Source organism: Phoxinus phoxinus (assembly GCF_949152265.1).
Source record: "Phoxinus phoxinus genome assembly, chromosome: 25".
Taxonomy (NCBI): domain Eukaryota; kingdom Metazoa; phylum Chordata; class Actinopteri; order Cypriniformes; family Leuciscidae; genus Phoxinus; species Phoxinus phoxinus.
In genome coordinates this window covers 17,935,431-18,006,094 of record NC_136900.1, presented here as the reverse complement: position 1 = coordinate 18,006,094, position 70,664 = coordinate 17,935,431, and the positions used below count along the sequence as shown (strand labels likewise).

Sequence of the window (70,664 nt, the reverse complement as noted above, 5' to 3'; positions counted from 1 at the left end):
GTTAATGATGTGAGGGATCAGGTCAAAATTGATGGGACAAATATTTCAAACAGATATAATACTTACAGAGCCGTGAACTCAACATAAGTGAAGCTGTGTGGGATTTAGAAGACCTGGAAGTTAGGGATATTGTCCTGTTGTCAATAATTGTATCCCTTAAAACTCATCACCAAAATTACATATTTAAAAGTTTTTTCCTTGAAACAGATTGAATGTAACTCTACACCATTGCCCCATTTAGTATACGTGGTTCTATGAACATTCAAATTAGCCCCGCCTCCACTCACTCACGTCGCGGCTCATAGATTCATTGATGTTGATGATGATCACACGTTGACGTGATTGGTTACAAGGGAATTTGTGACATCAGAAACACCAGCAATTTCAAACCGCGTTTTTGTCTTTTGTTCACTGCTGTTTTAAGGAGAAAATACTCAGCAATGGTGTTGACTTATGAATTTACACATGGTTTGTCTTATAGCATATTAAAAACACCACATAGACATAAAAAAACATTACTTGATTTTCACCACAGAGGGACTTTAAATAATTATAAAGATTTTTTAGAGAGTTAAAGAGTCATGAAAAATGAATTTTATTCGATTGTGCAATGTACTATGATTATCTATAATGTCTACAATATTATAGACCTACAGCTGAAACTCGAAAAATTAGAATATCATCAAAATTATAACAAATAAAGGCTTGAAATATCTCACTTTGCATGTAATAAGTCTATATCATATATTAGTTTCACCTTTTAAGTTGAATTACTGAAATTAATGAACTTTTACACAATATTCTCATTTTTCGAGTTTCAACTGTATGATATAATATGGTTTTGTAGTTTTATTTTAGTATTATTTATATACTACTATTGTAGTATTTATTCATATTTTTTAATTACTATTTTTTCAGTTTTCATTTAGTACATTTTTATAAACTTAAAAAATATTTTTCTTTATTTTCTTTTAAGTTTTTCATCAAAAAACGTATATTTTATTTCAGCTTTAGTCAAATTAACAAAAACTATGTTTAATAGTCGAGAAATCCTTATTGCACATAAATGGAAAGGTCATGGAACATTTATGGAAATTCACTATTGGAAATTATGGAAGTCTGTTTCAGCAAACATTAAGGATGAAAATAATAAATCTAGTCACATTGTGAGTTATAAATTCACACTATTTAAAACTGCAATTACGAAAGATACATTTGCTACATATAAAGTCACATTATGACATGTAAAGTCACAATTATGAGAAACAAAGTTGCTATTTTCAAATAAAAAATAGTAATTAAACAAAAAAATGTAATCTATTATGATCTAATAATATTGCGCCTCTGAAAAACCAAGAGTTTTGACATTTCATAGAGTCTTTTCTTGACTTACTCTCCAACAGATAAGACCCATCTGGTCTCCGAAAACTGTCCCTAATGCCCCATAATCCACTGAGCTGAGCAGCATCCTCAAATAAACCAAGAGCAGTTCTGTCATCATCAGTATGCAAATGCCGTAGCCAGCCGTACCATCTCATATCTGTTCCCTCCTTCTGTAGGAGCCCGAAGAACCCTCAGCAGAAGATCATCAAACGGGTCATTGGGATCGAGGGTGACTTCATCAAGTAAGTTTGTTCGAAAGTTGTTGGTGGAGTTAGAAATGAACCGCCAAGTTTGATGTGGCCTAGATGGCTTCATGATTGATTCTTCGGTTGAAATGGAAGAATATTGTTTTGTTGCCACTAAAATGTTGCCTGAAAAGTGTTTACACAGACTAACAGGCCTTTGGTAGCAGCAGACAAACCGCTAGCAGGATCTGTTTGAGCTTATTAAACACGCCAATTGAGCCTTGGTCCTCTTTAAATGCTTGTATCGCACAAAATGCGCCATTTAGCCGTAAGTATCATTAAACATTAATGTCTCATCAAAGCATTTATGGCCAACAACATTACATCTCAAGGTGATCTTGGGATTCGGTCGAGGAAATCCCAGGCTTGGTGACTTCGAGAGTTTGATTTCAAGATGATTCATATGAAGACAAAGTTAATTTAGTTTTATGATGGCTGAGGTTGAAAAACTACCATTTAAAAATCCTAAAATCTCCTCCACGCTCTCGCTCTAGAGCGCTCACAGCACTGCCTGCAATGGATATGAGCTATTGCTATGTCAGAAAGTCCTCTTAAATATAAAACAAAGACTGCAGCAGCTGTGCGAACATTAATTATTGATCTTAGATTTAGAGAGCGAGGCAAGAGGCAAACGTAGGATTGGTGGATACATGATGCTGGTCAACTGTAAAATAAACAACGACAACTGAAAAATAGCCTGGTTTTCCTGCATTAAGAGCAATCAGAATCCATTAGTGTGTTAACACATTATTTTTTTTTCTTTTAACAGAACGATGGGATATAAAAACCGTTTTGTAAGAGTTCCAGATGGACATCTGTGGATCGAGGGAGACCATCATGGCCACAGTTTCGACAGCAACACATTTGGACCGGTAATCAATGAATTGCTTGCTAAGAACAAAATCTCTAGTCAACATTGAAGGATGGAAACAAGTTATATCTAGTGGCCACAATTAGGAATAAACTCTTTTAACAGTATAATAAGCAACCAGCAAGTATAGCAATAGCATAGCAATGCCTTGGGAACCACCAACGGCATCTCAGCGAGTTTCGCATTACACGCATTCTCTTAAATCAACATTTTTAAACATATTCAAAAACATTTTTCAATGTTTTAAACACAATGGATGACTTGATTTAGAAACTAAAGTCACACATCATCATCTAACACTTAAGTATCATCCACGGCTAGTTGTTGGTGAATGATAGAAGTGCTAGATGATGATGTGTGATTTTAGTTACTAAGTATATTTAATATTTAGCATTAATTTAACCTGTTTAATCAGTTAAATTTAACTAATTGATTGTGATGACGTTAACAAATAATTAATTGTATAAAAAATGGGTGATATCAGATTACCTCACACACTGAAGAAGGTCTGAGAAACAAACTTTTGAACGCCAGTGTAGGCCTAAATAACGTACATTATTTAATTGTCTATAGCAGACAAAGATGCATTAATTTGAAACATGAAAACATGCAAAATAAATATTAAATAAATGCCACAGGTGGCCGATGAAAACTACACTTTCAAAGGATGTTTCCTGAAAGCCACCACCGTAGGCAGATTTAGCCACAAATAGATGTGGTTATAAAAAATTCAACAAAAAGACAAAGATTGCCACTTTCTGGGGACTTTGTTAACAGCCTTGATGTGCTGGAATACCCCAGTCTGTAATGTATAGAGATTGAGGTATTATTGGTTCTTTGAAGATGCTTTGCTGCACGGCTCCTCAGATACATTATTAAACAGAGAAGTGATTCCTTCTCCCATCTCAACCATGACTGTGACATCTCACTACAGTCACTCACAATACATCAAGATCTGATGCTCAGATTCGTCCTTGAAATGTTTAAATGTTGGGTTTTGCTTACTTGGACTGAGAAAGAAAAACAAATGGCCCTGTCTGTTAAGTGACTGACTCAGCATGGTTTTGTTGTGCACCTTCAGTGCTCGCTGAGGTTTGTCCTCAGGCAGATTTTTAATGATGCTTCTTGTCAGAAAGCAAATGAATACGTTTCTCACTGAACCACATACTTCCTAGGTCTCTTTTATTATTGTTTCACATCCATTACCCAAAACGCTTTCTGTTCTCTCCAAAGACCAGGCCAGAACATGCAAGGGAGGGATATATTTGGCGAAAAACCATCAAGTTATAAATTAATATGCAAATATTCCTGTTGGATGTTCCAGGCAATTGCTTTCACTTTTATCAGACTGCGCTTTTACCTTGACTTGATAATAATGGAGCAAGATGTGTGTGTTTACGTGTGTATTGAGGGAAAACCATATCTTTTTTTCCACTAAATGCCCTTTTCAAGACGACATTTAAATCTTTCTGAAAATTCAGATTGATCTTTAATTCTACGTATAGGCTTCAACGTTAGAAGAAGTTTGAAATATTTTTATTCTAAAAAATGACAAGACTCCAGCGTTTCCCAAAGCACTGATTGAAAGTCAGGTCACAAAATCCTGACTGTGTTTATTTTGCCCACAAAACGCTGCAAAATGTCAAAGGGATTCGACTCAGACATCCAATTTGTGGAATTAAAGCAATAGTTCAGCCAAAAATTACAATTCTGTTATCGTTTACTCACCCTCATAGGGATGTAGGACTTTCTCCTTTCTACAGTGGAACACAAAAGGAAGAAAGTAGAACGTTTTTGGTTGAAATATGCCTTTAAGACTTGACCGGGGTTATTATCGTTAACTAAAACTGGTGTTATAATCCTCTTTTGTTCACTTTCAACCACTCCTGTCCTGATTTTTCTTCGAGGGGAGGGTCTATGGGCGGGTTTTTCACATCTTTCTATGTGAAATATCGAAAGATAAGCACACACAATATATGAATGCGCACAGAGATGACGGAAAAACATAGAGAGCAGAGTCTTCAAACCAAACTTAGGTCTCCAGCCGACAAAGTTTAAATCCCAGCCATCTGTCTAGTGCACTTCCCATAATGTTTACAAGTTAGCTCAGTAGGTGTATTTTGCAGCGGTTTGAACACATTTGACCAAATGAGCCGTTACAGTACGAAATTAATTTGGTCGAATGTGTTTTTGGCTACCTCTGGAAGTGGACAAGCTCAAAACGTTTTAGACCCAGTTTACACCTGTATTTGGTGTCGTCAACTTGTGGTTCTATTGACTAAAACACATCTACCCAGGTGTAAACAGGGCTGTTTAAAACAGGGGTGACCGTTAACAGGTTAAACAAATCTATAGACAAGTGGAAAAGCTATGAAACATATCAATGTTATCTTTACCATGTAAGGACGCTTGTGTTCATTTTAATTTGAAAATTGCGAAGCAAATATCAATCAGTTTAGGCTACTTTACAAACCCTATATTGGATATCAAAATTGTACTGCTGCAAGCAACCAAGTCTAGCAATGAATCCATTAAATTCCTTTAACACGAACTCACAAAAACACTTTATTTATGATGAGCCCATTTCCGTGTTTAACCAGAAGCCCCGTCTGTTTGTAGTTTAAGAAAAGTAATTTATAGGCCTAATATTTATACTCTCATTGTACTTTACACTTTGCCCATCCTGTTTTATGAAGGCCCACCCACTAAAAAAATAAAAACCCACAACAAATGACTAAAACTTGAACTATTAACTGTTTCAATATTAACAAACACTACTAAAATAATTCTGGACTGATACGGTTCTTCTCAGAGCTTCTCTGTAGTATTTTAAACTTGTATTGCGGTCTCGTCGTGCTGTTACACTCCAGATTTGTGAGGTCTGTATCATCCCCTGCAGGTGAGTACATTATCACCCCTTCAAGTCCCTCCAAACCTCGCAGGTATTTACAATACCCTCCAAATCAACGTTTTTTGGGAGCTTGTTGGAATGTCTCCCATGTCCTTCTGGCTATAAAAAGCAATGAGGTCCTGTTCTCTTCTAGCTAGAGATATATCGCTTTGTATTCACTAGATGAGAAAAGCATCTAATTCTTGTTCCAGTTGGTCTTTGTTAAACGGCAGCGTATCAAAAGCTACTTTCTCCATTAGAAATCGACCGCTTGTTTGATTTTATAGAGCTTTTCGTGGTGGTTTAGCTTGATGATTGTGATCTCCGCAGGTTTCCCTGGGTCTTATCCACGGCCGGGCGTCTCACATCATCTGGCCGCCCAGTCGGTGGCAGCGGATCGAGCCGTCTGTCCCATCAGACCGAAGACCACTGTTAAACTGGAATGGAGCATCGGACGATAGTAATGATGACTAAAATGAAGGACATCCATGTCAACCCTCATGTACAGTAAATGTATAGTCATGTGCTGTGGACTATAGAAATGTTCTTGTTGAAACCATGTGGGTCAAATCAGATCCTAAGAAAGACTATGCCGTTTTTAGCCCCAGTTTAGGCAGATATTGTCAGTTGTACATATTCTTGACTGTTTTGACCGGTGCCAGGTTGATGATCAAATGACACAGATAAAGGCAAAATCTATTATACACTTAGTTTTTAGTAATAAAAACATTGTCATACAATAATTTGCATAATAATTTATTTCTAGAGGTCAACATTATACATATTGTTTGTAACATGGACAGGTTATCAGTATCACAGACAGAACACCAGTACTATCAGCAAGTTAAACTTATTTATTTTTGAAGAATTGTCAAATTAATTCTTCAAAAATAAAATGATCATTACTCCAGTCTTCAGTGTCACATGATCCTTCAGAAGTCACTCTGTTTATTTGGTGCTCAAGAAACATTTCTTATTATTATCAATGATGAAAACCGTTGTGCTTCTTGATATCTTGATCACTTTTGATCAGTTTAATGCATTCTTGCTGAATACAAGTATTAATTTCTTCCAAAACAAATCTGAATGACCTCAGACTTGTATGTGCACATATTCAGATTTACAAAACAGAAGTTTACTGATTAACCGAAAATTACTATTTAAAAAAAACAAATTCTTAGAGGAAAGTAGCATTTAGTAAAGAAAAAAAATATATATATACGTATACACACACATATATATTTATATATATACACACACATATATTTACATTTGTATATATGCATATACAGTGTATATATATAATATACATGCATATATTATACAGGTGAAACTCGAAAAATGAGAATATCGTGCAAAAGTTCATTTATTTCAGTAATTCAACTTAAAAGGTGAAACTAATATATTATATAGACTCATTACATGCAAAGTGAGATATTTCAAGCCTTTATTTGTTATAATTTTGATGATTAGGGTTTACAGCTATCAAAACCTTTTCACAATATTCTAATTTTGAATTTGGGGTTTTCATTATATAACAAATAAAGGCTTGAAATATCTCACTTTGCATGTAATGAGACTATATATTATATTAGTTTCAACTTTATTGTTCAATTACTGAAATAAATGAACTTTTGCATGATATTCTAATTTTTCAAGTTTCACCTGTACATGTGTGGTTAATATACAAGTGGCAAATAAAAAAAATGCTCTTAAACTCATGAAACCTTAGTGTGGTAATAGTCTTTATGGCAGCTATTTGCTACTTCTAATACATGTACGAAGTCAAATTAAGCCTCTGCTTGTGTCATATCTGCTATATCCCCCTGTTCTGTGCTGTGAAGTATTTTCATATGCACAGATCCAATGTAAAAGCACAAATGGCTGCATTTTTGTATTGATCTTGTGCTCCCTAAGATAGATTTGCACTTAAATGCTATAGCTATGAATTTTCCTATTGCTCTAAGACAGCCTTCCTCGAGGAGGTCGAACATCATGCAAGACTAAACTCGATAGGATTTAATGTGAGTGTCCACAGGTCAATACGGATATTCGCACAAGGCTGTGATGAGTTCAATGGCTGTCAAACATAAATCAACACAGACAGCCCTAGGGCTAAAGTACGCTGGGGAATAGACACAAATCTTAGGATACTGCCGGAACCGAAGATAATGGAGCCGCAGCCAAGCGGGGCTCGAGGATCCTTGATTTTAACGGTGTGTGCGTTTACACGGGAGAAACGTGTTTTTCACGTCTGACACTCCGCGTTCCTTACCCATTCGGAGTAAATAAGATGTCTTGCATTGGTGACGAAGCATGATTTCAATATCAAGCTTTTAATCTTCTCTAGAAGGACACGGTGAACGAGCATGTCATAGCAACCTATTTCAGTGCCCACAAAGCTCTTCAGAGAGGAAGCAATTTCTCATTGAACATGACAACCACATTACAAACCCACCAGAGGAAATTGAAGCCCCAAATTGAATTTACCTTATACGGAGTCAAAGAGATGTGAGCTTTCACGTGTTGATGTAAATGCAATCTGAATTGTGTACGTTTCACATGAAGCTGTTTTGGACTGTGGATACATTTAGTTCACATCATGTTCTTTTATGTTTTAAATGGGTTTGTGCCGTTTTCCAGACAATTTGGAATTCTCCCACATGCTTATAAATTATATCCATCTGATCTCAAGGTGAGGCGGATATAGTGGATCAACCCAGAGAGATCGTTCAACGTCATTTCCAAGATGATGCCGACCACGACAACTTTCCATTGTTTATTAATTACGTTTTTTTTTTTTTTTTTTTTTTGGGTATACTGTCCCTTTAAATTTCCTTTTCATAGATATTGAATTTTGTCATGCCACATGTTCAGGTTAGAATGCCAAACTAGTTACATTAAATGTTTACTTTGTTGCTAAAATGCACTCAAAAATAGATGAAAAGTTCACAAAGCTCGGTTATATGTGATGCAGTACCTTAGGGAAATAATTTGTTTAATATTTACTGCGCAGCTGTGCTTGGCACTGGAATATAAAGGACTCTATCTTTAATTTGAAATATATTCATATTCAAAGTCAATGCATAAAGTTGTACCAGATTGCAGAAACAAATTATGCACACACAAAAAAAGATAAGGATAATCTTTTCTCGACCCTGAGAGCCACTATATGATGTTGTGCCATTTTAGAATGATTACAGTTCTTATTAGAAATACCAGAAAAGGCTGTATATACTATCAGTCAAAAGTTTGAAATTATTACGATTTTTTAATGTTTTTGAAAAAGTCTCTTATGCTAACCAAAGGCTGCACTTATTTGAAATAATCATAATAAAAATAAAAAAAATGGTAAAAACTAATTAAACTGTTTTCTATTTTAAAGGAACAAGCCAACTTTTTGGGACTTTAGCTTTTCGAGCAAATCCACAGAAGTAGCAGTGCTTCGCCTTCTGAGAATAAAGTTCACTATGTATACGGTTAGAAAATGGCTGTGTCTCATGTGACCTTGTTATCTGTACACGCTGTGACTATACAAATCACAACATGTAAATAGGAAAATGTTGGTGTTATTTTGTCATTATTGGGAGCAGTATGCTAGCTGGAGCCATTTACCTCCAGTCTTTGTGCTAAGCTAGGCTAGCGGTGGTGCGTCAGACAGAGTTACGGCACGCATGGAGATGAAAAGGTTTTGTATTGACTTATCTAACTCTTGGGGATACGGTGAATAAGCTAAAGTCCCAAAAAGTCGGCATGTTCCTTTAATATATTTTAAATTGTAATTTATTCCTGTGATGCAAAGCTGAATTTTCAGCATCATTACTCCAGTCTTTAGTGTGACATGATCCTTCAGAAATCATTCTAATATGCTGAGTTGCTGCTCAGTTATTATCAATTATTAGTGTTGGGGGCGTAATAAATTTGTATTTCCTTCAGCCTGAGGCTTATTCGTTTCACTTTTGGTGTGAAAGAGCCTCTACATTTGCCACAAAAAAAAACCTGAACTTTTGTTTATTTATTAATTTAAAAACAAACAAGCAAGCCCAGCCCAGGTGAGAAAAAGTAACGCAAAAATTTCCATAAAAAGTTACTAAGTCACCTGCTACAAATACTACATAAAAAACTGTTTACAATGCAAGAACATACAGTAAATCTTCATAATGGAGTAGCAGACTGTTCCAGACGTGTGTGCGCGTGTTGAAACTTTTGCATCCCCATAAAAAGGCAGAGGGTTGCTTCTTCCAGCTCTCTATTCACTCATGATATGGCAACAGGCTGCAGATTCAGACTGACCCAATTAAAACCCCGTCCTCAGCTCAGGGCCTCAAGGCAGCTTGCAGTTGTGTGGTTTCACTGATAAGCAACAGAGCAAAGAAGCCGCTGTATTATAACCTGGCTTTTGTGCTGATACCCCCTTAAGGCCTCAGTAATGGCAGCCACAACAGGACATTTGCAAAGGGTAATAAGCTCATTAACTGATTCAGAATGCATGTGGCTTTTTGTATGCTATCAGTGCACACTTTGCATCTTCTTGTCTGGACCTTAGGCTGTTTTTGAAAATAGGTGATTGTAATAATATATTGGAAATTAGTGGGTTTTGTTGGTTATCTCAGGTGTGGCATCAACCCGAGAGAAATCTGAAAAGTTTCCTCCTGGGGGTGTGAACCTTCTGTCTTTCATGGCACAGCAATTAAAGAGCAAGGAGAATCATTTACACCTGCATTTTACACCTGCAAGAACCTGCATTTGAGGGGAGTGGTTAAAGGGCCCCTATTATGATATTTTAAAGTTTCCTAATGTTGTTTTGGAGTCTCCTACAACATGCATCATTACATTTCATTTTCTCACAATATACATTTGCACATCACCACATTTTCAATGATTCTCAAACGACTCGCTAAATGAATCAATCTCTCTAAATCCTTCCTTTCCACGAGCTACTCTGCTCTGATTGGCCAGACAAATCAGTCTGCTGTGATTGGTTTACCACTTACAGCACGCGTCGAAAACAAAAACTCCCATTGCCATAACAACAACAGCTCTGCGTGCATGAGGCGTCCTACACCGTAAACTAAACACAGTAACAAACAATGACGATTTGACCATATCAATCCAAGCGCGAGTCCGATGATGAAACACTAAAAGAACTAGTTATTCAACCCGAACCTCCATCGCAAGGACGACTCGAGCAGGACGTTTCAGTGATTCACTGCTCAGTTTGAGGTACATTATGAGATGTTGCAATTCCTCACCATCTGCATTAACAAGTGCATGTCCATCAACCGATTATTTTACTTGTACTAATTCATTTACAGAGTGTTTCTAATATATTGCGGTGAACACGTGGAAACTGTATCAATAATATATCAATGTATACATTAGCTGAGCTCTAGCGTGAATGACTGATCATGTAACAAACATTAGTAAAACAAATCTTGCTCCATGCTTAATCTTTACTCAAAGTAGTAAGAACGACAGACAATCTGCATTAATAGACAGAGTTTTATGTGGCCCACGGCTGATTAGCAGAAGTATTTCAGTAAGACAGCGATAACAGGAGTTAGCAGTTAGCAGGAGACCTATACACAAAAACTCAAAACTAGTATTTTGAACACCGTCTTTCAAGAGCACTATACTAGCCTACATGAAAGGTCATTTTCAGAAATACATAATAGGGGCCCTTTAAGCTTTTTCAGCCCAAGCCGTCAAACCTACGTCATCAGAAAAGGAATGCCATTTCAGACCGGAATTAACTATTCAGACTTTGATTAAAGGTAACCTCGGCAAACAATTTTTTTTCTGTGTATTAACTTGCACGGATTAATTGTTCACCACAAGACTAGTAATATAATTTTGATTTCATTTCGATTTTAAAGTCGGCATGAAACAGAAGTTGTGATGGTCTTTTATCCCTTCTCGAAGAAGATAAAATGTAGGGCGGGACTTGATTTTGTCCATCTGGAATTGATTGGATGGTTGTGGCTTAAAAAAATTATATTTTAAATTGACAAACATCTGTAATTCAGGGCACAATTCAAACGAGATCAAAATATTTGTTGTCTCTCGCCATTGACTACCATACAATAGATTTAGCCTAAGTCCCTCCCCTTCCGGTTGACCACCCTGGGACCTTATTTCGGAAAAATATTGTATATGGCGAGAGACAACAAATATTTTGATATCGTTTGAATTGTGCCCTGAATTACACATATTATGTTTGTCAATTTAAAATATACATTTTGAAGTCAAGAAAGTCGCAGTTTGATGTAAAACTGTTGAGGTATAAGACTGTGAAAAAAGAAAATACATAATAACAAAGACTACAAACCGAAAAGGCGCACATGTGACATCATACCTTTTCACTCAATGAATGAAGCTAACTTTACTGAAGCTAACGTCTGTCATTTTTTTCGTGATGTGTTTAGTACCAGACTGCACACATACGAGCAGCAACGGTGACGTATAGTGCGAGCCGAGAGATGTAGTTCATTGAGCGATTTTTACATAAAACTAAATTATTAACTAAATTAACTAAACTTTCTTGACTTTCATAATTATCTTTTAAATTGACAAACATCATATGTGTAATTCAGGGCACAGTTCAGAAAATATAAAAAGATAAGTAGTCTCTCGCCATTGACTACCATAGCCTACATATTTTTTCCCGAAATAAGGTCCCTGAGGCGGAAGCGGTTGATCCCGCCCTCACGCCAGTAAACAGAACAGAAGAGAAGAGAAGGGAAGTTGTTTTGATTAAAGATTATGAGGCACATAATTTTTTTTTAATGATGTGCACGGATAAATTTATAAGTAGCCTACTGCAATATTCCATTAAAAAAAAACAAGAATAGTCGAATAGAATTTTGATTTCATGGTGACTTCAAAGCAAAATGCAATTCCTATTTTTTATTGGGATAATGATTCATGTACATTCTTTCGATGGCAGATTCATCTTTAGAGCAGTTTGCTACCAGCAGAATCTGTTTAACAACTTTCACTAAAATAGTGAAGCACTGCCATCTTGTGGCTGAATAGAGACATCAAGGGTGCTTTTTAGTAACATTCTTAGCATTCGAGTGTTGTTGTTTTTTTTTGTTTTTTTTTTGCTATTCCTCTGCTCAGTGCTGTTTTCTTTAAAAGGAAAATGAGATTAAAAAAGATGGTTGACCATAGACCAACAAGAACCCAGCTGGACAGCGTAAAGAGATAGTTCACACAAAAATGAAAATTGTTCCATAATTTACTCACCCTCATGTTGTTCCAAAGCTGTATAAGTTTCTTTCTTCTGTTGAACACAAAAGAATACATTTAGAAGAATGTTGGTAACCAAACAGTTAATGGACTCATTAGTTGATGCTAAGATGGAAATCAATCAATGGTTGCTCTTGCTGTCAACTGTTTGGTTACCCATATTCTTTAAAATATTTTCTTTTGCGTTCAACAGAAGAAAGAAACTCATACAGGTTTGGAACAACATGAGTGTGAGTAAATTATGATAAAATTTACATGTTTTTGGGTCAACTATCCCTACTCCCTTCCTTGGCTGTGTGATGCGCGTCCTCCAGGCCGATAGGTGGCGCTGCTCACACTCAACTTAGTCCTTGAAGAGAAGTTGTTTTGAAAACGTCTGTTCTGTACAGTAGCAGTGTTCATACAGTGGGAAAGGGATATTAGCTTTAATCATCTTTCTAACCAAAAGGCCAGCCGGGTTGTCTTCATCATTGGTAAGTTTTTCCAATGCATTTGTTTTTTTCTTGGGTTTGTACTCATACAACGGAAAAGAGGTAGTCCGGTTTGTCTATGCTAGTTTTGTGCTAGTAATGAACATTCATTTATTTTGAGAATGTCTCAGGATGGGACAGTTAATATAAAATATAGATGAAATAAAGCAAATGTTCGTTTATTAGTGAGACAGCACATCTGTGTGCCTTAAATGTCAAGTACAGTTTGGTGGGTAGTTAAAACTATTAACTTGGCGATACTAACTGTAACTAAAACCGTTTAAAATGGAATAAATCGTTGACCACTGGCCATTGCAGTATTTTAAGATGTGATAATGAATGATTTATTGTTAAAGTAATATTAAACATACTCATAGTCGGTTTGTGAATATACATATTATCTCATATGACTCTTAGTAAAAATGCATATTTAATAAATAAATATTATGTATTTTACGTTAATAAGTCTTATTATTAACATCTATTGAAAATTTAATTTAAAAAGTGCATATTATTTTTAATGACTAATAATAATATTCATTATGATCAATAATATAGCTTTACATTGTTATTAATGTGAAATGATTAATTGACTGTTAAATTCAAATGTCCCCTTTAGCAGCTTGATCTCGAAAGATGCAACTCCACAAGATGAAATTAACTGAATGTTTGGCATGTAAATTGAACTCATATTTCTGATGATAATTGTTTTTTCTTTCTCAGATCAGCCTGTTGCTGTGCCCTTAGGCCAGCGTTTCAAATGAACATGTCCCTTGCTCAAAGAGTCCTCCTGACATGGATCTTCACACTCATCTTCCTCATTATGCTGGTCCTCAAGTTAGACGAGAAGATCAACTGGAGCTGGTTCCTCATCTTCCTCCCTGTCTGGACCTTTGATCTTATTCTCCTCCTCATGCTCATCGTCAAAATGGCAGGCCGCTGCAAGCCGGGGTTCGACCCTCGCAACGGGACGGAGAACTTGAAGAAGCGCGCGTGGTACCTCGTGGCCATGCTGCTTAAACTGGCGTTTTGTCTGACTCTCTGTGCTAAATTAGAGCGCCTAATGGACATCTTGGTGAGCTCGGTTTGCATCCCTCTGTGGGCGCTGCTCATCGGAGCCATGGTGGAGCTGGGCTACAACGTTTTCCACTTCAGAAGAGACTGAACATATGAACGGTACTCTTTGAAAGCCAGCAGAGAAGTCTTTACTGTATTCTTCAGGAGTAAAATCATCTTGAAAGTAGATGTTATTCATAAGGAAGGGAATATATAACGGACAATAAGAATGTACAGCTATTTAAAGCTCTTTATCAGGAATTGCTTGTTTCTTTCAGGCACAAGGATGAAGCTGAATAGCCTACGTTTCGTGTTCACAATGATGCAGGGAGGTTAATGAATTTTGGCTCAGTGGTGAGTTTCCACTCAGGTGACAGAAATGACTTGATTGTGAATGTTGTTTAGAATATTTATTGCATTTTAGTGAAACACTGAGATCATTAGCAGCATACCATAATGGACATTTGAAAAATAACAGTTAACGTGCTGCATACATACTGTTTTTTCAACCAGTACTGTAACACAATGTGGTTTGCTAACGGAAAAGACACATGTTCTAATGGTATATAATTTATTAGTCTGTCTTTCTTAATCATACACTTATTTGTTTTGCATTGCAGAACTTGCATAATACATGTTTACGAAATTTTATTTTCTCTTGTGCAGAGTGTGTAAATAATAAAAAGAAATAACAACATCCTTGTAATTAAAAGATACACATTTATTTTCTTTACGACAACTATGCTCCATCCATAAGTGCATAGTTATATTTACAGATGTTTTCAAGATCATGCAGAGGTGTAAAATTCAGCATACAACTTCAAATTATTCTTGAGATTAGAAATTTGTATTACTTGCTTTATAGTTATATTTCATTATTTATTCATTAGTACATTTGAATTATGATCCTCCTTTTTTACTGAATTTGAAATTTCCTCTTATTAGACAGAATTGTCGGTACAAGGTACCTTTTTGGGGTTTACAATTACAATATTTGAAAATAACACTTGATGCAATGGAAATAATAAAAAATTAGATGCTTTAATCCAGCTATTAAAAAACTGACAATAAATAGTGCATATATCCATGTAAACATACTCATGGGTTGGCCCAGACTCACAAACATTTTGGTGTTTGTAAAGTAAAAAAAAAAAATACAAAAAAGTAGCTGCATCTGTAAATAGCATAGTTTTATGCAATACAGTATTTATAAAGCAACACAAGAGGGCTCTGTTATACTAATGCATATGTGTACAGTTCAAAAAACAACATAGATACAGAAACATTTGTCAATGTTTATTCCATTTCCAACAATTTACTATTATAGATCACTAACACAAGAGTGTACTTTATTTTAAGGAATTTCCGTTTTCTTATATATCGTACAATTTCAAAAGGTAGGTTAATTTAATTTAATTGGTAGCTTTTAGGATTGGTAGGTAAATATTAGTTTGCATAATGTTTAGGTCTTATCATCATTCTAACAGTCTTAAAAGCTTGTCTTTCATTGGTTGGGTAATATTCCATAGTAATGTTGTGCCACGTACCCCAAAATATCCCATTACGTACCCCTTTGTACTTTGATTGATAATATTTCCCATTTAAATTTGCAGACATGCATGCATCAAACCACCAGCCTGAGCTGTAATAGGCCCCGCAGTTTCCGGAGGGATACAGGTCATTGTCTCTGTCCGGTGTGGTAAAAAGCTTCTGGTCGTGATTGTATGTATTACTGAACTGCATGGCATTACCGGCTGTACCGGAATAGCCACCGATGGACAGGCGGTATTGTTGGCTTTCATTGGCTACTTGGAAGTGGTCATAATGGGCATATTCTCTGACACCCTCAAAGTCTTCGATTTCTATTCGCAATGACATGTTTTTTGCCTTTGTCAGCAAGTGAATCTTGTCATTGCCAAGCCAAAACTCCCCTATTAGTTTACCAAATCCATTCTTGTACTCGTCCCAGGTGCGATTGAAGCTTGTGCTGCCGTCAAAACGGTGCTGAATCAATGTCCAGCCCCCACCAGAGGACTCCATGTCACAGAAAACAGGAAACGTGCTGTTTCTCGGCCGCGGCGTTACTCTGTATACACCATTCCTTCGTGATTTCGTAATGTAATCAGCGCAGTCTTGTGCAGGTCCTTTTTCTGTAGGCAATAAAAATGATTTTAGGTTACCTCACCCTCTGTTGATGATAAATGCTATTACAATGTGTAAACAACCTAAATCTGCATGCTTACATTTGGTTAAACATCTTAGGGAGTATTTCCTTCCTTACGTTTAGTTCTAGAGAACTATAGAAGCCCGTAAGGCTTTTTCTTTTCTTTTTTGTAAAACTCAGATCAGATTTATGAAATCAGATTTATTGTGTAAAGCACAGTACAAATATGTTTAATTGGGTTGAAATAAAAACAGCTGAAAATGGATCAACCAAACCAAAAAGCTGCACTTGGCAGACAATACTTAATATTTAATTTAAGAGATATGCTAAGGCTGTTTTATACATAAATGTGGACCACCTGGATGTATTTATTCATGATTTCAAGAGCTTACTGTACATTGAGCAATCACTGGACATGCATATTTAGGCACGGGATGGTACTGAACTTAGTCTTCATGCATTAATTATGCTTTGCTGAAAATGTTTTGACTTTAAAGCCTTTCCTCAAGCTCAACAAAGACACCACATCCTGATACATCAGACAAAAGAAGACGCCTACAGCTGGTCCTTTTCACAAAAAACACAACATCTGCTACTCAGATGAGGATCCATATCCACTTATCCCTGCTATGGAGAATTCTGGAATCCTATCAGACGATCAAGATAAAGTGCAGGGTCTTGTGTTAGAGGATACTGAGGATAAAATGATTATCTGGGTTGCTTTTACCTATAGTCATTTTTGAAGATGTGTCCCTGTTTGCACTCTCCTGAAACCTTGAGTGTAATCTATACAAAGAGTCATAGTGACTTATTTCACTATACTGTAAGCTTTATGTCAAATAAACATTTACTACTGCCATACTCTAACACTCTGGAGTGCTTTTTTCAGTGTGAAATAAGAGTAAATAATCCTTCAACTTGGAGAGAAAATTAACAACCGGGGTTGGGTAAGAAAATTCCTTACCTCTTCCAGAGTCCAATGGAGGCCTGGTCTGGGTTGTAGACTTTTGGGTTGGCGTAGTGTTACAATCACTGAGACAGGTGCTGTTGATCTGTTCCTCTACTTGCTCTCTCTCTGTTACCTCATCACCGACTGCATGTGATTTAAATCCCTCAGCTGTGTCCTCAGGGCTGAGAGAGAAAAGCTTTGAGCCTTTAATTTCTTCAACATTAGGAAGCGTTTCCAAAACAACTGGAATTGTGTACCTCCCTTTGCTATAACCTTGGTCAGTGTCCTCACTGTTTGGGTTGGATAATATCTCCCCAGGGTTTTCTTCCACTCTGTCTTTATTCAGTTTAATAAGTTCCAGTTCTCTTGTTGCTCCGATATTTTCAAAGCTTATGGGTGTATCCTGACTGACATTTTTAGCCATTTCACCTTGTGTGTTTGTAACTGTACGAATGTTTTTTGTACCATCTTTATGGTCTGTGTCCGTAAAAGAGAGTGTTGAGGTTGTGAATTGAGTTGTTCCTGGTTTCTCTTCCTTTAAGGTGGATGCAGTTGGCCTTTTCTTCCCGCTGCTGGTCTTTTCCACTTCAAATGGGTGTTGACTGCTGGTATCAGCGGTTTCCAAACTAAATATCTTCCTTTCTTCCCCATCAATAGGTGAATTTGACACTCCACTTTGAGTTTTAGAATCCTCTGCATGGTAACCAATGTTTGATATCAACACAGTCTCACTGTTGTCTCCAATTCGGTACTTATCTTCTTGAACTTTATCCCAATCTTGTACATCACCTGCATTTTCAGTCTCTGATTGTGATTTGGACTCTGTAATGTTGTTTTTTAACCAATGATTTTCCAATACATTTGACCTCGTTACCTGGGGGATGTGCTTGATTTCTTCTTTTTGTTCCTGTTCTACAGTAGTTGTTGTACCTGTGGGACTGATGAATAGAGTCACTGTGCTTACCTTTGTCTTGAAGCCTCTGTTTATGTTTGTCTCAGTTTGAGAGATTGGCTTCTTCCTTATATAACTTTGTTTTATAATTCCAGTGCCATTTTTCTTGGCTATATTGCTGCTTCTGACTGGAATGGACTGCTTCGAAGGTACTCTAATAGTCCTGTTTCCTGGCATTTTGTTAATGATATTAGGTTTTCTTTGTTTGGGTCCTCTAGGTGAAATCACAGTTGTTGGATGCGTCTCAGGGTGTCTTAGGAGGTTTGGCATCACATATCTTGTGTTGTCTTGACTTACTTCATGTATCTTGCTGATGTTTTTGCTATTCTTTGCCTGTTCCTCTTCAACTTTAGCTTTGAGTGGAGTTATTGAAATTCTCCTTGTCCCCTGGCCTACCACTGGAGATTGAACCGTACTGGTCAAACTCTCTGTACGATCTATCAATTTACTCTTTATAGTTGGGACAAGGTTAGGCTTCATTAGATCTTTCTCCAACAAGATGGATTTGCTGTGCCTCGGGATATCCTTCTTCACAGTCTCTGCACTCAGTGAGTTAATACTGATTTCCTCCTTTGCCCCCTCAATGAACGTTCCTGGCTGTATCTTATCTTTAAGATCTGGTGAAAGTGGATTAACTGTCCTTTCATTAAAAGTACTGTCAGCTTTATCCAAAATTGTGGAATCAATTTGTCCATTATTAGTTCCTGTGTTTGGGTTTATATATTTTTCATTTTCCACCTGTTTTCCTCGGAAAGGCAAGTCCTCTCTATCCACTTTGGAGCTAGTCTCTGCCTCACTACTAATAACTACCAGACTTTCACTCGGTCCTGCATGCTGCTTTTTCTCTTTAAATATGTTTGGCTGTTCAGCTTGGTTCATAACGCTAGAGATTGACTTATTTGTGGCTATATGACTCGCATCTCCTTGGTTTTCTTTACTTTGTTTTGTTGGAAGTCTTGTAATCTCAGTCTTGTTTACCTTTCTCAAATTGTCCTCAATAAGTATAGTGGCTTGGCTTTCATTTTTCAGGTCATGTCCATCAACTGTTCTGGGACCAGAACCCCTACTGATGTCTTGTTTGTTTAGGTCATCTGTTGACGGGATCAGTCCACTGATTACACCAGGTTTTGTGTTAGCTATATGAAAACTTGTTTCCTTTACCCTCATAATGCCACTTCTCGCTGGGGAAAATCCAGCCCCTTCTGACTCAGTCTTGACCGTCATGTCCCCAGCTTGTGGATTAGTCTTCCTCACCAAAGCAGGGTTCTTCAGTCTGTCTTCATTGTTAGCCTTGACAACTCTACTGTTTATGTAGGATCCCTTTGGCCTCAACGGTCCACCTACTCCAGGAAACTTTACAACCCTTCTGTTCCCAGCGGATGTGCTTAAATGCATTGTCTTAGTGTTAGCATCTCTTGAAATGCTGCTTAACCTGTTCGGATCAGGCACATTCTGCACTCTTCTTCTCGCCGCCAGGATGCTACTGATGTTCTTTACATGTCCATCCCTGAGGTTGTTTGGCTGCAGTTTCCCATGGGTTGTGAATTGTACATCATCCTTTTTTCCAGGAAGGGATGGTTCTATTAATTTACTTTGCTTAGACTTGAGTTCCCTCTCTTCAGTTGTAGGTGAGGCCAGCAGTTTGACCTCAGATATATCCTCTGGTGTCTTATCAAGCGAGGGGTTAAATATTTTTACTTCCCTGCCCATCTCAGACCTCTGATCTGTGGTGCCTTGGATCAATCCCTGATCAATGTTCCATCTCTGACTTTCTAGAACGGAATGATCGAGAGTCTTCACGCCACCCTTGACAGTTCCTTCACCTTCTGATGTGTCTCTTTGCGGTAGTGTTGAAGTGAAGATCCGGACAACTTGTTCTCCACTACGACTTTGTGTCTCATTGATGCTGATGTTATGCCTTAGACTTTGAGGTCTCTTTTCCTCTTCTTCGCTGTGGTCCTTCCATTCACCTCTCTCAATACTATCCCTGTCCTTACATTCTTGGCAGTCCTGCCTCAGCTGGTTCACCACTTCCTTTAGGTTTTGCAGCTCCTTGGCCATTTTTTCCAGCTCCATAAAAGGCCTGGGAAGCTGGATGGAGAGAGGAGGGAGGGTGAGTCGATAAGGGCACAAGTTCTCCTCGTCCCCGCAGTGCCCCAGGGGCTTCAGCTCTACCCATGAAGCCGTGTCCTCTGAGGTTTCTGGACAGATGTCACACACAGAAAATGCTAACAGGCTTCCCCATATGTAAAACACAGCGAGCCACATTGTGTCCTGTTTGGTGAGCAGATCTGATCAGTGCCGAGGAGTGTGAGAGAGAAGAAACAGGAGGGATTGGAGGACCACCTCCCTTTATAGAAGTACGAGAGCTCAAAGAGGGGCGATGCTCTGTGATGACTCTCAACAAAGAGAGTCACAAAGTAACAGCCTCTTTACAGAACGGTCAACACAGGATATACTCAATTTATCAATAATATTTATCTCAATACTGCGTCTTTGTTGCACATTTAAAAATAGAATAATTATTGACAATACTGACAACAATACAGTATTTTCAATGTTCAAAAGTATAAAGTTTGTCATGACAAATTACACGTGTATTAAAGATACTGCATTAATATATCAAAGTTGCTTCTCAATTAAACTGATCTTGTTTTAAGGATTTTCAGATTTTAATGACAAAACGAGATAAAAAGTACTTAATAATAATAATTTGAATTGCCATGGTATTTAAACAGCAAACAATCTCTGTTTAATGCATATTTGGTTTCCACTGGTCTCTATAAAAAGACTACCCTTCATTTTATTTTGAAACATTTGATTGATACATATTTGTTATGATTTCTTGCACTACTTTCTTGACAACTGGTAATAATTCATACAAGTATTGTACAACTTCGATCATGCAAATAGAGCTCTATGGTTTGTCTTATTATTACAGTCATTGTTGGGTTAGTTTTTTTTTTTTTTTTTTCCATCTCTTAAAATTATGACTTCTCAAGAGACAGTTTTGAAATACCAGCAATTTTGTGTATGTACTGTTAAACAATACTCACTTTTTTTCTTCTTCTTCTTTTTTTCAAGCTTTTTAAACCCATTAGAACTAAGAAGCAGAATGTGATTTGTCAAAGTCATTTGTGTTGGCTGACCCTGACATTTAATTTAAACCATCACAGTTACGATCAGTCTGTAATCTAGAACATAATGCATTCTCTGCATATGTAATTTCCTTTCTCGCATGTGCAGATATGCATATGTGTGAGAATTATGATGGCAGCAGCTTCTCAACATCCTGCCAATAAAGCAGCATGCCCCACACACAGACATATGCACCCAAGCCACAGAAGATTCACAGTTGCATTGCAGTTCTAAAAAGTGACTAAAGGTCTATTCAGATTGGACTATTTTCCAAGGTAGCCTATTTTTGGGTTTCTTTAATTTAAACCATGAATTGAACAAGCCTGTATTTTTTCCACAAAACCTCTAACAATTTTGAAACAAAAAATGACTGCTTTCAGGCATCCTCTGAGAACTGTAATCCCACCTGGACGGGAGTGTCTGTGATTACGGTATTTATACAGTAATGTATGATATTGTTGTCAGACATTATTCCTTATTTACCATATGTTATTTGAATGTAATTTGACAAACATTTTCCAAGATATTGGCCTTTCCCCATTCAGGTAGATTGCATGACAACAAACAGCTGCCAGGGGCGTTACCAAGATGGTCACCGAGCAGACTAAGTTGCCTTCAAAGCATTTTGGTAATGCCCACATCTAGACAATGGACATTCCCTATTTAGTTAAACTGCAGAAATCCAAATCCCATTCGAAAGAGCACATGTATTGACACACGTCCTTTGTTAGCATCTGCAACTCAAATGTTGATGTTAAAGAGATGTGGCGACCCCACATCAAACTGAAAATGCCATTACGAGAACTGTTGTAACATTCGTATAAACAATAGAGCCATAGTAGGCCGAGGCGTTTGGCAAGAGTGGAAAACATTGAGTCCAAATCTCTAATTTCATTAAATAAATTAAATAAATCCCCCCACCAATGTTTACAATGTCAACCTGTGTCCAAACAGAATTGATCGTCTTTAAAGTATAATTTTTTATAGTGCTCAGCAGTGGATGTATTACGAGCCAACTCCCAGTTTTATTACCACTAATCAGAAAAGCCTTACCATTTATAGGCAGGACTGTTATTGCTTGGTACCCTTTATGATGTCACAGTTTGAAATCCTTCTGGGATGGTTCAGCCCATCGGTGTCTGTGTAAACACTGAGATTTTCCATAAACCATCTCACACAAACATTTGACCTGCCGGTTGGTTTCGAGTACCACGTTAGTGACTGCTACTCTGACACATTTGCATGATGTAGTAGTGGTTATGTAATTTCTATAAAAGAACAGACAAGTGCACTCAGACTGTTTTCTAACAGTTATATAACACTAATGAGGCAAATTCTGTGGGAAACCCAATGCTGATTGGATGTGATTTGGCCGCTTTTAACCAGATTTTCAAACTGGAGAGGGGACATCTGGAGTTGATGGTTACAGTGCATCAACAACAGATAACGTCAAGACCGATTGTTTGCGTTACAAAAGCCTTGACTTAATTAAACCGTTGGCTAATGCTTGTAAGGATTCCTCTCATTGTTGCATGCAATGAGACAGGCGACTTCTTGTCTTCAGGCTTTTGTTTCTGTGATGAATATCTTGGAATCAATTTAAACAGATTAATTGTAAATTTGTGCTGGGTTTCAACCCTCCAATCTTCCCAAAAGTCTGACATTACACTAATTGTAATGCAATAAATATGACAAATCAAATATTGGTATCAGTGATGGTGTCAGACTTGCAGTATGAGAGATAACATAGGATTATGTTCTCACAAAAAGTCTAAATAATTGCAGAATCTTAATTTTGTGGTGAAGTACTACTGTAGCGATAAGATGACAGAGTGGGTGGAAATTTAGTGTATGCTATTTTTTAAGCTGCAAATGAATCGAACATGACATGCAGTCCATGTTAAGTCAGCTGTGATTTAAAACAGATGTTTAGTTACTCTGCCAATCAATGAGTTTTTCACCGTGGGACACAGAGTAGAACATACAAATCATTTTAATTTCTGAATTTCTTCTCTATTCCATTTGCTTGAAAGGGAAAAATTGGCCACTGCTGCACAACAGCTGCAAAAAATACCATCAAATCTCAAAATAAAGCATTTAAAGCTTTTGTAAACCGGACAGCTAGATTTGTGAAAATGTCAGAAAGTTGCTGTAGCCACGCCCACTGTGAAATTTCATTGGTCCAGAATGTGTATTTATATTTTGCTTAATGGCGAAATGTATATCCCAACACAAGCAGTAAAAGAAAACTTCAGAGAGTGAAAACACTGATAATACATATTTATATACATACACATTTATACAAATTCAGAACACCCATACCCGTGTCTTTTGTCTGATTTGATCATCTCTTGTTTTCTTTTTAATTGTTTTGTCTTTGTTTTGTTTTTAGTGGACTATCCATCTTTTATTGTAATTTTAATACACGAAGACAATAGGCCACAAATGCAACATAAAAAATCCACTTTGAGAGAGAGAGACACACAATGATATCCATGTTTATGAGAGTACATAAAACCAGCAATGAGCTCTCAGAAACTGGTTATCAGGATATGATATGAAGATATTTTGGGAGCCTACAATGTCCTGTCTAAGAGCTGCTAGAAAACAACTATAGTCTCAGTAAGCGAGAACTGTACTTCCTTGCGCAAACCCCCCGGTGACTCCTTCATGAGCACTGCAAACTGTTTTCACATATATTTGATGTCTATTCCATGTAGCAGCTGTTAATTGGAATTAAAGGACATATAGAACCTGATTTTTTTCCACCGACTTGGCGTCAGGTGTGACAAATAGACATCACTATCTATAAATGTTTACATCATGCTCTTGAAGGGGTCCTATAGGTTTTCGGTAAAGGGGAAGGGTCATCCAATGATGTATAACCAGTGCAAGACGCTACCTAAACGCAGAAGAGATCGAGGGTCCAGTAGTCTTAATACTGAGTGCAGTTAAATTAGCATAACACTTTTTTAATTGTTTAACGACAGTTTGGCATTCAGTTATGTTTATATAGCACCACCCATTGATCAGGTTAACATTCTAAATTTGTTTTTTTTACTCAACCATGATGACATATCAAGAGAACGAAATTAAAATTGCATTCACGACTCAACTAACACTGCATATTGTCAATGCTGCACCAGTATTAAGACTAGAGACTGTTACAGACTCTTTGAGGGCTCCGGTTTAGTTCAGGTGAGAGGTGAGGGCGGAGAGACAGTGGAGGAAGCTGGAGGGTTCGATCGGGGCCAGTTAGGTTCTGGAGGTCCAGTGCAGGGTCCAAGGATCCTAACTGCAGCTCCACACTGACTCACCATCCCAGGCTCCCACTAAAACCCAAAAACAATTCAATCAAATCATATGCAACACATTTTGATACCAGTAAAGTTTTCATTTGAAATATTTTCACTTTAGTGTGAATATTGTTTAAATTTGTTAATTGCAAATAATCTGCCTGATTTTTGTAATATCAAATAATAAATATTATTTACAAAATACAAATATTATACAAAATAATAATATTTTAGTATTTAAAATAATTAAATATTTAAAATAATTCCTTATAATGAATTTTGTGTTCAGGTCAGGGGCATGATTACTTAAAAAAAAAATTATTGCATTGCTTTTTTAAATAATTAATTGTATTTTTTTTCCCGCCATCACATCAGAAGCCCATTTCCGCCATATAAAAGAATACTAAAAAGTCGAATTTATGAGATACTAAGTCATAATTATGCGATACAGAATTTCGACTTATGTCTTAAATGTTTTTCGTCAATTTCGATCTGTCAATAGTTCTTGTCATAATTTTGACTTAGTATCTCAACTTTTTATGAGATGTCATAATTATGAATAGAAATTTTTGTCATAATTATAACGGTTTCTCTCAATTTCAACGGTTTGTCAGAATTTCGACATATCGTCTTAAATGTTTTTCGTCAATTTCAAAATTTTAGTCATTTTCGACTTTTGTCAATAGTTTTTGTCATAATTTTGACTTCAACTTTTGCCATAAGTAAGATTTTACCAAAGAATGTGGCGGAAATAGGCTGTCCATAGTTATAAGCCATAACATAAATGTTTTTTGATTGACTTATGGACAACTAGAAAATTATAAAAAAGCGGCTTAAGTAGGTCTGACATAACAATTAAATTATATTACTTTCAGATTTACATTGCAAATTTTAGACAACATATATGATAAATTACAGGTTGCATTAAAAAAAATACATTATATCACTTTATATGATGTTACCTGTGAAAATGCGTGTGTCGTCACTGACGGTGGGTCCTGGGTAACTGGTGTGATGAGATGTGTGCTGAGTTGATTCTGTAAGTAAAGGGTTTTGGGGTGGTTGTACGGGATAATCAGGTGGCCAGTGTAGAGCTCCTGTGCACTGTAGCTCTCCGCCCAGATCTTATCTACAGAGCAGAGAGACTGTCACTACCACAGAACAACGGATCATGGGAAACAGACAGTCTGTTCTCATGCGTCTGCAAACTTTAGCTTGCTGGGGCTGATATTGTTCAATGCAAGCACATCGTTTCTATCAGCACGGTGCTTTGAAAAGACATATTTCGGCATGCAAACACATGCTTTTTAGACATGACGAGACAAGACATTACCCCAAAACCCTAAGATTTCATGTAGTTTCATTTCATTACACTGTTGCGACTGTTTTTTGTTGTTGCTTTCATGGCTGGGCTCTAAAAAACTAACCATGTATGTAATTACGCTGTCTCTTAATGTGATTTTAGTTTATTTGTTGATAAAGTCCCTCATTCTGGGTCATACCAGTGCATTGGTTTTGTTAAATGCTGATAAAGAGTAATGAACAGTCCTCATTTATTTAGTTGATGTTTCTGTAAACTGACAGCAAACTGGCATGTGCAGTAATCTCCTCTAGCTAGACCAACTCAAATTAATATGATATTTAATAACGCCTGCAGGGATTTCAATAATTAAAACACACACAAACACAGTGCTGTTCAAAGGCACTCATCCGTTCATTTAATTTAGTAATAATTCAGCAATCTAACATTGTCTGTTAATAGTTAACGGTTGGTTAAAGTGCATCAGCTCAAAACTGTACATACACACACACACACACACGACCCCCGAAACGTGCACAGAAATCCGCTTCACAGACAGATTTGAGTTCTCTTTTGTGTCTTATTGTGCTAGAATGGACAAAAACACACAAAATTATGTCAAAATGTCATTTTTGGCAAGTATCTTTGTAAGTCTTAAATGAGTTAAAAGCTTTATAGCTTTAATAAGGATTAATCTATATTTATTTTGTACAGGAAAGACATTTTACATTTGATTACTTAATTCCTGTAGTATTTCTTCCATGAATATTACTGTTAGACCTCTCTGAAAATCTTAAAGCACTGTTTATTTTTATCTTTGTTTGATTCTATTAATTTGTGCTATTGCTTGTAATTTCTATATTTGTTCTTATATCTGACTGTTTACTTGTCTTTATTTATTTTTAACTTTACATAAGGTAGGCTAGTAGTTTTTGTTGTGGTATAAAAATGGGAATCGAGAATTGTGAAATTTCACTGGTAAAAGTTTGGTGTCGTCATAACCTTATGGATTATATTGGTCAAATACAACGAAAACAATATTTTTTTTATTAATTTCATCCCCAGAAATTGAGTAGCAGAATCAGTAGAAGTATTGGTATTGGTGAAACTGGCCTTTAAACAGTTATTTAAATGTACCATCTTTATGTTGTCTCTACATTCATTTGGAGATTCACAGTGAAATGATGTATTACAATGTAAAAATATATTATACATTTTAATGTTGGGTGCGATTAATTACAGAAAAATGTGCAATTAATTTTTTTTTAAAGACAGCTCTAATATATATACTATTCAAAGGCTGCATTTATTTAATCAAAAATACAATAAAACTGTAATATTAATATTTATTATATTAATATTATATTAACATAAACTTTCCTGTAATGTAAAGGCAACACTGAATTTTCAGCATCATTAATCCAGTCTTCAGTGTCACGTGATCCTTCAGAAATCATTCTAATATGCTGATTGGTGCTCAATAAACATTTCTTATTATTATCAATGTTTAAAACTATTTTTTTTTCAGGATTCTTTGATGAATATAAAGTTAAAAAGAACAGTATTTATTTGAAATAAAAATAGTGTGTAACATTATAAGTCTTCACTGTCATTTTGATCGATTTAATGCATCCTTGGCTGAATACATTTCAGAATTTATGAATATTTAGTACACCAAATGCACAAACTTTGTTTATTTCCAGATTTAAATTACATTTTGAATCATAGATTCTCAATGTGGTCTCAAACCTCACTGTGTACCGGTATGTACATGATTTAATATTTGTAAAAACATTTAACTTTGTACAGGACATTCTCTTACCAGTTTATATACAGATTTAATTTTTTTATATTTTGTGTTTAATTTATTGATTATGTAACCCAGATAATTAAAAAAAAAGTTATTTACTTTCTTTTACTTTTCTTTTTCTTTTTTTGGGTGGAATAGGGGGAATTTAATCTGGTGAGGGCAAAGAGAGTGTGGAAACTTCAGTCTTAATGCACCATCTGGCATTATGTTGAACCACAAAACCATACATAGAGATAACAGGCTTAAAAAAGGGAGGGAAAAAACAAAACCAGAGGGAATGAGATTGGTAGACTATTTCATAGCAGTGCAATTATAAATAAGTTATATATGTAGGTTTTATATGAAAACAAATAACCTTTGAGATATTAAAAAATGGCTAAAATATTTGCTAATAAAACACTTCCCACTGGAAAGCTCAGAAGCATGTTCGCACTGCTATGACATGGTGAATAATCTCAAACAGGCACAGCGAGACAGGCAGGGTTTGATGTCACATGGGGAGGAACAGGGCAGCTGAGATTGGCTTTTACATGTCCATCAAAGAAATGCTCACCCTTCTAAAACAAAATGGCTGCCAGTGAGGCTATGCCCAAATGCCCTCCTCATCATCCTATTGGTTAAGAGATGGCAGGGTTTTAGCCAAGTGCAGCATGGGAAAAAAGATCAGGTTAGTATGCGAATATATCCAAGTAGAAGTGACCCGTAAGCGCAGACGCAGGATCAGCTTTCAGTGTATTTGATGTTATTATCGTATTGCGAGGTCTAAGGGAAACTGATCCTGGATCTGCGCTTAGGGGCGATTTCTACAGTCATGAATAAGAATAAAATCCATAGGGTTGAGAAGTTATGATCAATATGAAGGCAGTAAAAAGGAAATGATGGCGTCTGCGTTGGAGATGAGGGCAGCTCCATTTCAATTACGATAACGCGACTGCAATGGAAACGGACAATGGAGCGTCCGTTTCCAACTCAGTTTCTAATATTAATATTTTAATAACATGTATGAAACTGCCCACACCTCCAATTTGTCTTTCTTTGGCTTGCTTTTAAGATTAAGCTCCTATGAATATGAGATAAGCAAAATACAGCAAAGGTACAATTTCATATTCAGCCATATTGAATTTCCACTGAAAAAAAAAAGAAAAAAGCAGATGACAGGAGTACACAATTTTAAAGGAACAGTTCACCCAAAAAAGAATATTTTATCATCATTTTCTCATGTTGGTATATGGGTTTGAAATGTCATGAAGGTGAGTAAATGATGACAGGATTTTCATTTCGGGGGGAACTGTCCCTTTAACACTTTTCTGGTGTTTGTAGAGGACCGGATTGTGACCTGATCGGGTGACTTTGGAGGCTTGTGGTTGGTCTGGTCAGGTGGCGTTTTCAAGTAGCCATCGTCGTAATTATTCGCCATGAGCTTCATACGATTCTGTGTCTAGGAGAAAAGAGGAGGCACAGATGTAAGGAAAGAAAGGGGGGTAGAAACGGATGAAAGCGAAAGGTTAGGAGGGGGTTGATTAGGGGTCAAGAAGAGAGCAATTAAAACAAGCACATCAATAGACCTTGTTTGCGTTCCGAAAGCCACCAGTCAAAACAAAGATGTATTTTGTCTAGGCCTTTTAAGTTGAGTAAACAAACAGCTTGACCTTGAGGACAAACAGATACGCTTTTAAACCCTGTGACGCAGTCCGTACCTGCTGTTTGAGTTGCTGCACCAGACGATCTTTCTCCCTCCGCAGCTGAGCCACTTCCTCTTGTGTCTTCTTTTTTTTGGACGAAGACAGCTCAAGCAAGGCTATGTTAGCATCTTTCTCACTTATGGCTGCCAGCAGAGCCTCCTGTCTGAATTACAATTGTTTAAAGTTACACAAATGTTTTCGTTAACTAAATTAAAAACATATCTATATCTATATACCTGGTTGAAATGATTAGAAGTCGAAGCCTAATGTCAAACAGCACTTTACGGAAGTACTGTGGAAATGCTCTTCAAAGCAACTGACCACATTGACAATGACCAGGTGTCTTGCTAAACTCAACAGAGCAGGTTAAAGGAGGTTTGCTTTCACGGGTGCAAAACATCTCCGTGGAAAATGGCTTTTGTCAAAATGTCTGTGCGTAATTGTCTCAGAAAGACAGAAATAGCTTGTTTATTCTCAGTTTTTCTACAGATTCCCTGGAGCACGGCTGAAGTATGAAGACAGAAATAGTAAGCAGAACAAGCCACGTGCAGAATGAATCATCCTCTGCATTTATGACGGTCTGAAAAACATATACTCAAATTTTACAGCCTATTTTTCTGTCATGATGTTTATCTCTGTTTACTCTGTATTCATTTATTTATATTATTAACACTACAGCTTGCCAAAGTGACCTCAAAATGAAGTCTGATGAAAAATATGGTTATTTAATGATTTAAATATCTGATCTGGAAAGCAATTTAGATCATCTTAAGTTCATTGCATAACACAAATGTGTCTGCTGCATGAAAGGCAGAGGAAGATACAATGTTCTTTAAATCTTTACAATCTGCTGTTTGTTGCTGCTCCTGCATATTATACTGTACGTTGATGCATGACTAAGAGGGACTCGAATGCATGAGTAGATTGCAACTAAATTATAATTTTGATAAACAATAGGTCAAATCCCACTGTATCAAATCAATACAACAGTAATCCAATACAGGTTCTTTATTATCATTGATGATGGTCCTATGAAGAACCTTTAACATCCATGGAACCTTTCCATTGCACAAAAGGTTGTTTTAGAGGAAAATAGTTCTTTAAATTATTAATTTGAAATTATGTTCTTTACACTAAGAAAAAATAGTTATTTTAAAGGGGACCTATTATGCAAAATTAACTTTTGTATGGTATTTGGACATAAATGAGTGTTGGCAGTGTGTGTACACAATCACCCTACAGTGATAAAAATCCACTCACTCCTTTTTTAAAAATCCCCATAAATCATAAGCAGTGTCTCCCAACGACCTGTTTTCAGAATGCGGCTTTAGTGACGTCACTACAGCATAGGCCCCGCCCACGAGTTTTGACAGACACTGCCGTTTTCACTTAGACCCGCCCTGATCGAGGTCACAGCGAGTTGTACACATTACTGCACTGATGAGAATGTCTCCAAAGCGTTGAATGTGTTGTGGCTAGATGTATTCATTCACATAGCTCTCTCTATTTACTCATGAAATCTGAGCCAGCCGCTGAAGACGAGGTGGGTTCATTTTGAGAAAATGCTCCCTCAAATCTACCGAAATTTGTTTATGTACTTACGCACTTCTTATACTGTGTTTACTCAGCTCTTACAGTGATGTTCTGGAGTAAAACTGACGCTTCATCTTTTGTGACATACAATAAACTTTATTAAACTCATCAGTATATTTGGTGTCATCATTCAGACGTGGTCCTACAGCAGGCGTGTATTAATAGTGGCTACAATCAATGACACATAGGTTATAACCGTAATTAAACTAAACTATACCTGTTCCAACTCCATACAGCATATATTCTCTGACTCTAGGCATTATTGTCAGAGTCGAAATGATCACCGTTACTGTGAGTTTCTGTTTTGATATTATTATCTTTCCGTGAGTTGAGATTGTTCACTGAGCGCGAGCTGGTTAGGCTCCGCCCCCTGTGCCGTGAACCAGCAGCTCATTAGCATTTAAAGGAGACACACTAAAACGGTGCGTTTTTCTGAGCCCCAAAAAGTGACGATTTAAACATGCTGTAAAAAATTATCTGTGGGGTATTTTGAGCTAAAACTTCACATACACACTCTGGGGACATCAGAGACTTATATTACATCTTGTGAAAAGGGGCATAATAGGTCCCCTTTAAGAACTGTTCACTGAAAGGTTTTCATTGAAAGGAACCTTTACTTTTAGAAGTGCTACAAGACTACAAGCGGATGAGGCAACTAAACTAGATACGGTGTAAATACGAGATTTATACTGCTTTCTAGACAGCTTTATGGATTATACCAGAAAAACTCTGTGCACGGACAGTCAGTGAGCTCACACTGTGCTCAGATACATGAAACTATGTAAACTAGCATTGGTCGTAAAGTTGGTCGTTTAGTCACTGCCTTGATGTACTGATGTATAAAACAGGATACAGTCATTAAGGAACAGTTTGTTTTGGATGTGTAACCTACGTAAAAGAATATGGCCTGCAGGTTCCCCATGCAAAATGAGTGTTGTAATTTCACAAAATGTTCACAAACCCTCTTCGTTCTTTCAGTCTTTACTGAAGTTTTCAGACTCTCAGCAAGCACCGTTATGGCAAGATGTAAAAAGAAAGTTGGTAACGTACTTCATCTCCAGCACTTCCTCCAGATGTCGCCTCCTCTCTGCCCTCAGTGTGGTCAGATGAGCTTCTTTCTCAGCCAGAGACTGTTGGGTGGACGACATCTTGGCCTTCATGGACTCAAGCTCCAGCTTCACCTTCTCCATCGCTCCAAGTAACTCTTCCATCTTTTTAAGAAATCAACAAAAGGTAACTCTTTCATTATTGTTTATTCTGTACTTCACAGACTGACTAAAGACGCAGTCCCCATTGATTTTTTTTTCGGGCGAAATCCAGTAATTTCAATAGAAATACATGCAGTTAGAAATGGTGCGTGAGGGCGATTCATATTTCAATTCAATTCACTGTTATTTGTATAGTGCTTTTCACAATACATATTGTTTCAAAGCAGCTTTACAGAAAATGCATGTTTCTACAATACAATTTAGAGTAATCTGTTATCTGAGATCACGCAAATTCGCCATTTTGCTTGGTTTGAAAGTGACTTCTTTGTGACTTTTTCGTTAATGTGACATCACCTTAACTAACATATCATGACCAAATGCAAAAAAACATTAAACATTGACTGATCCTAAAACTGATCCTAAATGTTTTGATTTGAAATCAGCTCATCTCTACTAGAAAATCCTGGTAAATCTGGCTTTTGGTGATATTAAATGTTTTCTAGCTGGTCTAGACGGTCCATAAGCTAATGGGACAGAGTTTGACCTGGTTGAACATCTTGGACAAGCTTGTTAGTGCTGGTAGACTACAATAGATCAGCAAGAAACTGGCTACCATGTTCCAAAAACTAGCTTGAGCAATTTAACCTGGTATGAGCTGGTTTCTCCAATAAGCGAATACAGAATGTATGGATGTAAATCCCACTTTTGGTTTTCTTATCCTGATCAAATATTTTAGAGCTTGGCATAACTTGAAAAATGTGTATTCATTATAAAAATGCCCATGAAGGTTTAAGATTGTATAAATATACATGACATACAAGACCTACAGTGCTATGCATAAGTTTAGACACCCATGCTAAAGTTGACTAAAAAGAGGAATAAAAAATCATATTTTGGAAATTGAACTTAATGCCTTAATTTAAAAAAATAGGAAAAATCCAACCTTTAAGGACACCAACTTTCTTTGTGAATGAATAATGTATCGTAAATAAATAAATGTTCTTCCTTAAAATACAGGGTGCATAAGTTTGGACAACCCTATGTTAAATTCCCATAGAGGGAGGCAGATTTTTATTTTTAAAGGCCAGTTACTTCATGGATTCAGGATACTCTGCATCCTGATAAAGTTCCCTTGGCCTCTGGAATTAAAATAGCCGCACATCATCACATAGCCTTCACCATACCTAGAGATTGGCATGGTTTTATTTCAGTTAGCCTAACAGCTGGTTTGATTTGCATTGAGAGATGATCTTATGGAAAGTAGCCCATGCAAATCTCTAGGTATGGTGAAGGGTGTGTGATGATGTGCGGCTATTTTAATTCCAAAGGCCAAGGGAACTTTATCAGGATGCAGAGTATCCTGGATCCATGAAATAACTGGCCTTTAAAAATAAAAATCTGCCTGCCTCTATGGGAATTTAACATAGGGGTGTCCAAACTTATGCACCCTGTATTTTGAGGAAGAACATTTATTTATTTACGATACATTATTCATTCACAAAGAAAATTGGTGTCCTTAAAGGTTGGATTTTTCCTATTTTTTTAAATTAAGGCATTAAGTTCAATTTCCAAAATATGATTTTTTATTCCTCTTTTTAGTAAACTTTAGCATGGGTGTCTAAACTTATGCATAGCACTGTAGGTCTTGAAATCACACTTTAATGAAAGCTGGCTTCCTCATTGGAGGAAAAGAAAATCAAATAAGAAATATCTTGATTGTAGTGTTGACCTGTTTCTCCTGGTGGGTTCGTGCGGCCTCCTCCTGTGCCAGAACCATCTCCCTTTCGGCAGTGATTTGAACGCTCTCTCTGAGAGCCTCCTCCAGCTCCTCGATGCGCTCTGCCTTCTGCCGCAGGGACTCCTGGGGTAGACAAGGCTCAGCTCATCATAAGCACACCAGCAGAGTTTGACAGTGTTGGAAATATACAGGGATCTGTCAAAACAAAGGAGCTTATGACAAAAGCTGTCATAACTAACCCTCTGTACGTCTCACCTGCTGTGGGCCATCGTTGACATTCCTGCCCTTCCCTGGTGGCTCCTTGTGTTTGACAGAGGACTTCTTACTCTGCTCTTTCATTTGCCTGAAACATAACCATTAAGTGGCTGTGAGAGGAACTCTCTGAGGTTTAATATTCAAATGAAGAGTTTAAGAGTTTTTGGGCAGAGGGGTTTATAACACTAACTATCTAAAGCTCTAAAAAAGCTGGTTTATTATCGTTCAATAAATATCACCAAGCCTGATCACATGTATAATAACTTCCTTGTACTATTCACAGGAGCAAAATACATTCCCTTTCTTTTTTTGCACTTAAAACCTCATGAAATCGCTTGATGAACGCAACTTTCCATGGGACATTGAAGGGTTCATCATTTTATTTGAAAATAGGCAAAAGGCTCTATTTATGTCATCTATTAAAGACATAACTATGATTTGCTAGTTTCTAGTTAATTTTAGAGATCATGTAATTGGAAATTAGGGACACACAATATATCGGTAACATCGGTTATCAGATGTTTTAAAAAATGTATCTGATCTTTTTTCATTTTTTTTATTTAGACTAAGTTCATCTTTAAACATTTTAATTCTTAATTTAATAACACTGTTAAATGTAATCTTTAGCAAATCTCAAAATGAATATACATTTTTCATACTGCAAGTTATGATGTTGGGATTCCCAAATTCACTTGTAGCATTTAGTGTTTTTTATTTTTTTATTTAGACAATATAGTATTGAATTTGTCGTTATTAGTCAAAACATGAAAATAACAATTGGACAAAATTTTAATATTGTAGCATTTAAAATTACTGATTTTAGTGTTCAAGAAAAAACTATCAGTAAATTTGAAATTCGTGTCTAAAAGCTATTTTTTTGTCATTTTAAATTTTAAGGGTTCACTAGCAGTTGACTAAAAACTACAAAACTTTTATTTCATGGGGTCTTTAACAGATTTATATTACTTTCATTTATGTGTGTGGAAGTACACATGTATCTACTAACCTGGAAGCCACACTAGGTACACATTTCCAGGTGAAAAAGTGAAAAAGAGGGAGACAAAAAGCAGAAGTTCAAAGGCCTTTTAGCATGAGAAAAACTTGATCAGTGCTTCAACACACAACTCAAAGAGGGGAAAGAAGCCCAGTCAAAACATCAGCCTCGTCAAACGCAGACACTGAAAACGTTTTGACAGTGATGCTTAAACACGGCAGCAAAAATGGACAAAGACGTAACATGTTTTGACTGCTACACCAATGAAAAAAGATAATCACATTTAAAAAAGAAGTGAGAGCAAGCCATGGTGAGCAGGGGAAATAGACTGACCTCTCCAGCTCACTGATTTTTCTGTCCTTGTCGTTCTTCTCGTTCTCCATCTGACGCAGGATGTCTAACAGACGATCGACTTCAGCCTGGGCTTTGGCGGAGTCCTCTCTGTGTCTGGCCACATCAGCCTCGAGTGAAGAAATCCGCTCAGATATCTCTGTGTTGGCCTGTGCATTGGCTGCGGCACTCTGGACCTAATAGATGAATGTGAGATAAACACACCCACAACTTACACAAACTCAAATATATAAGTCCATGCTTACTCTCCCATTTGTTTTTCCTTCGTAGTTTACAATGGCTTTGTTTCAATTCGCATGGGTGTACTATGCACTGTGACCTTTCCAGATTTTATAAATTGTAGATTGCTGGGTGAAATATCAGTAAAGTATAATGTACCAATCTTTTCAGTAACAGATTTAAAGGGATAGTTCATCCGAAAATGAGGGTTTTGGTTTTTTTTTGTCCATACAAAAGAAGTCAATGGGAACTGAAGCTGTTTGGTTTTCAACTAAATAAGGGTGAGAATTTTCATTTTGGGGTTGAATCCTTTTAAATGTTTATATCTGTTTAAACGGTTTCAGTATATTTTAACTCTGCAATTTTTCTCTACAATATTTGGCCAAATAAATATTTTACAGAAGAGCAAAAAAATTTACCAAACTATTTTATTTTATTTGACTAATTTCCATGATCTTTTTAAGACATATCCATGACGGGAAATCGCATTTGTAAAAAGTATCCCATTTAAGGAACTTTGGCTTACTAATTTATTTATTTTTTACTAACATAATATTCTAATATTTTAACAATCTTCTACAAATTAGGACGTTCTCGCTCACCTTCTTGAGTTGGTTCTCGAGTTTACTGCATTCCTCCCTCCTCTGCTCGAGGGCGATCTCCAGGCTTTTCAGTTTGGAGTCTTTCTTCAGGCCAGATGAGGCCAGCGACGATGCATGCTCTTTGAGGTCCAGCAGAGAAGTCTGAAACCAAACTTAGCATTGAGGTATACAAGCTGTACAACTTACACTTTTAGTATACATGTACCATTAGAAGCTCATGGCATGATAGGCACTTAACCTGTCACATAGGATACATTTCAAGGTTGACCACCTTACTTATGAGCAGATTTCTCTTTTTAAAAAATAAATAAAAATAATTTAATCTCTATAAAATTGTATTACACATAATAGAGAAATCAGGACTGACCTTATTTCATAATAAATATTTCTTAATCAGTAATTTTTTTTGTTTTTGAGTAAAAACAAACAAACTAAAAATCCTTAAAACAACATAGCAGGGTTATTATAGTTAACTAAGACTTAACATATTAAAAACATTTTTGTAAATTTAAATATTGAAATATAAATATAGCATGAAAAACTTAAACTAAACAAAAAGAAAAACTAAAACAGAACTAAAATGAATTAAAATTAATATACATGTAACTAAAATTAAAATGAAAACTTAAATGAAAGCTCAAAATTCGAACAAAACTTGTTTCAGAAAATATCTGAGTTTTATTAGTTTAATACTAAATATTTTAAGATTTACTTGAGAGCAAAATTGCATGATATTAAAACTTGCTTTCAGAGAATAGATCTTGAATTACGTTTTTTTTTTCTCAACCTCATTGGCCAATAATATTTTCTCACTTTAAGCATAAACTTAAACTTATTTTTTATAATATATTTGCCAGTGGGGTAAGAAAATTTTGCTCTCAAGTAAATTAACCTAAAATATTTATAAAAGATAAAAAAATTACATTGTTTTGTGTGGTGTTTTGTCATGTTATTCTGCAGCAAAAAAAAAGAAAAAAGTAATTATCATGTAATGTGCTTTTAATGGCATTTCTTGTCCTCTTTCAGGACTGGTTGTTGATCTCTAACCTCTCGGTCTGACAGATCTCCCTGCAGAATGCTGACTTTCTCCTTTAACTCCTTCAGCTCTTTTTTACTGCTGTCCAGCTCCTCTGATTTCTCGCGCTCTTCGCGGTCTCGTTGCTCCTTCAGACGCTCAATAATACGTTCCTGTTCAGAAATGGACACATTAACGCAGTGCCAAGAAAACAGCATATACAACGAACATGAAATGTTTATAACTAAGCACAGATGTTCCGACTCCAGATTACGACCGTGCCGATGCCATTTGGACGTGCACCAACGTTTTGTCCTGTAGTCTGGTGGAGTGTTATAGCGTCCTCTAGAGGTGGTCCTCACCTTCTCAGCCAGTGAGTCCTCCAGTGTAGTGAGGGCTGTGTCTGTGTTAGACGTGTCGGTCTGTAGAGACTTCACCCTCTCTCTAAGGCTGCTCATCTGCTTCTCTTTATCCCTCAGCTGCTCCTGCAGGTTTTCAATCTGAAAAGCAGGAGTTTTATATACATTCAAATTTTTACTGTAGTGAATTTGCAACATTTTCCAAGAGTATTTTTTAATAGTATTTCCTGCATTTGAAGGAAAAGCTATTAGTTGAGCCACTGGCACAGCTTACCCCAAAAGCATCTGACACACTTTACCCCACAGCTATTTGGGAAAAATACTTTATTAAGTAATAATTCATGGTCAAAGTATAAAAAAAGTTTCACAATGGTAATCTATCATTTGTTTACGCTAAAATACTATGAATACAGATGTTGTTGTAATTAACTTTCAACTTTGTAATATGCTTTCCTGTAGTTCAAACAGTTGAGCGTTGGCGCTTGCAACGCCAAGGTCATGAGTTCGATTTCCAGGGAAAGCAAGAACTGATAAGAATGTAAATGTGTACCTTGAAATGCAATGTAAGTCACTTTGGATAAAAGCGTCAGCCAAATTCATAAATGTAAATGTAACCCTATATTAATTTACTATGATTTTACAATAGCAATAACTGTAATGCAATAACAGTAGCAATAACTGTGCTATTTTGGTGTAAATTATTGTTAAATCAGGGTATTTTGGAAGTCATCTTCATCAGTTTAACAGTATGATTGTATATTAGGTTCTCGTAGATGTATTTTCTTTATGTATGGCATGTACTGTATGATTTTGTAACTTCTGTATTTTTTAGCATGTGGATTGGTGACACTTTTTTTTAGTTTTTTATCATTTTTCTTTCAACTTTAAATCAGATTTTCTAGTGATCTTTATTCATTAGTTCAACGGCATTAATTAGGGATGCACTGATATGAAAATTTTCATCAAAATAATTCTTTATATTTAAAAGCCGATAACCGATATATTAGCGGATAAATCTAAATTTCTATATAATTTTTAAGAGCCTGATTACAAAAACAAAAGTCTCACCATGTCCCAAGCACACAATTATAATGTTTTCATTATAATTTTATGAAGCCTATATGACAGATTGCTTACCGTATTTTCCTTTTCAAAGTAATTCCAATCATATTTTAAGCTGTTCAAAACCACCATGTCGAACAGTGCGCATCTGAAGTGTCTCAGCAGAAGGTGTGTGTATAACAATAACATTAAAAATGAACATATATCGCCCAATACCAAAATGGAGGCTGATATAACGTGCATCCCTAGTATTAATTGTTCATTAGTTTAGAATTTTTTTATGTTTGGCAATGCATGTACGACTTTTGTAAATGTATTATTTTTAAGGGGTGACCCGTTTCTGACACGTGCAATAAGAGAACATTTCGTTCATTGTTATCAACGGTTTCCTGTAATGAAAAGTAAAATAAATAAAGACTCTTTGCATAGCTAAACTTAGCCCTCACTTTTTTCTGAAGGACGTTTACTTTCCGCTCCTTGACATCCAGCATGTCCTTCAGGTCGTGGATTTCTCCGTTGAGCGTGCTCTTTTCTTCAGACATTTCCTGGATTTGCTTACTCTTTTTGTTTAACGTGGTCTCCTTCTCCTCCAGACGCAACCTCAGAGCATCCACCTGCAAAACAGTTGTGCGCAGCGGTCAGAGAATCTGGCGGTGTGATGGGTGAAGACTAACCACTGGTGTGCTCTACTACCTCTGTCTGGAGAATAGCAGCACGTTGTTCTTTGGCAGTCAGAGACTCTTTGAGAACTTCAATATGCTGTTTGCTGTCAGAGAACTGGTTAGTCAGGGTTTCCAGCTTGGTCTGCAAGCCGAGGAGCTGGGTGTCCTTCCTGGAAAGGTCTTGCTTAACTTGGTCCATCTACATAAAATAATTTGTCAACGTTTGTTATTCATATGTGGGCTAATCCTGATGTGCTCTTCTAAAGCAGAGCATGCAGTACCTTGTTCTTCATGAACTTGGTGTGGTTGCGGTAGACCTCCATCTGCTTGGCCTCCTCCTGCCGTTCTTCACAGCTGAGCATGCTACTGGATCGAAGCATCATGACCTGGTCCTCCAGCTCCCTGAGACCCCGCTCTAGAGAACTGATCTGAGACTCCTAAAACATGCGTCATAGGTTTGATGTCAATAACGTCAACCAATCACAAATGTAGCAAATTTGAATATGCAACTTGGAATATACTACAAAAGTTGCATGCTACTTTTCTGTTGTACCATTTATGGTCACCGTTTACTTTCATTATATGAAACATACATCCTGCCAAAAATTATCGATAGACGAAAGAAAATCATACAGGTTTGAGGGTGAGTAAATGATGACATAATTTTTATTTTTTGCTGAACTTCTCTCTTCTTCTCTAGTGTTATTAATTGTACTGAATGTGCACAAAAAAGTATGTTTTTTTTAAAAACTGTATTTGTAGATAACACAATATTATTGAAATAAAAATCCCCTTAAGTGTACACATGTTTCTTAAGAGTCTGTTGTACACTGTTAAAAAGTGCACTTTGTAATAATGTCAAATTAAAAGTATTAATGTCAAGTATATACTTATTTTAATGTGTTGACTGACATAGTAAAGCACATAAATTACTTGATTATAATTTTAACCGTATTGTGTTATGGAATATTTAATTTAGAATCTAAATGTACTAAATTGCAACTATAGTATATCATAAAAAAATGTGTTTATACAAATATATTTAAATACATTACATAAAAGTTTCAATAAAAAGGACTATTTGTCAATAGCAGTACATTTGAACCAATTTAACTATATTTGTAATTATGAAATTACATATAAAGATGTACTTAAGTCCTACTTTAGTGGGTTAAAAAAGTAATCTAAAGTTCATTGTATTGAATTTAAATGAAAGCTAATTGCATTTAATTTTTCATTAACTTGCAATTACATGCAATTAAGTGTCCAAATACATTAAATTCAGTTCACACTTAAATATTTTCTTTTAAAGTATATTATTTCTCTTTTTAAATGTATTATAAAGAGTATTTCCTTTTCACAAGGGTTTTAAGCTTAATAAAAGTATAGTACAAAATATTGTTTGATATTTTACATCAATTTGTATGTGCTTTTAATGCACTGATAGTCAAAAGAAAAATGTGGTTCCTGCCGTCATACAGTATGTAAACAGATGAACACATTAATTAAAATAGGAGCTAAAGTACTACCTTCATCTCAATTACAGTCTGAAGAGCTTTGGTTTTCGTAGTCTCTGGCGTCCCCTCGAGGCGGCGATGCAGCTCCTGCAATTAAAGACACGGTTGGCACTTCCTTCACACCAGTGCTAGAAATAGAGCTCTCAGATATGTCATCATACCTTGAGGGAGAGCAGCACTGTTTAGTTTTGGCTGAATTTTCCATCACATTGCAGGAGCTGTACTCTATTATAAGTACAAATAGGCTCTCCTGCTATCTGGTTCTATTAAGTATCCTACTTTTTTGTGCTTTGAGGAGAATAGCTGCCGTCATTATTTGACTGAATGTTGTATAATGGTGCATGAAGAGAGAATAGTCTTTCTGCTTTATTTCCCTGTATTGCCTGAAAGTTCAAAAATTGTCTTTTTGTTTAATTTTTTAGCACATGTACAGTGAAAAAAGGAAAACGATGGTTGTCAACGACCGGATGTCATACTAAATATTGTACAAGCTGTTTTATTTGCTATTCATTTTATATGAGGATTGTCATTTTTGCAACCAAGTTATCCAAACTATATAATTTCAAAATACAGTTAAAAAATTTATTAATTTTGTTCAAATAAACATATACATTAACATATATAAATATAATCTTATATCAACTTATTATCTAAGAAATAAACATAACACTACACCAAAGTTAGTATTGGTTGCAATATGAAAGAAAATAATTTAATAATTTTTCCTATAATAACTTAGGTAATAGGGTGGCTGAGCTTGACAAATGCGGACAAATAAAATGTGTGTATAATTCTAGAGAACAGAAAATCAATTCATTTTAAGGAATATTAAATTAATATATTTTCTGTTTTCTAGAATCATCTAGTAACAGGATTGTAAGTAAAGAGCTAAACATTATTATTTGTGAATTAAAATACAAATATGTTTTAATAATGTGCATATAATAGATTATATCAAAGTTATGACCTAGTGTCAAATGAAAAAAAAATTTTTTTAATATATATATATAATGTTTTTAAACAATTACATACACTTTTTAAACAACAGTGCACCAAATTTATTTTCTATTCATGTAAAGTGCAGTTTTTTAAATATTATTTTCATATTCTGTCATTTGTACTTTTAACTCGAGTTACTACACACCTCTCTCAAAGCCACTAGCTCTTTATCACGCTGTTCTAGAAGGTTCTCCAGGTGGTGCGCGTGCATCTCAGCATCTGCGAGGCGACGTGTGCGCTCATGGTCCTCTTCACTGGCTTTAGCCGAGGGTCCCTTGCTGTGCAACATCTCCAGGAGCTTTTTGACTGAGTCATCGCGGGCAGCTAGCGTCTGCCGCTGGGTCTCCATGCGAACCTCCATCTCCTCCAGGGTACGGCGGAGCAAGAACAGCTCTCGAGCCTGTCTCTCCTGCTCCTCGCTGGGCTCGCAGGCCAGCGGCTCCCCGGGTGGCTGGAGTAGCTGGTTCAAGTCACGCTGGATACGCAGCTCGGCCTGCAGCGCCTGCACGGATGTCTGCAGGTGCTGTGATGGACACGAGAATCATTCACTCACAATTCATTCAAAAATATTTTAAAACAGAAATAGTTTAGAGACATTGGCTGTTTGTAGATTTGGGAACTGATATAAAGGAGAGTTAGCAGTCAAGAAATCGAGGTTATCGGTTTCACATCATAGTTTATCAGCTATTATCCTATTATTTATAAAAGCATCCCACAGAAACCATCTCTTTATTCATCAGTGAATACAGTTCAATCTATAGTATCATCTTTCATACAAGCAGTAGCATGAGTAATTACTGAGAACAGTTAGGATGTAAACATCTCATTTGTAACTACTACTGTCTATATCTTGACTTGGTTAAAACCGCTCAGATGGAGCAATATTTAGTGCATATTCTTCTGACATGTTGTGCTCTGGTGCTCATGTGGATGTTGAAGGTTTTAGTAACATCCAGCTCTTTTCCATGCAATTACAATTAAAGCTGCAGTCGGCAAGTCTTAGCCAAAATGTTGAATGTATACAACTCTTATGCCCCTCCCCCACTACCACAGAGCACCCTCCCATCGAGTTTGTGCTCATCAGTGCGTGTGCACCAGATTTTCTGTGAATGCGCCCGTCTCTTCAGCATCGATTTCTACAGGTGTTTTCTTTTCCTTGGTTGTTTTGGACCTCCTAGCTCTGGCTGTTAACCAAGGAATTGGAAGCTTGTTAGTAGATTTTCTCTCCGCCGTCACGCTTCGTACAAGCCAACACACCTGCGAACTTCAGGCGTGTGCATGTGATATTGACAGTCAGATCTCACACAGCCCTGCGCTGATTGGACCAGAAGAACCGGGAGCGGTGGATTTTTGCTAAACAAATAACAGGCTCTAGGTGGAGGTAGAAGCGCGGGTTTTTTCTAAAACCGGTTGATTTATGTTGTTCTGTCAGAGCATAGTGTCGGTTTCAGTGAATATGATCAAAAAAATCTTGCCGACTTCAGCTTTAATAGAGACTGGGGTTTTCAGGCTTCAAAGCATAATAAAGGTATCATAAAATATGTTCATATCAGTGTTGTCATTGTTATGCTACTTATGTGGAATATAGAAATATTTTTGAAGCTTAAAACCTGTTTCCAATTCACTGACCATCTAAAGCCCTGTTTACACCTGGTATTAAGATGAGTTTTGGTTGATCGGATTCGGATACCAAGTGGATGGCGCTAAGAACAGGTCTAAACAGGGTCTAAAACGTTTTGAGCTTTTCCACTTTCGACCACTTCCAGAGGTAGTGAAAACACATTCAATCGGATTGCTTTTGTTGTGTAGTTGGTCGAATGTGGTTGAATGTATCAGCCACAAAAGACGTCTACTCTCCACCTACTGAGGTAAACATTATGGGAAGCGTGCTAACCAGACAGGATTTAAACTTTGTCAGCTGAAGACCTTTGTCAGCTGAAGACAGAAGTGGTTGAAAGTGGACAAAAGAGACAGATTAAAACACCAGGAAATGGGAATGTGTCTCCTTTGACTACTTGTGATCCAATCGACCAAAACGCATCCTAATACCAGGTGTAAATAGGACCAACCAGAACAATTCTTCAAACTTTCCTTTAATGTTACACAGAAGAAAGCAAGTTGCATAGGTTTCGAACAACAAGTGTGTCAATTTTCATTTTGTGGTGATCTACGAGTTTAAGAAGATTTTTTATCTACAACCCATCATGCACTTGTCCTCAACAATAGTGGTAAAGGTGGCAAGGAAAAATGAGTGTATGCTAATTTTGCCATCTCTTATACTCTTCTTTACTTCAAATTCATCATGTAAATGCAACTACTATGTTGAAAACTTGATGGCAGCCAAAAGGCAACTAAACAACAGTAATTATACATTTTCTTAATCATACACACACATACACAACTGTGCCATAATTAATGGTACGATCTTATTAAGCCCAACAGGCACACAACTAATAGGCAAGAATCACCAAATAACACATACTAAGAGTCAGAGCGCTCTGATGATTCGTGTGTTAGTTTCAATCTCAAGCGAATGGTGTGAGGAGCGTGATAATGCTGATTATGCTAGTGAATAACCAAGCTGTCATTAGCTTAGTGCTGTACGCCCCATCGTCTGGGAATCTGTCATGACAGCCATGTTGCAGTGAATCACGGTTTGAAGCTAATCATTCAAATAAGGGGAGTGTTTCAAACGCAACATAGATGGAGGACTATGCCACTGTCACTGCTACCAAAACCCGTCTTATCATCTCAATGTACATTTAAAAGGACTGAAGAATATCTGAAAGCAGATTTTCATTCTTAATTAGCTCAGATGTATTGCTCATCGAGCATATTGTGGCTTGCAGGAATCAGGCTGTGCAGTGAGCCGCACGCAGCAGGACCAGGATGTCCATTTCAGGATTGGCCATTAGCGTCACCTCACAGCGGAGGTAGACTTTCCCTTCTCGTTTGAAGATGAGCTGGATCTTTAATCACTCAATTCTCCGTCACTCCTATAAATCTATGAGAATGCATTGATGCGATAAAAATGCGTCTATAAATAGCTGGTCTTAACTAGTTTAAGCTGGTCAGTTCTACCTGACACATGCATTTCAGGGCAGTGTTTGGAATGGAAAACTATTGCACTGATTACTGAATACTGAGCAGTATATACTGTATACTGCTTGCTATTTTAAAGATAGCATGCATGACAATACGCATTATGAAGATGAACATTTTAATAGCATGCTACGCTGTTGTCACATTAAGCTAGTGATGTCGTGTTCACATAAAAATCTCCACATTTTGCATGTTTTTTTGGTAAACAAAAAAGAATAGTCGTGAATAATTAGTCAAAATTATGAAGAAAAACATTTTCTGATATTACAGATATTACACTACCAAGCGCAGTGTGCTCTGTATAATGCATATTTTGGCAAATATAGGGAGTCACGGGGTAGTATTTATTAATATTTTGAATTAGCTTTTACTTTAATTTTGGTTTCATTTTAATTGTACTATCTTTTGTTATGCGCTTTTGTCATTTTTATTAGTTTTTAGGTTTTAGGTATTTTTTTCCATTTTAGCAATTTTTTCCATGTACTCATAAAATACATCTGCATTTTTCAGTGTGAACACAGTACTTGCACTACTTATAAAATAGCAGAGAATAGTGAAGACGTAAGCGAAATGGGTCGCACTTATCCAAAATGTATCAGTGTAAATCTGTTTCTAAATAGAACTACACTTTTATAGATATACAGTGCCTTTTAGTACTGATCTAGGATATTTAAATCTAGATTCCTTCAACTACATGCTTCAATTTAGAAAACAACTCTCCAATCAGCAATAAACTATCACAAAAAAAAAACAACCATATCCTGCCAGATGTACCCACCTGTGTCTCATCTTGCACTGCGCGGTACTGCTCCTTCCACACAACTATTTTGGACGCCTCGTCTTTGCGTAGCGCACGCTCCTTCTTCAGCTCCGGGCTCCAGAAGCTTTTGATGGAGCTCATGGACGAGCTGAGCTTGCTCTCCTTCACCTCGATCTCCTTCCGAAGGAGCTCGTTCTCCCTCAGAACCTCCTTGAGCTGGGCTTGGAGCTCCATGATGGTGTTGTCCCTCGCCTGACGTAGGGAGTGAGGAACGGTTGAAGCTGCATGGATCTCCCCTCCAAAGCCCATAGAGTCGGTCGACACTGCCGGCACCATGGCCATGTCAGGTGTGCTGCCTGTGACCGTTCCCCGGACCCCGTAGGGAATGCTGCCTCCAAAGCGTCCCGTCGCTACTCCGCTCTTAGGGAGGTCAGGGGAGGTGCCGATTGCAACCTCGTTGTCACTCATGTACATCGGCCCTGACGTGGCGTAGGCGGCATTGAGAGATTGAATGTTCTCCATGGACAACGTCTTGCCTCCAGACCCGCCCGGGCCTCCACCGCTGCCCCCCATGCTGTTGGTGCGACGGTGGCCCATGCGAGGTGACCGAGGCAGTCGTGGTGAGCGGCCCGAGTTGCCCTGGTTGTTTCTACCCCCACTGTGATTACTGTCCATTTTGCTCACCGAGCGTGAACTTCCGTACATTTTGGTAAATTTACCCACCAAAAAATGTTTGTTTGAGGAAATATGCTACTAGGCAGGCCAGGTCATCTTCATCTCATGTATGAGGAATGTGATCTGTCAAGCAAATGCTGGTCTTCAGTGTTTTTCAAATGGAGGATGTATGGTGGCCTGTAAAATGAAATAAAAAGGCAAACCCCTCAACACACAAAATTATATTATATAATTATGTTATCTGTACCACAAACCATATATCAAATTGGGGCAAAAATGACTCAGACATTTCAAATGGGGGGGGTAATCCTCAAATATTTTCAATTGTAATTTTATCTAGAGTTTGATATTGATACTGAGTATTTCCATAAATGATATAGGCCTATATTAAGATGGGTGTAATGCCTACAAATCCCAAACCCAAAGTGACCTGTAGCTGGCATATATCTGTATTCTCTGTCTCAGAGGCTAGTTTTGCAGTGTTTTTTGATTAAAAATACTAAAATCACTGAGAGCTATAATCTAATAGTGTTAGTGTTTATTGTGTTATGATATCTTGTGCATTATTTACAGCTACTGATTTGCTTTAGTAGGTACTTATAGATATAATTATAGCTATAATTGTTCATATTGAGACTTATATCTCAATATATTCTAAATGTACAGCATGTTTAAAAATGGCCTCTAAAATGTACAAAAAATCAATTCCAGGCAGGAAATAAAGCTATTTTTTTGCAGTGGTTTCAATTTTAAACAAGCAACATAAGCTTTTCCCCCACTTCTACGTTAACATTACTATTGTTCATATCATTATTATTATACTATATCTAAATAGACATCTGAATCGTGCTATGGACAATTACTTTCATATACAAAAACAATTCACTAGCTAGCTAGCCTATGTAATAATGCATCTCCCATTTACACACCGAATGAGTGAATCGAAGGAAAGGTGGGGTTTTAATGTGGGCTCACACTCCAAGGTTATTAAACATTTAATGTCAACAGCTATAACAACAATATTATGGGATACTCAGCTAATAATTTGTAGTCTAAACGCATATTCAATGTCCATCGCTGTCGATTAAATAATGGTGTTCTATTAAGGTGAAGGCTTCTCACAGCGTTGACAAACCAACCAGAAGCGTCGGCATTTCCACACATCACGTCAATGAGACTTGCAAATGCGCAAAATTACAGACTACAATTCTAATACAATTTAGATTACGGATATACTAAACCTAATGTTCCGAAAAATCCAGTCTTGCAATCGCTCAGCCACAATCCTGAGCATCCTCCCTCAATGTCCTTCTTCTCCACCATTGCATGGCTTAACACATTTGCCTCCTCTTTTGTTAGTAATAGCTGTCCAGCAAATGCGACAGTAAATGAGAGGCGCTATTTGAATATCAATATATGTAGATGTTGAATAACCGTAACCATATACGAGCATTCACAAATGTATAATAAACCACAATAGGTTTTTTTTCTCTCTCCAAAAATCTATTTACCTTGAATGGCTGGTCTATTTCATCCGATATGGAACGACCGTCTGTCCAAGAGATGTGTGATAGAGAGGAAGCGGCCTATTTTTCTTTGTATTGCTTTATGATTTTTATTATTTGCAGACATACACCAGCATCTTCCCAGAGCTGGAGGACTTCAGTGACGTAACGCCTACGCTGCGCGCTCACAACACTCGCCTCTGAAATGCCAACGCCATGCTATACGAAGGTCATTTATAAAAAATAAAAATAAATAAAAAATACATATATATATATTTATAAGTGTATAAAATATGACATTCAATTGTCAATATTTACTGTAGTGTACATTTTCAGAATTATATATCAAATATTTAATATATAGCCTATATTTAGGCCTATTTGGAAATATATTAAATAGGCTATTTATATTTTTAACAAATATTTTTCATTTCTTTATTTTGTAATTTGGACAAAATATCTAGGCTTACTGTTCATTTAAAAAAATCTGGTTCTTGTATATGGCATGATATGGCATTTACATGTAGGCTATAATATTATCTTTGTTTGCATCTCTGAATAGTCATCCTGCCTCAAGCCATGTACATTTCTAAGCTACACTTTATCACCTCCCAGTCAGTTTATAGATAGAGAGAACAGAGATAATCACCAGTTGGTGGGGTTTGATCCCTCTTAAAGGGACAGTTCATACAAAATGGACAAATCTGTCATCCTTTACTCGCACTCAGAACTTGTACTAAACCTAATTTTCTATGACATGTAAATCAATGACGAACTACTTGACTTAAAATCAATGCATGAACATAGATTATCACTGTACACCAATAATGTCTTAAGGTGTTATTTAAATGCAATACAATCATGATTGAGAGATAAAAACAAACTTAAAAAAAGCCTGTTGTTTCATATTTGATACATATTTTTGTTAAAAAAATAAAAAACAAACAAACAAAAATCTAAAAAAGAAAATAATAATATGGATAATCAAGTATCATTGAGACGGCAAGGCATCAATAAGATTGTACAAAAGGTATTTCAGTAGATTTGTGATAAAAACTGATCATCTAGAAGCTTTAGAAATGTAATGTATCAAATATGATGCTTCATGGTTAAAAAATTTTTTTTTATCTTGAGACCTTTATTGACACCATATTGCTGATGATAATCTTTTGTTTCCAGTTTAATAATAAAATGCATTATTTATTTTTTGTAATTTTGTTTGTTTATTGGAATATTGTTGATTCTTTATTTTATTCTAATTTCTATAGCAATTTATATGAATATGATTTTTTTAATCTGGAACCTTTGATATCTTTGAAGGTTTGGTTTGTTATGTTTTTAGGCGTACGTGTCCAAGTGAATCGCTCTGTCCTTTAGATGCAAATAAATAACTTTTTTTTCAGCAATTACATTAGTTAAGGTAAAGTGACAAATGTTTGGCCCTATTGAAATTTCAAACGATCTATTAAAGGGATAGTTCACCCAAAAATTTTAATTCGGTCATCATTTACTTACCCTCAACCCTGTATGAATTTCTTTCTTCTACTGAACACAAACGAATATATTTTGAAGAATATGGGTAATCAAACAGTTGATGGACCCCATTGACTTCCGTATGGGGGGGAAAATACATTGGAAGTCAATGGGGTCTATCAACTTTGATTACCCATATTCTTCAAAATATATTCGTTTGTTTTCAGTATAATAAAGAAATTCATACAGGTTTGAAACAACTTGAGAGTGAGTAAATGATGACAAAATAGAATTTTTGGGCGAACTATTCCTTTAAGAAGTTGCATAGCCTACACACTGAGAATGAGAACAGTCTCAGACCCTATTCACTATGAAAAATGATGGAAAAACAACGAATTGGTGACTGAGGCTTACATTAAACCAAACATCTCATTTTGCCTTCCACTGAAGAAATAAAGTCATGCATGTTTAGTAAATGTTGACAGAATTGTAATTTTGAGTGAACTGTTACTTTAAAACATACATGCACGTGATGCCTCAGCAGGCGGCGCTATTTTCTAACTTTAAGAGATTATTCCAGATAGACATTAGACAAGCAGGGGGAGTGGACAGACTACGGGTTATTGTTGATCACGAACCGGTTTGTTCATGTAACATGAATTTGTGTGATGGCGAAAATGTAGAGAATCGATGGAATGAGCAGATTGCGCAGCCTTGAACCCAGCGCGTGCAAATCGTCTACATCTGTGTGGGATCTTGAACTGTAAACAATAGAGCGCTCGCGAGCGTGCTGCACCCAAAGCCAAGTTTCGTGGCGGCATAATTGGATATAGTCTCAAGGGTTTTCGATTGTTGTTTTGCATCCTGTAGATGTAAATATTTTAACGTCAACTTGAACTGCGTCGTTTGCACGCGCGACGTCATGCAGTGGATGAGTGTACAAGGAAGATGAATCGAGGTCAGATGAAAGGGAATAACAAAGAGAACCTGCTCTGCAGTCTCGCGAGCAACCATTAGCGGAAGCGGCACGTTGTTGTAGTGTTTGACATTCGAACTTAGCAGTGGCGCTCGAGACGTTTTTGAGCCGAGGCGCAGTAACCGACGGTTAGCCATTTTGGCGTATTTTTACCGGCTAAAAATCCGTTAAGCGAGAGACATTTCGTTTCTCACTTGATTTCCGCCGGTTAAACGTTAGTTCAAATACCGAGCACGCGCGTTTGGGGAATTACCGGTTAAACCTGGAGTTGGCCGTTGGTTATTCACCGATAACTGAAGATGACGACGACGACGCTTAACATTATGGTAAGTTTTGTCCTTAAATGTGCTGATAAAGCGGCCGTTTTTAAAACTAAACGGAGCTGTGATTAATATTCATTTATTTACTAGTGGTTAACCTTGGTTTTAGCTGTTTTTTGGTCAACACCAGATATAATAAGTGGAAATAGACTCACTTAAAGGGACAGTTCATCTTAAAATGAATTAATTCACTCGTCATTATGTCGGTTCAACCCCTTATGACTTTATTTGTTCTGTGTAATACTAAAGAAAGAGACATTACGAAAAGTTGCTATTAGTTTTTTTTTCTTCATGATTGTGAATGGAGACTGGTTCTATTATTAAAAAATATCATAATAAAAATAGTCCACACTACTCTTGGGTTATATTCCAATTCGTCTGGAGTCATATGATAATTCTGAGAAACTGACATAATGACGTTTGTTTAATGAAGCTGATTTTGAGGCTTGACATCTTGATTCGCCACTCATTTCCAGTCATTGCATGAGGAAAAAGTGGCCAGTACATTCTTCAGTAGCTTTGTGTTCCTCAAAGGAAAACACATAAGTTACTGCAGTTTAGAAAAAAGTCATCACTAGTATATTTATTTTATTTGAAACTGTGGACTGTATGGTGTTCACACATGGTGAGGGTGAATCTAATTTACTAATCCCGCAGCATATGTTCACTGTACTGAAGATAGATAAGTTGCTTGTTCACTGTCTTGAAGGATTTACTTCAAACGATTGGTTAAATATACAAAAAGCAGAGATGTAAGTTACCTTAGTTGTTTACATTTAAATATATTTATAAATTAGCTAGTTGGGAAATTCATTAACAAAAAGAATTTGCCTTGTTAAATGTCAATAATCAAAGAGTTAACGTTATTTCCTCCTACTCTGTCTTTATCTCATAGTTTCAGTATGACTGGTCTATTTTTGTGTTAATAAACGTCACATCGAGAGAGTAAACCCGTAACCTCATTTGAACTGGTTAATATTTGCTTGGTTGTGGAAAAGCCATTGCAATGTGTACAAGCAGAGTTTTAAGTTGAGTGTAAATGTGTTAACTCTGGCTAACCACCTTGGTTAAAGTATATTTTGTCTCTTTCAGTGAATCGGGTGCAAGGGTTAAACTTTGTGCCCTGGCACGACCTAAGATTCGAAAGTGATCATCACACTTATCAGTGGGCTATTGCCTTGCCCCCTCAGGAGACCCCCTATGTGGATTGAATACACCCCACAGTTTTTCACAGGATGGATGAGCTGGATGTGAGGTCTCCTTTTTTTTATCAACGTGTTTTGATCTGTGCATGGATCCTGCGTGACTTTTATCACCAAGGACTTCCTGTGCTCCTCTCCAACACTTTAGTTTGCAAGAGCATTGACTTTATCTGAACTGCTGTTTTGAGAGGAGGGAGGTTTGTTGAGTTTCCACTTCATTGTCATATATTTATACTGCCTTTTTTCCATGCATGGATAGCATGTAAAGTTTAACCTGACTTTTCACTCCACTGGGTGGAGAAATGTCAGAAAATTTCAGCAACAAGATGGTTAAGTTCCTTTCCCCCCCTTCGAAGAATGTCAACGGCTCCAGCTCAGACACGCTGGTGGGTGAGCGTCTAGGTGTCGAGGTCCGCCGTCGCCACAACACAATGGAGCGGGAGCTGCTGAAGGCAGAGCATCGTTTTTTCCGTCGCAGCGTCATTAACGACTCCAATGCTACAGCGTTGGAACTGCCCAGCAAGAACACAATCCTACCCATCTCAACGGCCTCCCATGCTCTTGTTTGTGAACCTCCTGCCCTGGAAACCAAAGCCGCTTCTGTGGCCACACAGGCTGAAGTGGTTGTACCAGAAAAGAAGGCGGCTGACTGTGTAGAGACAGCCGTAGAGTCAAAGCCAGTGCTGATTGCGAATGCCGGACAGCTTCTTTCTGCAGAATTACCAAGTTTGGCTGTGGAGGTGAAGTCTAGAGATAGTGTTGACGCGAAACGAGAGGATGAGAAAGAGGACGATGAAGAAAGTAAAGAGAAGGCACGAGTAGAGGCAGAGTTACGGGATGCTAAGAAGGAGCAAGACGAAATTGAGGAAGTTGAGACAAATGCAGTCGGGACGTCGCCGGATGGCCGTTTCTTAAAGTTTGACATTGAAATAGGACGTGGCTCTTTCAAGACCGTCTACAAGGGTCTGGATACTGAAACCACGGTGGAGGTAGCATGGTGCGAGTTACAGGTATGTTTCTTGTATTTATAAAACTAGGCCTAGTTGTTTCTTTAAATAAGGGCCAATTCACAAAGAACCGACAGACGGCAACAGACACTTCATCGAGTTTTGTCGGATCAGTGTGTTACTCCAGTTGCAGTCTGTTGGCGTCTGTCTGAGCTTGTTTTCACAGATTGAACATGCTGAATCTGAGTTAGATTGTCTGAGAAGTGACATTCTGTAATCTGGTGATTGTCGCCGTTGGTCTGCGTCTGTCGGTGCAGTGTGAATTGGCCATTATTAGACCCCCTCCCCCAACCTACTTTTTTTTTTCAGCCGGCCACTTATTCCATTAACTTTTCCCATAGGGCTTTTAAAAAGTCTTCATTAAACCATTATAAACTATGAATCAATCCAACCAGCTATGAGGTGAATCGCAACACTACAAACTTTGATTTTAAGCAATACAATAAAATAAAAACTATTTAAAATTGGGATAAAAAGTCCCAAAATCCCATTAAGTATTGCGAATGACATTATCAAATCTTAGTGAAAATTCACAATTCTCTATTACAATTTTAATACCACAGCTACTAGTCTAACTAATATAAATGTAAAAGATTATTAAAGACAAGTAAACAGTCCATTAATAAAATAAGAACTAATAATAAAATTACAAGCAAAAGCACAAATTAATACAATATAACAAAGATAAAAAATTAAATAAACAGTTTTTTTTTCAGGTACTGTACATGCGTTTGTTCATACTGTACGCATGCGTTACTTTCTCTACTGTTTACGCTCACTTAAGATATAGCCTAGCCTAACCGACTATGTTTACTAGGATACTACTCACTGCTTTTTTACATAATTTTGTGTGAATTCGTCTGCTCAAGTACAAGACATGAAAGAGAGCTCAGTTTAGCATTCACACGCTGTCTGAGATGCGCTTTCTGAGCACGCACTTCAGATGTTTGTTCAAGTTCATGCATTGTTAGGATTCATAAAAATATCACCGGCTAACTAACTGGTGAGTGACACTGTTTTATATACTCCTACGCCGATTTTTACTTGCATTTGGCGCTTGGTGAGTTCATTTTATACATCAAGATTATTCAACCCTCTACGATGCAAGTAAATCACTTGCATATGTGACCAAATTTCACATTAGGTGACTAAAATTTCTTAAATTAGCCAATGATTTGACTAATTAAAGATTGAATGGACAATTTTACTCAAATTTGTCAAAATACCCGTCTTGGTGAGTATCCTAGTAAACGTAGTCGGTTATGTCTTATGTGTCAAGTGAAGGTAAACGGTCGAGAAACACAGTGCATGTGTAACTGTATCAGTGCATTGTCTTAAAGTGACAACAGCCTAATATTATTTTCTTGCTGCTGTTTTTAATGTTAATCAAACAACAAATGACTCAATGCACACACAAAAAATCATTCACTGCTCTTGACTGAATAAATTTAGTAACTTTAATAAGGATGCATCTATATTTAATTATAGTGAAGACTATGCTGTTATTTTACCTTTCATTAGTAGATCTACCTGAAAAACCTGAGGACCAGTTAATTTGTATCATTGTTCTGTTGTGTTTATTTGTGCTAGCCTATTGCTTGTAGTTTGATAATTTGTTCTTATTTTATTACAGACTTAATATTTTATCTTTTATTTTATTTATATTGATTTTTTTTACGCCCCTTTGCATTGTTCTTGCATTCTATGTAAAAAGTCCTGCGAGTAAAATAAAGGGTGTCATGGCTTTTGACCGCTAGAATAACAAAGTGCAACACTTGATTCAGTTAGCACTCTTGATCTGTCTGCTGATGGTGGTAAATCACTATCTGATCTGCTTATTCAGGCCTCTAGATTAATTATTATCTCATTCTCTTAAAGCTACAACCCCGTCTTGAGGTCTTTCCGGTACAGCACCTTGTAATGACAATCTTATGACTAGTTTGATTTTGACATAAATGCTCAACCTACACCTTTCCAAGTGATGTATCATCAGTTGGAATTGTTCTTGTTTAATTTTGCGTTCTAATCTCTCTACAAAAAGGAAGGCACTTTTACTAGTCCTATTGTCACACCTTTGAAACGTCTCACCTCTGAAGCGTCTCAATACACACACCCCTGACACTTAACCCATCTGGCATTTGGCCAGTGTTTTTATAGCTGTTGTCATCTTTGGCCATAGCCCCAGCATTGTAATATCATCCTTGAATAGAACATTCTCATTTCCTAATTGGGTTATTTTAGACCACCAGGTGTGTAAGTGGTGTGACATGCAGTAAATCATAGTTAGTGTTTGTTTAAAGTGTACTTTGAGACAGTCTAATTGCTGGGGAAGCCTGTTTCTAAAAATCGAAAAATGTAACTACCGGTAACTCTATATCTTACAGTGTGACTTTATTCTTGGAATTTGTATCTTGCAATTGTGAATTGCCATTTAAAAGTTTGGGGTTGGTAAGATTTTTAAATGTTTTTCAAATAAGTCTCTTGTGTTCATAAAGGCTGCAGTTATTAGATTTTTTTTTTTTTTTTTTAAATGGTAATATTGTTTAGGGCTGGGTTAAAAATACAGATTTCTCATTTTGAAGAAAATTGATTCTTAAATCCCAATAGTCAATCTTTTAGTCTTTATACTTCTGATATGAAACAGTCTCCGCTTTCAAATTCTGTCAGAAATAAATCTGTTTTATTATGAAATTCAAACAATAAATAGTTTTCTCTCTCTTTAATGTGGCACGACAGATCGCTGTAGCGCAACAGTTCAAAAGAAGCAGCAGCATCAGAGCACATATTAAATGATCATCTCTTACTTTTTATTACTAGATATAGCACAAAATAAAGTACAGTAATTAAAAAAATAACTAAACTAAAATTATTCGAAATAGTTTATGAACCTTGAGAAACATGAGCTTTTTTTAATGTATGCTATGGCATAATTCAAGTACAATGAATAGGCCACATCCTTGCAATCATTCCGCTTTTATTGGTTTATGATGTGATAAAAGCATGAGTAATTGCGGTGAGGTGTGCTTGCACAAGGGAGCATAATGACGCTGGCAGAATACATAGCAAAAGCACCTCTGTCGGAAAATCATTGGCTTTTAAGTTGTGACCCACTTAAAGGTATTTTTACATTTTAGATACATTTTACATTTTATTCTTTTTGTTAAGTAGCAGTTTTTCATGTATTGATGTGCCACATAAAGGTGCGATTTCAAAAGTAGGTCAAGTTTAACCACCAAAGCAATTGTAATCTGTGCAAAGTATGGTGAGCTTTACTGCCAAGGCTTGACTGCTGCTGCTCTCCACCCCCTGCTGCCTCTTCTCTTGCAGAGTGATGACGAGGCAGCACCACGTGAGCTGCTGTTCTCCTGCTCATGCCCCTCAGGCGTAGCCAGCTCCATTTGAAACAAAAGCCTCTCTAGCTTTCAGCCTCTTTACATCACTTTCTCGCATTTCATGTCTCACTGTCCCTATTTTTATCTCTCGCCCTGTCTTGTGCGACACAACGGTGGCACAAATGTGTTCTAAGCTGCACTGATGCAGAAAAGAGAAGGGCCTGTATATCTCCCCCAGAATGCCATCTGTCTTTAGCGCCTTATGCTAAACTCAGGGATATTCCCCTCCCACATTTCCCTACTTTCTCGCATGCTAAACACATTTGAACAATATGTAGGTCACCACAAAAAGAAAATGAAAATGAATGTCAGATGCTTCTCTTTACAGAAGTTCCCTCTAAGCCTCCAATTCAATATACCAATACTCTAGTTAAACTGTTTAGCTAGGTAACTAAGTCATCGTTGCAAGTGCATATTACTGACTTTTAAGTGACTGCTTGAGTTTCACCCCAGTTGTCCTGCATTTGCCTTTCTTGCTGCATTTGATCTCTTTAATGGACCCCTGTAAATCCATTTAGCCTTCAATAGTAACCTTAATCTCTTTAAAGATATCTTTTCCCAGTTTACATGATTTGTACTTGGTACATTTACGAATATGTTATTATTTTAAAGTTAAGTAATTATTTGTATTAAATATTTTTTTTTAAATGTAAAAAATTAACAAGCAAAGTTTAATTTAGTTCGTTGTGTTCCCGTGTGTGTGTGGTGTGTGTGGTTTTTTTTAAGGGAAAATTTGATTAGAAAATGACAAATAGATGCTGTTCTTTTGAACTTTCTATTCATCAAATAATCTGGAAATCACAGTTTCCACAAAATATAAAAGGGATAGTTCACCAAAAAATTTAAATTCCGTCATCATTCACTTACTCACACTTATGTTGTTCCAAACCTGTATGAGTTTCTTTCTTCTGCTAAACACAAAAGAATATATTTGAAGGAATGTTGGCAATCAAACAGTTGACGGCTAAAAAAAAAAAAATCTATGGAAGTCAATGGCTACCGTCAGCTGTCTAACATTCTTTAAAATATCTTTTTTTGTGTTCAACAGAACAAGGGTTTTTTGCTTCAATCAACATTCAGCTTTACATTACTGGGAAGAAATTAATTTAAGAATATATAGTAAAATAGAAAACTATTTTATATTAAATAATATACTAAATAAGCTGTAGCCTATTTTTGAGCTAATATCCTTGATGAGCATAAGGGACTTCTTTCAAAAACAAAATCTTACTGGTCCCAAACTTATGAATGGTAGTGTATGACTTTTCTTTTTTACTTCCTTAATGTAAAATTATAGTAATTTTAGATGGGAAATAAGTCCATGCAGTTTCTAACAAAAAATGTTCACGAAGCATATGGCCCCCATAAGATCACTGATTAACAATACAGGCTTATAGAGAGTGTAGGAATTAACTCCTTGTGCGACCCCTTATAAGCAGTCAGACCTCTGGACTCTATCCCAACCTACTAAACTACGCTGTCAGTTTTAAATTAATTGTTAAATGTATTTCTAGGTCATCAGTCAGTTGTAGGGTTGTCAATTTTATTTCTTTTTTTTTTTTTTTTTTTTTTTCAGTTTAATGCAATTAATGCAGAATCCACTTTTTTTTTGTTATCCTTTCACTACGCTACAGTATATGATCATGCTTTCATTCATTCAAGTGCTATTAAAACAGTCAAGCGGCTCTCTGTAACCAAACACCCGAATAGACGCACAGAATGCCACTTTAGACAGTGACGTGTTGAGTTGTCTTTCTTGCTTGAACAGACAACACACAAAACTGTTTACAAGGTTACATGGGTCAAAAACAATTGGCTAACTTTTTTGTGCATTTTAGCAGGGCAGTTAAAAATCTGAATCTGGAAGAAGAAAAGCCTTTAGCCTATATATTAAAGCTTATTAAATGTTCAAATTGATATCTCTCAATTATACTGCAATGTTGAATGGCTATAATGGCTAAAATTGATAGAAAAAACCCCATCTAATAGAGACATCGGTATCAATACTGGTATTGGTGATACTGGCCTTTATTTATAGTGCCACTGCTTACTAGTAAAAAGATTATATTAAACAAATGTTTGTTGTTCCTAAATTATTTTGTAGATTCAATGTGAAAGTATTACAATATAGGCTAAAAAACAAACTGCACTTTTAATAAAGTGTATTAAAAACTTTAATGTTAGGTGCGATTTAATGTGATAAGAAGTTTTTCTTTTTTAGTTTTTTTTTTCCCCCTCTCGGTTGACCACACTAGTAATTTGTGTTTCAGATCATCTCACTAATCCTAATTCCTTATCCTTTGCCTGAAGTGGTATGTGCCCTTGCACGTGAGTCGGATTCATGCCAGGAGTTTTATCCTCATGCTGGAGTTCAGTGTGCGGTCCGCCCCGTTGGGGAAACGCTCCCACGCTTAGCTGGCCTTGTCCTAGGCCACAGAGTGCACCACATGTTTGGAATAGCCAAAGAGGAAGAGAGAGAAAGTAGGTTTGTCATAGGGTGGGGTGCAAAGCGGAGTCCCTCTTCCTTTAACCCGCATCAATCGGCACTGAATTGGCTTTCTACCGGGCTTCACCCCGTTAAGGCGTAGTGCTAAAGACCTCGTTTTTTGTTACTTGGAAGTTTTAACCATAGCTTAGGGTGAATAGGCGTCCTTGCTGGCCTTGACAAAGGCAAACTCACAGATAAATGTTTCTCATTCCAGAAATGGCAGCTGACCACACCAAATGTAGGTCAACCAAGAAATGCCATTTGAATTGTGTGCATTGTTTTAACGGCAGTCGTACACACAGCAGTTCTATCTACTTGCTGGACTGGGTTTGAGGCAAATACTTTGCGGTTTCATTGTAGATGATATTATTAGTGCTGCACCATCTACTTTGACTGCGAATGAGGTTTTTGCCGCAGCAGTATTTCCCCCTCGGTGAAACCATAATTCAAGACAGAACTTTTTATTTTTTTTTGTCATCAAAGAAAAGTTAAAGAGGTGTTGAACATGCTTAAAGCGGTTAAGGGATGCTGGTGTTTTATAAGGAAGCTGAATAAAATCTGGTTTTGTTTGTTTAAATTAAATAATAAAGAAATGGTCAAACTTTTCTTATCAACTGCTTTGACTACACTTATTTATCATTCATTTCAAGTTTAGAGGTTTAATATATAAAATATTTTGAATAAAATGTGATGCACATAAATTATAATGAAAATATATAAATTTTTTAGTATTCTCCTAGTGTTAAATCAAATTTTCGCAAAAGTATTTTTACTGCCATTAATGTTGATCAGTTTTTCCCTTCTCGCAAGTGGGAAAAAAAAAAGTTTAGACGGGTGCCCAATCCTGTTCCTCTATCTACTTTTCTGCAAAGTTCAGCTCCAACCCTAGTCAAAGACAACTGAACCAGCTAATAAAGGTCTTCAGGAGTACTTGATAATTACAGTCAGGTGTTTTGGATCAGGGTTGGATCGGATCTCTGCAGTTAGGTAGATCTCCAGTGACACGATTGATGATTTAAGATGTGGTCAAACTGAATGTTTCTGGGCAAAATCCAGTCATTTCTACAGGAATCTGTGCAATCATGTAAAAGCGAAATATTTCCCTCCGTAGATGTCAGTGAAATTTTGCTCAAATATCACTGTCACCATCTGCTGACAAAGTTAATATTGTAAAATATGACTTCTTTTTTTTAGGATCGCAAGTTATCCAAGACAGAGCGGCAGCGTTTTAAAGAGGAAGCCGGAATGCTGAAGGGTCTTCAGCATCCTAACATAGTACGCTTCTACGACTCCTGGGAGTCATCCTTGAAAGGGAGGAAGTGTATTGTCCTGGTGACTGAACTCATGACATCTGGGACTCTCAAGACGTAAGTGCTCTAATTTTTTACTGTCGTATTCTCTCTTCTTTTTAAAAAAAAAAACATGTTTGTCACAGAGCCCACTTGCTATGATTGACTTGGTTTCGGTGCCCTTGTAGGTATCTAAAACGGTTTAAGGAGATGAAGATCAAAGTCCTGCGCAGCTGGTGCCGGCAGATTCTGAAGGGGCTGCACTTCCTTCATACCAGGTCGCCTCCCATCATCCACCGGGACCTCAAATGTGACAACATATTCATCACTGGACCTACTGGATCAGTCAAGATTGGAGACTTGGGCCTGGCTACCCTCAAGAGATCCTCCTTTGCCAAGAGTGTCATAGGTACGGCTAAGTATTTGCAAGTGTTACCGCCTCCAAATCCATTTGAATTGGCCGACTCAGATTTGTGGTTGAGGGAAAAGCAAATCCTTCATTCCGTGTTTCTTTTCTTCCTCTGCTTCTTTTCCAAGCGCGTTTTTTTAACAGTGGTGAGAAAGCAGACCACAGCGTTTCCCTGACCGATCGAACCGCAGCAAACCAGGGCTCCCGCTTTATGGAAGTTGTCTCTTGACACCCTCCTTTAGTTTAAATGTAGTTTTTTCTCTGGTCTTCTGTCTTCATTGTCACAATTTCAGGTACCCTCAGACAGTGTAAGTAGTTGTGGAGCGGTTGTAGGCATTTTGTGACTCGTCTGCAGGGAAACCTGATCTGATCATGGAATAACACTAGAGCTAGAGCTGAGCCCTGGGCTGGCAGGTACCGTGAGTGATCTTTGCTCTGGTTTGGAAATTTGTGGTCTGTTTCTTCAGTCAACCATGATTTAATGATGATGATGCTAATGAATCTGTTCATTTTTTCCCCCCACAAGGAAATGCTTGTTTTCTTTCAGTGTGTCAGTGTCTGGAGCTCAAAGCCTTAAACTCTCTGCTCATCTCCCTCATACTTTTAGCTTTGAGATCTTTGTGTTTTTGTTTTGTTTTGGAAGCCTTAGGCTCTAACTTCAGGTCTCCCCTTATTCTACTTTAAGGATTATTTAATGTACTGCAGTACAGACAGTAAGTACGCAGAAATGAGCCTGGTAAGTCCACCAGTATTATGTGACACATCAGTCTGAATCCATTATAAATATGGGAAGTTTGTCCGTGTGAGACCTTTGTCAATGGGTAACTTGGTTACTAGTTCGCCTGGTGCACAGAACTTCACTTTTCAGTAAGCTTTGGAGTGTGTAACATTTGAAATGCTCAACCTTTTCTTCACAGGTTAACCCAAAGGTAGGACGTTTTTGAAAGGTTTATGTTTTCCATAGCTAGTGCTTCGGTTTGGTCTTGTGATTAAAAGCATAAGGCCCTCTGACCATGGACTTGTTTTAACATCCTGTTTGGGCTAACATCTACAAATACATTGTTTGAATTCAGGCTACCTTGTTTAGAGTCATGTAGTCAGTCCAGGCCTTCGAGTGAGTCCTGTGCACCAGTTTGTTTTTTCTCTAACTCATTCCTGCCCTTGAAGGTCTTACATGGAGAAACTTGGGCTTCTTATCATTGCGGTCTAACTGAGGACAGTTTCCCCCTTTTCTTTTTTTTTTTACTTTTCTATCCCCTTTTTGCTCTCCTTCCCTCTACCTCTCTCTTTTCTCGCAGGTTGTGCCCGAGCGGTCTTCAGCGACAGCATCATCTTCCTCTCACCTCTTCACTGAGAGGGTGTAATAGGGTACTGAGAGAGTTCTGAACCATTCTTTTAATTTAAGGTACCCCTGAGTTCATGGCGCCTGAGATGTATGAGGAGAAGTATGACGAGTCGGTGGATGTGTATGCCTTTGGGATGTGTATGCTGGAGATGGCTACTTCTGAGTACCCGTACTCCGAGTGTCAGAATGCAGCTCAGATCTATCGCAGAGTCACCAGCGTAAGTCCACACTTCACTGGCGGAGGAGAGAGCCCCCGCACACTCATCCTCCCCCTTGTTTGCTGCACTATTTTAGTCTTTTTATCCCTTTTTTGCCCTCTGTGGGGGTGTTTCCTTTCTGCCTTTTTCTCACACAGTGGTAAGTTGGTTTTTTACCTCTACCAGTAAATGCTTAAGTCATGACCTCTCACAAATCAATACGATATGAAACAAAATGGTACCAGACAGAAATACATGCAAAATTTTAGTTTGAGTGATTCAAATGTAGAAACCTTAAGAAAATCCAGCCTCAAGTTAAATGGGTCATGAACTGCTTTATTTATATATATATATATATATATATATATATATATATATATATATATATATTTATTTATTTATTATTATTATTAGTAGTAGTTCACTGAGGTCCACTTATAATCTTATCAATATTTTTTACAACAAAAAGAAGTAGCCTAATAAGCTATTTTCTATCCTATTTTTGACGCTCTTTTTAAAACACTCCATTTTAACAGGCATTCAAGAGTTTGAAGTAAATGCCCACTTCTATGATGGGTAACAGTTTTGCATATTAATATAATTTTCATTGTCCTCGCTATTACATGGGTGGAATTGTTTCGAAAACTTCCGATGTTGAAAATTATCTTGTTACATACCGTAGTTGAATAATTTGCCAACGATTTGGAACATTTATGCGTATTACATATGCTTTTTAAGTCTTGGTTGTGGCTAATAAAGTTTTAAGTACTAATTGACATGATAACTTGGTGTTTGTTGTAAACCGAATTATGATTGAATGAATGTACCATTGTTTGTCACACTGTCGTTCTTATTGGCTATTCATAGTAAATCCTTTTCGATAAAGTAAAAAACATATGCATTGTCAGTTGCAGTTTTAAATAAAATTAAACGCTTTGTAAATTTAATATCTTAGTGATGTCAAAAAAGGTCTCACTCACTGAAGCTTTTATTCAGGATTACAGTGAATGGCTTTGGTCAAAACAATTACAAAAGCAGCATTCTTTACATGCTTTGTTCCGTATCCGATAATAATCCAATGCATTAACCCCATAAATGCCTAAGCAAAGGAAAGAACAGCACATCAACAATTTAGTTTGACTGCAGCACTACAGTATAAATTACTCAGTACATATCAAACGATCTGTAACAGACAAAGCAATAGTGACACATGGTAAAAACACTGTTACACTTGTGTGTCGGATTCATTATAGTTGTATATACATTTGTATTTTCTACCACATAACGTGGGAATCGGTGGGTGGGGCTAAAGAGGCGGTCGTAGAAGGAGGCATTGATCTTCTGCAGAGGTGGTCTTTCATTGCACTTTGATGTAATAATGTGACAAAGTCGCTTTTGGTTTCAATAAAAGTTGTTTTTTAGACTAACAAGGAAGTTTTGAGTTCTTAAACTTACTGGATATTTTTATAGTACAATGACCTCTTATATGTCAAAAGATCAAGTAAAATTTGATTTCTCAATTCATGACCCCTTTAAAGCCATCTTTCTACATATGTGTAATTTGATTGTTTCCTGTGCCGTGTTTACAGGGAGTGAAGCCTGGCAGTTTCGACAAAGTGGCTATTCCTGAAGTGAAGGAGATCATTGAGGGTTGCATACGTCAGAATAAAGATGAGAGGTGGGCTTACGTTCACAGAGCATGAGAGTGCAGTTGTCACAATGTCTTAAAGCAGGGCCTAAAATTAGCACTCGCCTGTGCCAATAGACAGTTTGCGGATAACATTTGTAGTGTAATGTAATACACATGTATATATTGAATAAAACCCATGTATGTATTTAATAAATCAAGTTTTTTAAACTTGCTTTTTAATGTGTGCTCCCAGCCTGTTTAAATGGGTAATAGAATCTTAGATACATGATTTATTTTGAGATTGTTCTGTATGGACATGCGTTATTAATGTTATTTGTTCATGTCCTAAGTTTTAAATTAGATTTAGTGTTTTATAGATTCATCTCCATTTTCTTTTTTTTTTAGGTATTGCATCAAGGACCTCCTAAGTCATGCCTTTTTCCAGGAGGAGACTGGGGTTCGTGTAGAACTGGCTGAAGAGGATGATGGAAAGGTGGTGGCCATAAAGTTGTTGCTGCGCATTGAGGATGTAAAGAAACTTAAAGGAAAATACAAAGAGAATGAAGCCATTGAGTTCTCCTTTGACTTAAGTAAAGACGTCCCAGATGATGTTTCCCAAGAAATGGTAAAGATACTTTGGATTTCTGTTCTGTTACCCTACTCAAGATTCAAACGGTTAATTTGTGGACAATGCAATTATCAATATTTATAGTAATTTCACTGACTTGTACATAATACAGGACATAAAATCCCCCCTGGTTGCGTATAATAATGACTAATTGTTATTCTTGAAGTTGAATTATGTGTATTTTTCCCCCCTCCAGGTCGACTCGTGCTATATTTGCGAGGGAGACCACAAGACCATCGCAAAGGCCATTAAGGACAGAGTGTCCCTGATCTCCCGTAAGAGAGAGCAGAGAAAACTTGTGAGGGAGGAACAAGAAAAAAGGAAGATGGAGCAGGAGAATGATCCCTCACAGCCTGGACCAGATACTAACCCCACAGCCAAGCCCCCTGTTCCCGCTGTGGCCTCAGTCATCATAGACTCTGAGGAACCAGAAGCAGACCAGCACCAGCAACTGCAGCAGTCTGGCGCTTCTGCTTCCAGTTAGTGTTGCAAAACTGTCATTTGATCTAATTTCAGTTTAAAGTACTTTATTGACATAACTGCATTTACATACAACATTGCCAAAGCATTTTACACAATATGTAAAGACAAGAGAAAAAAAATACAGTATAACAAACAGCACTTAAAATAAATGTATTGGACATTCATCAGACATTTATGATGAAAACATAATGTAATATACATATGTTTCCCAACTGCAGGTTTTGTGGACCCTCAAGGTTTAGTGACGGTCCCTGAGACTCACCCTGCCCAGCCAGGCACATCTTTCAGCACTGTACAGACTGATCCGCAGCCACAGCACACCATGACCCATCCACAAAGCATGGTGAGCCATTTCCTATCTATTTTGTTAAAGTCCCCCTGTAGTCAATAATTTTATCCCTTAAAACTCCTCTTTAATCACCAAAATATTGTAAAAAAAATCCCTGTGAAAAAAAAAATCCTCATCCCTTAAAATAGCTTGAATGTATCTCTACACACTTGCTTCATTTAGTATAAGCAGAACCATGAATATGCACATTAGCCCCGCCTCCACTCGACCAGCTCAGAGATCCACTCAGTCAACTTTACTGCAGTAAACGCTGCAAAATTGCAAGTGGAAATACTGGTTTAATTCAGCCATATATGTTTGAACCAGAAACTGATTCTGAAGAAGTGGAAGAGTGAATTTTACAGGCTCTTTTAGAAGTTGATGTTTCAGAATGGTAATGCGTTTTATGTATTGCTCTCTACAACGTCAAATGATTTGCCTTTTCCTTGACTATGTTATCTAACAGCTAAAATGTGTTGCTAATGTTACACAAACCATATTCCTGTTTGCCATCTCAGAGTCAGACAGCTGCCTTCTAAAAATTAATATCCTTAGAACATCAGAACCACTTAGAACGTCAGTGGAGAAAGGCATATAGTTCATCATAACATTGTAATATACATCATATACATAATTCACCCACTATATTGGGATAACCTGGTAGACCCCCCTGCTTCGCAGCAGTTAATGATATGCTAAAGCCCGCACGCACGCAAACATATTTGTGACGTAGAGAACAAGGGCAATTTTCACTGCCGTTTTAAGGAGAAAATACTTAGTAATAGTGTTGACTTAAAGCATATTACAAACACCACATAGACATATAAATAACATTAAAAACTTAATTTTCACCACAGGGGGACTTTAAATGTCTTGGTTTTCAAACAGAGCTAGTTGTCTTCATCTGAAAACAAAACACTGTATTCTTTGATTTTATGTCTTAATTGCTAAATTTCTAATTTGCTACCTTTTCTTCCTCCGTCGCAGCAGGTGAGCAGTACTTTGTCCCCAGTCCCCCTCCCCCAGACTGGAACTGCAGCCACACCCCAGGTACACTTCACGTGATCAATAACATAAACAACTTGCTCTATGGATCTGTTGTTTGTTAAACATAAACCAGAGTTATAAAAGCCCTTTTAATGTATACATGAATTCCCCTCTCAGATGATGGGACAGGCAGCCTCTCTGCCCCCTGCTGTTCAGCCTACCGTCCCCCTGCAGTACCATCAGCCACCTCAGGATGGCAGCGCTCCCCCTCAGTCACTGCAGGGCCCTCAAGTCTTACAGGTACAGCATGAGTAGTGCCCTCTGGTGGCTGATATTACATCTTCCATTGGCCTGCATGTTGCTTGATGAATGTTCTGTGCTTTATGCACAACATCCAGCTTATTGGCAGTTCATGCATTAATACTACTGTTCTTTACTTCTCCATCTCTTTCTTGCATGCTGGCTGCTCTTACATGTTTGTCAGATATGGGCATGTCAACTCAGTCCTCCTGTTTTCTCACCACCTCCAAATGCTGAACAACTCTATTTTCTATATCAGGCTTGTCAGGTACTAGCAGTGCCTAACACTGGTGTGTGAATTAGCAGTTTGCCGATGTGGGTTTTTAGTTCTGATAACTGTCTACAATGCTGAGGGCTGATATAATGCCTGTGTATATTCAAAAAATGTAATGTGTATTAAAACATTTTTTGTAATGGTACTCAAAATAGCTAAATATTATATTTACACTTCTTTTACACAATATTTTCATAAATTATTTCAAATGCTAAAAAAAAATGCTTTTCTTTTTATTCAAATATGTTGGTAGATTATGAAACAAGCTCAGTTTTCTGTGAATTTTGAGGAAATATTGTGAAAAGAAAATGTTCTTTTAAGGTCAGTAATTTAGTGTACAAACCATTAAAAAATTTGGGGTTGGTCATTTTTTTTACAACATTTTTGAAAGAAGTCTCTTATGCTCACCAAGACTATTTATTTGATTAAAAATACATTAAAAACTGTGTCATATGATCCTTTGGAAATCATTCTAATATGATGATTTAGTTCTCAAGAAATCTCTCTTATTATTAATGTAGGAAACTACGGAGCCCCTAAAGGGACCTTTGACAAAATAAAAATATACAGACTTTCATAAAATCTTACTGACCCCAAACTTTTGAAATGCCAGTGTATGTCCTATTTACTGTCAATAAATTATGGTGTGTGTGTGTATAGACATTATAAAGGCCATTGGCCTACATCCTCTCTAGATATTGGCACCAACCATTGAAAAACTCTCTGAACAGTATAACTTCCTGTTACCTCACCCTCAACACCCTCTCCCCCCAAAGTCTTGTAGGCTTGAGTCACCACAAACCAACAATTTACAACAAGCCTTTTTGTTTGGATGAAGACCACCTTCTCCATGTGATTGTTATAGGTGATTATGATTAAGTCACTTGGATTCTAATTTGATTCTCTATTACAGGCACCACTGAGTGTGTCCCAACCGCAGCCAGTAGAGCAGACACAACCTCAAACATCTCTTGTTCCAGCCTCCACAGAAAGGTGAAACATCTTTTTAATAATTCATGTGTATTAATATTGACCTTCCATTAGAGAGAAGTTGAACCAATTATGTTTTTGGTGCCCTCAGTGGCCATTCCGATCCTGCGTCTGGTCTGAGCGATGGGAATGAGGGCAGGCACGAGGGTCGCTCTATGAAACGATCCCAACGTCGCTCTGTACGCAGCCGCTCACGCCATGAAAAGATGGCTAAGGGCAAGCTCAATTTGCTGAATGTAAGTTACGCCCAAATCTAATATTTGTTTTTAATATTGGTATGTATATATATATATATATATATATATATAATATTTATACGTTTATGAAACAATATAATTAATTTCATTGAAATATTGATCTGTTTGTTTTTGTAGATTTCTAATATTGGTGACAGAGTCGCTGAATGTCAGCTGGAAACCCACAACAGGAAGATGGTCACATTCAAGTTTGATTTGGATGGAGATAATCCTGTAGAAATTGCTGAAATTATGGTAAACTTTTCTCTCTTACTTTCACCTTTTTTCAGTATAGTGGATTGGCTTGGGAAATGGCATAGACCTTCATTCGAAATAATAATGATTTTTATTACCACTTTGATATGTATTCGGTTGTATTTAAGATGCAAGATTTTTATTATGACATGTTATGTTTTGTGCCATCTGTTTTCACTCTCTTAAAACAGAATTGGCGGTTTACATAAATGTTACATCATACAGGCATTTTGACATTTTTTTCACAAAGGCAAAAACCTAGTGCATGTATCTCAAGACATGTGTTTTAAAACTTATTTTAACATGACATGGCATCTTACAAATGTGTAATCACACGTGAGACACCAGGACGTGACACAACGGTCAAAGATGTCCATCTATTGCATGTTCACTGTAGAAAACGAGCACAGGGAAACGAAAAAACTTTGTGTGAAATTTAAAAAGGGATTATAACTACTGATTAGAACACAATTTTTTTCCACCCCTAATAGTGGAGCAGGATAGTTTTCCTAAGTTGTATGTAACTTCTCTTCTTTTTGATTCAGGTCAATAGTGATTTTATCTTGGAGAGCGAGCGAGAGTTCTTCATAGAGCAGGTTCGAGAGGTCATTCAGATGGCAGATCAGAAAGGAAAAGCTCTGAAGAACAGCCAGACTCAGGTATCTACTATGATCTTCAGGCCATATGAATAAATTTGAGAAATAATTTGTGAACTACAAATGAAATTCTCCCCATAACACTTGTCACTTCAGGTGATCAGTAATTCGGCCCAGCAAGTACCTGAAATCTCAACATCCAGTGTGCCTGGTAAGTGTTCTTTATAGTGATGTTTTTACATTTTTATCTGCCCCCATCTTGGATCCTGTATCATTTGTCGTTTCACATTTAACAGGTGTGCCACCTAGCGTAGCAGCACAGGTTGTACATTCGGCAGGCCGGCGCTTCATAGTAAGTCCAGTGCCTGAAGCAAGACTTCGGGAACCTTTTTTTGGACCTTCTTCTGCAAACACATCATTTGAAGACTCCGCACCAGGTCTGATTTACACATCTGCAGAAAAATATTGCTTAAACATACTTCAAAACATTCAGAATAATTTTATCCATGCATTCTCATTTCCAGCATCTGATCCCACATCAGTCAGCAGTGTTCAGCAGGATCAAGCCAACTTTGCCCCTGGTTCAACACAGATTTCTGTGGTACCAGCCACACCTGGAGGTCTTGCCCCAGAGAGCTGTATTCCTCCTACTTCACAGTCATTATACCAGAGCCCTGTACCTGCAGCCACTGCAAATCTGATAACAGTCACCACTCAAGAAATCACTCCTACACCATCTACCACCACTCAGCAAACCAGTACAGGGAGGACATCCCCTTCCCCAGCTCCAACTGAATCACCAGAACCACGTCGGCTGTCAAGTCCTACCCCTTTCCAGACTCCTCAAAACATTGCGGGTCAGCAGGCTGAGAGCAGTGGCTTGGATCAAACTCAAGCTACTATCCAGCAGGGGCAAGTCGGCCCCGCTTCTATCCCCGTGACGCAACCAACTGGGACAGATGGTGAGAGTGATGTACAGGGGAAGCCACCTGGAATTGAAGACATTCACGCTTTAGACCAGAAGCTGCGTTCCCTTTTCAAGGACTCCTCTCAGAGCTCCTCCACTCAACCTGATGGATTTGGAGAGCCATCTACATCCTCCCCACCCAACACTATCACTCCTGGTTTGGTCTCCAGTGTGACCCCTCCCAGTTTGTCTCTCAGTTCCAGTGGGAACTTTGCACCTGGTGCTTTTGCCTCCGTTGGGACACCTACAAGCCATGCCCAGACTTCATCTGCAGATCCATCACCACAAAGGCCACAGGTGGGGAAAGTTGCTATCCAAGTGATGAGAATACAAAGACTACATTTCTAAAAACTTGGCACATTAATTTCATCATTTTATTTTTTGATTTTACTGTAGACACTCTGTCATTGACACATTAATATACATTGTTATAGCATTAGTACACTTTTTTTGCATTCTCTTTTAAAGACTTCCACAGCTGTAAATCAACCAGATGGACAGACAAGCACTGAGGAGAAAGAGCCAGTGACATCACAACTCGAAAAAGCTTTCAAACTTGGCCGATTTCAGGTAGCCTTATAGACTTCTCAGTGTGCATTAGGGTTCATATTTTAATGGCTGAAAGATTTAAACAGCAAGTTCATGCACATCCTCTGTCTACATTTCAGGTTTCTGTGGCCAGTGATCAAGACCCAGTCAGTGCTCCAGATCCAGCAGTAGTAGTCTCATCTTCCTCCATCACCCCTTCTTCAACAACATCATCGTCATCCTCCTCCTCATCACCATCATCTCTCTCTAGCCCTGAAAACACAGTTCATA

The 70,664-nt window shown here is 37.1% G+C and overlaps 5 protein-coding genes across 13 annotated transcripts in view; 3 read left to right on the top strand and 2 right to left on the bottom strand.

Moving 5' to 3' along the window:
- Positions 1 to 6,588, top strand: part of immp2l (inner mitochondrial membrane peptidase subunit 2) — a 100,930-nt gene extending 94,342 nt beyond the window's left edge. Inside the window, exons 4-6 of one of the 2 annotated variants that reach the window (XM_079603326.1) lie at positions 1,560 to 1,625; positions 2,398 to 2,500; positions 5,720 to 6,588. In XM_079603326.1, coding sequence (XP_079459452.1) covers positions 1,560 to 1,625; positions 2,398 to 2,500; positions 5,720 to 5,863 — 313 coding nt within the window. In that variant the 3' untranslated portion in view covers positions 5,864 to 6,588. The remainder of the gene's footprint in view (positions 1 to 1,559; positions 1,626 to 2,397; positions 2,501 to 5,719) is intronic. The other variant, XM_079603327.1, reaches the window with a different exon arrangement.
- A 6,375-nt stretch (positions 6,589 to 12,963) lies between these two features.
- Positions 12,964 to 15,919, top strand: tmem60 (transmembrane protein 60). Of its 3 annotated transcripts, XR_013796459.1 has the most exons (4): positions 12,964 to 13,113; positions 13,834 to 14,286; positions 14,445 to 14,520; positions 15,780 to 15,919. XR_013796459.1 is itself a non-coding variant. In XM_079603324.1 (3 exons), the coding sequence occupies exon 2, from the start codon at positions 13,871 to 13,873 to the stop codon at positions 14,273 to 14,275; it is 405 nt and encodes a 134-aa protein (XP_079459450.1). In that variant the 5' UTR covers positions 12,964 to 13,113; positions 13,834 to 13,870; the 3' UTR covers positions 14,276 to 14,286; positions 14,445 to 15,552. The 3 variants fall into 3 exon arrangements, 2 of the variants coding, with proteins under 2 accessions (XP_079459450.1, XP_079459449.1); XM_079603324.1 differs by lacking the exon at positions 15,780 to 15,919 and having other exon boundaries at positions 14,445 to 15,552; XM_079603323.1 differs by lacking the exon at positions 15,780 to 15,919 and having other exon boundaries at positions 13,834 to 15,550.
- On the bottom strand, positions 14,869 to 20,551 carry fgl2b (fibrinogen-like 2b). Its single transcript, XM_079603322.1, has 2 exons — positions 17,295 to 20,551; positions 14,869 to 16,316 (listed from the first exon to the last, which is right to left on the bottom strand). Exons 1-2 carry the CDS (start codon positions 20,497 to 20,499, stop codon positions 15,613 to 15,615), a joined length of 3,909 nt encoding a protein of 1,302 aa, XP_079459448.1. The 5' UTR covers positions 20,500 to 20,551; the 3' UTR covers positions 14,869 to 15,612.
- Positions 20,552 to 23,346: 2,795 nt separating this feature from the next.
- Positions 23,347 to 48,254, bottom strand: erc1a (ELKS/RAB6-interacting/CAST family member 1a). Of its 3 annotated transcripts, none has more exons than XM_079603117.1 (19): positions 48,080 to 48,254; positions 45,912 to 46,745; positions 42,177 to 42,554; positions 41,045 to 41,119; positions 39,797 to 39,952; positions 39,547 to 39,714; positions 39,300 to 39,467; positions 37,795 to 37,932; positions 37,465 to 37,605; positions 36,418 to 36,558; positions 35,579 to 35,772; positions 35,258 to 35,269; positions 34,252 to 34,339; positions 33,988 to 34,119; positions 32,101 to 32,261; positions 29,473 to 29,620; positions 29,112 to 29,213; positions 25,628 to 25,794; positions 23,347 to 24,701 (listed from the first exon to the last, which is right to left on the bottom strand). In XM_079603117.1, the coding sequence occupies exons 2-18, from the start codon at positions 46,596 to 46,598 to the stop codon at positions 25,741 to 25,743; spliced, it is 2,943 nt and encodes a 980-aa protein (XP_079459243.1). In that variant the 5' UTR covers positions 46,599 to 46,745; positions 48,080 to 48,254; the 3' UTR covers positions 23,347 to 24,701; positions 25,628 to 25,740. The 3 variants fall into 3 exon arrangements, with proteins under 3 accessions (XP_079459243.1, XP_079459244.1, XP_079459245.1); XM_079603119.1 differs by lacking the exon at positions 35,258 to 35,269 and adding an exon at positions 28,329 to 28,385 and having other exon boundaries at positions 23,419 to 24,701; XM_079603118.1 differs by lacking the exon at positions 35,258 to 35,269.
- A 1,859-nt stretch (positions 48,255 to 50,113) lies between these two features.
- Positions 50,114 to 70,664, top strand: part of wnk1a (WNK lysine deficient protein kinase 1a) — a 24,521-nt gene continuing 3,970 nt past the window's right edge. The window contains exons 1-21 of one of the 4 annotated variants that reach the window (XM_079604349.1): positions 50,114 to 50,848; positions 51,935 to 53,054; positions 60,126 to 60,298; positions 60,409 to 60,629; positions 62,035 to 62,192; positions 63,761 to 63,849; positions 64,207 to 64,426; positions 64,626 to 64,908; positions 65,131 to 65,255; positions 66,231 to 66,290; positions 66,405 to 66,527; positions 66,712 to 66,795; positions 67,715 to 67,794; positions 67,883 to 68,027; positions 68,166 to 68,282; positions 68,828 to 68,941; positions 69,035 to 69,089; positions 69,175 to 69,315; positions 69,403 to 70,142; positions 70,314 to 70,415; positions 70,514 to 70,664. The exon at positions 70,514 to 70,664 is cut by the window's right edge and continues 286 nt beyond it. In XM_079604349.1, coding sequence (XP_079460475.1) covers positions 52,347 to 53,054; positions 60,126 to 60,298; positions 60,409 to 60,629; positions 62,035 to 62,192; positions 63,761 to 63,849; positions 64,207 to 64,426; positions 64,626 to 64,908; positions 65,131 to 65,255; positions 66,231 to 66,290; positions 66,405 to 66,527; positions 66,712 to 66,795; positions 67,715 to 67,794; positions 67,883 to 68,027; positions 68,166 to 68,282; positions 68,828 to 68,941; positions 69,035 to 69,089; positions 69,175 to 69,315; positions 69,403 to 70,142; positions 70,314 to 70,415; positions 70,514 to 70,664 — 3,889 coding nt within the window. In that variant the 5' untranslated portion in view covers positions 50,114 to 50,848; positions 51,935 to 52,346. Of the gene's footprint in view, positions 50,849 to 51,934; positions 53,055 to 60,125; positions 60,299 to 60,408; positions 60,630 to 62,034; positions 62,193 to 63,760; positions 63,850 to 64,206; positions 64,427 to 64,625; positions 64,909 to 65,130; positions 65,256 to 66,227; positions 66,291 to 66,404; positions 66,528 to 66,711; positions 66,796 to 67,714; positions 67,795 to 67,882; positions 68,028 to 68,165; positions 68,283 to 68,827; positions 68,942 to 69,034; positions 69,090 to 69,174; positions 69,316 to 69,402; positions 70,143 to 70,313; positions 70,416 to 70,513 lie in introns of all 4 variants that reach the window. The other 3 variants (XM_079604348.1, XM_079604351.1, XM_079604350.1) reach the window with 3 other exon arrangements.

Coding starts and splice junctions, on each gene's coding strand:
- tmem60 (XM_079603324.1), top strand. CDS start 13,871: ATGAACATGTCCCTTGCTCAAAGAGTCCTCCTGACATGGATCTTCACA.
- fgl2b (XM_079603322.1), bottom strand. CDS start 20,499: ATGTGGCTCGCTGTGTTTTACATATGGGGAAGCCTGTTAGCATTTTCT. Junction 16,317..17,294: donor TCCATTGGACTCTGGAAGAG/GTAAGGAATTTT, acceptor TATTGCCTACAG/AAAAAGGACCTGCACAAGAC.
- erc1a (XM_079603117.1), bottom strand. CDS start 46,598: ATGTACGGAAGTTCACGCTCGGTGAGCAAAATGGACAGTAATCACAGT. Junction 42,555..45,911: donor CAGTGCAAGATGAGACACAG/GTGGGTACATCT, acceptor TGTCCATCACAG/CACCTGCAGACATCCGTGCA. Junction 32,262..33,987: donor GAACCCACCAGGAGAAACAG/GTCAACACTACA, acceptor TTTCTTAAAAAG/ATGGAAGAGTTACTTGGAGC.